General features: G+C 44.7%; 2 protein-coding genes across 4 annotated transcripts; both read right to left on the bottom strand.

Moving 5' to 3' along the window:
• Nucleotides 1-8571: 8571 nt before the first annotated feature.
• On the bottom strand, nt 8572-42867 carry efnb2a (ephrin-B2a). 2 transcript variants are annotated; one of them, XM_030081100.1, is made up of 6 exons: nt 42767-42867; nt 42020-42642; nt 29276-29559; nt 17622-17714; nt 14898-15011; nt 8572-12991 (listed from the first exon to the last, which is right to left on the bottom strand). In XM_030081100.1, exons 2-6 carry the CDS (start codon nt 42130-42132, stop codon nt 12582-12584), a joined length of 1014 nt encoding a protein of 337 aa, XP_029936960.1. In that variant the 5' UTR covers nt 42133-42642; nt 42767-42867; the 3' UTR covers nt 8572-12581. The 2 variants fall into 2 exon arrangements, with proteins under 2 accessions (XP_029936960.1, XP_029936959.1); XM_030081099.1 differs by having other exon boundaries at nt 42020-42867.
• Nucleotides 42868-47245: 4378 nt separating this feature from the next.
• Nucleotides 47246-56118, bottom strand: LOC115380056 (arginine and glutamate-rich protein 1). 2 transcript variants are annotated; one of them, XM_030081102.1, is made up of 4 exons: nt 55522-56118; nt 53582-53816; nt 49987-50070; nt 47246-48975 (listed from the first exon to the last, which is right to left on the bottom strand). In XM_030081102.1, the coding sequence occupies exons 1-4, from the start codon at nt 55851-55853 to the stop codon at nt 48811-48813; spliced, it is 816 nt and encodes a 271-aa protein (XP_029936962.1). In that variant the 5' UTR covers nt 55854-56118; the 3' UTR covers nt 47246-48810. The 2 variants fall into 2 exon arrangements, with proteins under 2 accessions (XP_029936962.1, XP_029936964.1); XM_030081104.1 differs by having other exon boundaries at nt 53582-53807; nt 55522-56114.
• Nucleotides 56119-71854: the final 15736 nt, after the last annotated feature.

Below are 71854 nucleotides of genomic sequence, written 5' to 3' on the forward strand. Positions count from 1 at the left end.
GAAGGTTGTGGTATTTTTTTTTTTTTTTTTTTTTTTTTTTTTTTTTTGTCAAGATCACATTCGAGCTAGTAGAAGAGGAAAGAAATGGGATATGATTCAGTGGGGAAAGAGTGCTTCTGAGGTACTTCTAGAAGAGATGAGTTCTGAGCTTTGGACAGCATAATGGGGACTGACTCTGCTGTGCTGACTGCAGCGGGAAGGTCATCCAACTGTTGGAAATGAGGGGGAACAGTGGAGTCCAGGGGAAGTAGGGAAGTGAAAGCGAAGTCGCCAGCGGTGGCTTGAATAGCATGTTTTTCATAAGTGCTGGTATTCAACCGTGCTGCGACATGATCCTTCCGTCTCCGAGGTGACTGAGATTGGTTTCCGAACGGCGCGGGGATGAAGATATTTTGCACCGTGCAATCCAATTGTTTTTTCCCCCTATAACCGCAGCGCAGTGGTCACATTCAATATCAGAAACACCAATTTCTAAACAGCAGCATAGGAAAACTCTCCAAACACTGCCAGATATCAAGTACACTGCCTGTTCTCAGTTTAATGTCCATCCACTTTCCAAGTAGCAGTCAGTGGCAGTGGGTGCTGTGTGTGTGTATAGCTGGCTTCCTCAAAACAAGTGTCCCTCAGAATGCTTCAGCCCTATTGGTGCCAAGTGAACCAGTCCACCAAACCCCTCTGGAGCAAAGTGAGCGAGTCTGGTGTGTGATAGTTGGAGAAACCAACAGGTCGGGCCAGCACTAAGATCTCATCAAATATGAGATATCAGCACATCTGGATTGTGATTAAGAGTCCCTCCCGATCACAGCCTGTAACACCTGGATTTTTTTCTTTGAAGAGTTTTAGTGACTTGTGATGTCTGGAAGCTATTTCAGAGGTCTCAGATGAGAATACAATTTGTGGAACACTGAACAGTAATTTTGGACCACAGAGATGGTACAATTTAAAGGTACACTGTGCAAAATTTCCCAGGATGAACTGAAGTGACCTCCATTCAGACTCGACTGACAAAAAAAAAAAAAAAAAAAAAAAAAAAAAACATAGAAAAACCACTTAATGTGATGGTTGAGGCTACATGGTTTTCAATTCAGTGATGGATTTCAGTCTTTTTTTACTTTTAAATTGTCCTCGCTTCAATTGACCGTCAGCAACTTTGCATAAGGCACCTTAAAACATATTGAACATTGTACATATATTGACAGCTTTGATCTAAAAAAAAAATGTCAGTATTGGTAGTGACCTTCGAAATAGAAACATATCACACTGATTCACAGGAGTGAATCAATGCATGTGTGTGTGTGTGTGTGTGTGTGTGTGTGTGTGTGTGTGTGTGTGTGTGTGTTTTGGGGGTGACTCATCGCTGGGACAGAGGCAGAGTGGAGTAAACTTCAAACAGGGCTCTGGCTCCTTGGGGGTCCATTATACTGGAACTGACATGGCTCTAATGATGCTGGTGTGACTCTGGCAACAAAGGTAGCAGAGGAGTTCAAGGCAAGGATATTCCCATGACAACAAGCTGACTGGCAGCTCCCGGGTCGCCGCAGACAGCAGGAGGGTGGGACTCCTGCACCGATGCACTCCCTGATTTGTTGTCAGTGAGTTTGACTGACGTCTGATGGTGACACGACCTTATCCCGGTTCATTTCGATACCCTGCGCTCAGCTCGCGTCACCGTGAAGGCAGAACAATGAGGTTTAGGCGGTTTGAACCTCCTTCAAAACAGCTTTTTAATTGGAGCCTTCCGTCAAAAAGCTGTCCGACAACGATATGCAGGGGGAAAAATGCAAAACAAAAACTCAGCCTGTAGACAAGTGGAGGGTGGAGTGGTAAACATGTACACATGATCCACACAGAAAAGGGGGGTTTAACCAATATGGGTTTTTGAAGTTTGATACCAATAATGTCACAATTTTCATGCCCCAAAAATTTCAAATATTCAGTGTTTCTAACAGAATTTTATAGTCTAGTCAGTGTGAAAAAGTCTGTGAAACAGTGCTGAAGCCACTGTGGGAAACTAAAACTCTCCTTTGAAACCCAAACTAACTAAGCAGCACTTTAAGCCAATGACAGGGGGTTCTCTGGGATACTTTAAAAGAATGAACAAAGACTCATAATTGAGCAATTACATGAAAAAATAAAATGTGCAAAGAAAATAAAGTGTAATTACAGGGCTTCCAGTCTATTTCATGTAGCTGTTCTAGGAAAAATCAATCACTTTATCTAAGGAAACACTCACAAATATGTAAGTGCACATACTGGACATAGAAACACAGACAGACAGCCACCTGGACAGCCAGAAAACACAAGTCAAGTCAAGTCCATTTTTATATGTATAACCCAACATCACAACTTATAAATCTGCCTGGAGGGGCTTTACAGCAATACAACATCGTCTGTCCTTAGACCATCACATTGGATGAGGAACAACTCCCTTAAAAAACCCTTTAACAGGGAGAAAAAAGGAAGAAACCTCAGGAGAGCAACAGAAGAGGGATCCCTCCTCAGGACAGACACACGTACAATGGATGTTGCACTGCAAAAACACAAAATCTTACCAAGATTATTTGTCTTATTTCAAGTCAAAAATGTCTTATTCCTAGTCAAAATATCTCATTACACTTAAAATAAGTGTATAAGTGTACCTCAGAAGTGAATTGTTTTTAGACAATTGTCTCTTGTTTCAAGTGAAAATTTGCTTGTTTCATTGGCAAAACTTGTTTCTTGTTTCTAGCTAATTTTCACTTATTTCAAGTGAATTTTCACTTTTTCCACTGGCAAATTTTGACAATGAAACAAGCAAATTTTCACTTGTTTCAAGTGAATTTTCACTTGAAACAAGTGAAAATTGTCTGAAAACAATTTACTTCTGAGGTGATCATGTCTTATTTTAAGCGTAATGAGATATTTTGACTAAAAATAAGACATTTTTGACTTGAAATGAGACAAATAATCTTGGTAAGATTTTGCGTATTTGCAGTGTGTGTGCACAGAATAGAACACATATTATATAGTACAACAGTGAAACAGGAGAACAACATTATACTGGCTTCATAAGGTATATAAAGAATGTGATGAGGAGGATGCCAAGTGGTGCCAGATGCCACTGGAGCGGCCTGGGACCTGAGTCAGGCGGCCACCAACACCCTGGAGACAAGTCAACAGTCTGGATTTTGAGATGCTGATGCCGCTCACATTGATATTTTAACGACAGGTGCTCTGTTATCTGAAAGAACCGAGATGAAATACCATCCTATTCACAGTTAGTTACCTAACATGTAACAGATGATCGATGATTAAAGCCGACAACATACAAACGCGTCGCGTGAGCAACGGGTGCTAAAGCTCTCTCTGAACACGGCGGCACAGAAGAGTTAGCGATAAAAGCAAAGACCGCCGCCGCTGTCCAATTACCGGAGAAATCTGGGCGTGTTCCCTGTTGAAGAGTTTCACCGCGTCAGACGCTTGTGACATTAAAATTGCATGACTAACAGCTGAGATACAGCCTGAAGAGGGGCAACAATTTAGGGCTGGAGCATGTTATCGAATCACAGGGAAGTGGGGGGGGGGGGATGACAGTGCCGGTTGAGATCCAGGCGGAGAAGAGGGAAAGCCAGATGAAGGAGGTAGGAGAGAGGTAACCGAGTGATTTCAAAAAGCGTCTCCTCGTGTTCCTTTCGTCTGCTTGTAAAGGGATCCACAGAAACTAAACCCTCCATTCATCCACACAAAGGAGAGAGGTGGAGCTGGGTGTCTGTGTGATACCGCAGCCGACCAACAGGCTGAGGGAGATTTTCCAAGCAGGGAATGAGGACACATTTTTAAGTGTTTGTACATGAACGGCAGGGCTGCGTTCCAATTAGCTAAAGGTGTTGCCCATATTTACACGCCTCGGTGGCATGTCAACAAGGTCGCCACCCAAAACGTCACAAACAAGCGCACCCGAAACGCGGTGCCAGGCCCCGTGCTTGATCCTGTTTTCAAAGGCACCGGCTTCACATGCAGGTATATTTCAACAGTTTCGTTCCAAACGGTAACGCGCTCGCTGGTATGAAAGAATAAATCCTCAGCCCTGCCGCTCCCATCAGCGGGCTCATCATTACTAATGCGTGCTGTGTGTCAGAGCTTTTGTTCAAACTCACAGAGCCTGATTTCAAATTCGAATAGAGATCCCGAGGTTTCCAAAGACACCAAACATGTCCTGCTGAATTCTAGAGAAATGTGTCTAAAATAATGCACATGATGTAGATTTTTTTTTTTTTTCTTTTTTTTTTTTTGTCATGCTGCAGCCATAAAACAATGGCATCTTGGGTTTTGAAAACTTCACTCAGTATAAGTGAGATACAGAATATGGATGTGACACTGCACTTTGGAGCTACTTGGGCAAAATCATTGTTCATGTGGTTACATTTTGCTATCTTTAGCTCTTTACATGAAAAAGATGTTAAGATAGAGGATCCTTTGTTTCTGTGCTAAGACATGAACATCTGGTGATATCTGTATATACAGTACAGATATACATACATTACAGAGCCTTGAAATGAAACTCAGTTTGACTATAAATAACTTGTAGAAAATGGTTTAATTCACTCCCTGAGGACATTTTGAGAATTAAAAGATGCAGCCCACTGTTCTACTTCACGAACCTCAGATGCCCTGATGATAAGTTTACATGCACATGGCGTTGTAAGAGAGTGCAACATTTTTTGCCGAGACTTAATTTACACTGTATCGAACTTGTATAGCCTCGAGACCCGGAATAGACAATGTGTTTTTTTTTCATGTTGTGCGCGCCCAAGAGAGGCATCCGTATTCCTGCATGAGTCACGTCATGAATCAGGAGTTTCTGTGAGGATTATGGTCTTATATTCTGAGGTGGTGATGCAGGCCTGACTTATTTGTTTACTCGCTTCACATCACAGAGGCCGGGACGGCATTCCACATCCACATGATACAATCGTATGCATGATTGAGCAAATCACTTACTCAGCCGAGCTCATCTGTCCAGATGAGTCCAGGGGTTGGGCTCATTATGCTTCTGTCTGCCTTCAAATGTGGCAGAGAATAGAGGCAGAAATCAGCACTGAACTTCAAAACACAGAGTTCATCTCGGCTGACATGGAAATTTGTCAATGTTCCACAGTTAAAGATGAGAGGTTCTGTGTTCGGTTACAAAACCAATAAAGCATTCGGGGTTGTGCTTTTCTCTCTCTCTCTCCCTCTCTCTCTATCACGCCCTCAGAAAAAAAGATATCTGTGCCTACTCTTTAGTCTGAATTCAAAGCAAACAGCAGTGATTTCATCCTACACAAACAAACGCCAACCGCAGGCCCCAGTGTTTGTCTTCCTGGCAGAGACATAATCAGCAGTGACACAGGAACCTCCCGGGCATTTCAGACGTTGGCCCTCTGGTTCTTAATAGGGTTAAATTACTGACATGCCAAGTGAGGTTAGGGTCTAAAAAACAGGTCTACGACTCCTCAATGATAAACTCCTTCAGCCTTCTCGAAATGAAAAACCCATTAAACACCCGCAACGCCTCGTCGCCTCACAGCAGCACTCCGCAGTCCAAGGCATGGGGGAGATAAAACAGAAATGTTAAATAGGAAAACATCAGAAAGCCCCACCACCACCACCACCACCCCTCCACATCCACACCCATACCCCCCCCACCAATCCACTACTGCCGCCGCCGCCCCTTCACCATCAAAGTGAGCGAGATGCGAGGAGATGACGGACCACCGTGAGAGAGGGAGCGATGGGAGGCTCACAATTTGTTTTCTCTTTTTGTTTCCTGCTTTCTTTCTTTGTTTTTTTTTTCTCATCTCAGCGTCTCAGGCAGTTTTTTTTTTTTTTTTTGATAAACAATAAGGAGAGCTCCAGAGGGATGAAGATATTTTCATTTTCAGCTTTTGCCTCATAAACACAACGTTGTGAAGATAGTGTGGTTAGAAATGATGAATATATAGCCAGTAGCTTTAATATCTTCAACACTCGCCATGAATGTGGCGGAGAATATAATGGGGTATTAAATAATGATAAAAAGGAGGGGAAAAGACTATAACGTCTATAGTCTGAAGTTTTGTATTGAATTGCCATTTTTTTCCCACAGACCCAAGTATTTTCTAGAATTTTGAGCAGTGCTTAATTCAGGACTAGCATCAAAGCTGCTTTTTACAGTTATGTCGGCAATGAAGAATGGCTGATAGGCTATATTTGGTGAAACTGCGAGTCAAAGAGCCAGCCAAGGAGGCTGACATTTTGAGCTTTTCTAGCCACAACATAAAGGAGAGTATCTTGACAGCTCGACAGCAGGTCTTCATCCTGAAATCAACAGTCTCACCTTAATCAGAAGCTGATTCAGGCCCAGCAGCCCGGTGCTGAGAGGCTAAAACAGTACTCATCTGAGCCAAGACCGCTTCCCAGGCGTGTAAGAGGTGCAAATAAATGCACAGTTTGATATTCAGTGATACTGGGTGCCCATATGACCAAATAAAGCCACACAGCCACATACACAATCAAGCCACACGTAATCAGCCACCTCACACAACAAACTCGATGTGCACACACTGCAAAAATGCAAAATCTTACCAAGATTATTTGTCTTATTTCAAGTCAAAAATGTCTTATTTCTAGTCAAAATATCTCATTACACTTAAAATAATAATTTAATGATGATCACCTCAGAAGTAACTTGTTTTTAGACAATAGAAAATTTGCTTGTTTCATTGGCAAAATTTGCCAGTGGAAAAGGTGAAAATTCACTTGAAATAAGTGAAAATTAGCTAGAAACAAGAAACAAATTTTGCCAATGAAACAAGCAAATTTTCACTTGTTTCAAGCAAATTTTCACTTGAAACAAGAGACAATTGTCTAAAAACAAGTTACTTCTGAGGTGATCATGTCTTATTTTAAGTGTAATGAGATATTTTGACTAGGAATAAGACATTTTTGACTTGAAATAAGACAAATAATCTTGGTAAGATTTTGAGTTTTTGCAGTGCAAGACATGGAAATCGACAGACCACACAAGAATATAATAATCATGTAGACAGGGCCGTCTACTGCACAAGCAGCGGCAACACACATTTTGACTTAAGGCCAGCTAGCCAACATCTATGACAGTAAAACTGACTGTGTCATAAACATGAAGCGACTTACCGATGATGTCTTCATCCAGCGGCTGCCACATGAATCCATAGCCAACCCAGCAAATAGGAAATGAAATCCAAATGGCACATCCGAATGAAATGCCATGTCCACAAACATGTGCACACTGGCTAGCCGACTTGACAAGACGAACACCACGCCAATAATCACTCAGGATGTCGTATTAACATTGCTGCATGAACTGCATTCAATAATGCTTTTTTTTTTTTTTTTTTTGTTTAGACTCCCGCCAAGCCAAGTGTTTAATTCACAATGTCACTCATTAAATCTTTTAAAAAACAAATATCAAGTCTTGTGGGTGCAGTCCAATGAGGGTTTGGCTTCCAAAAGCCTGGTAAAATTAGACTATAGTTATTAATAAACATTTCAGCATGAAACTGTTTCCTTTGTCTGCATGAAAAGGGTGTGAGCTGAGGTTGTGTGCTGCGTTTAGTCTTTAAAATTGCCAGGACTTGCTTTTCCTATTAACAATGTAGGCCTGTGGTCATTTTTTAACACTTTGTGAAAACAGCCCTGGAGAAGGCCAAGTTGCAAGGCACGCAGTTATTTCAACACATTCAGCTGTGTAACAAAAGTGAATCTTGTAGAGTCAGGGTGGCCACAGTGGGGCCCTTTGTAGCTGGAGGGAGTCAGCGGGTCGCGGGCCTGGCTGGCTGTTTGGCTACTTGGTTCGCTGGCGTAGGTGCTCTCTGGCTTGATGCTTGTTATCCTGGAAGTGATTTTGTCTGCTCGTCTGTGTTTTGGCAAGCTGGTTTCCTGACTTGCAGATAAAATGGCTGATTATACAGCTTAGTTAGTTTATATATTGGCTGATAAACCCACAGGACCGACACACTGGCGGGAGATAAAGTGGCTTTGTGCCAGTCTGCAGCCATCACCCAGCTGACAGGAGGGCTGCTGCTCGCTGCCTCTGTAATATATGACCCGGCCAGGTCTCAGCACCCTATAAACACAATAAAACACACCTTCACTACCCCAGCCGTTCATGCCTTAAACCTTTTCCACCACCTCTGTGTTTACATAAGATAGATGCAATTTATATTGCGTCTCCCTGGGCTGCATCACAAAGCATATGGATGGGTGATTGTTAAGGTGTTTCCATGATTTTTGCAAAACTTTTTGCAGATGCACATCTCTGCAGGAGGGTGCAAATGCTGCGATCAAGTCTTTTCTGAAAATGTGTCGTTTATCACACATTATTATTATGATATGGCAACGTTGGATATGAAATGGGCTGAAATGGTGGTATGAAAGTGTTTTGGAGGAAAGAAGCGACATCTAACTAGGGAAATGAAAGTGCCGCCTCACCACAGCTCTTTCCCTGTCCAAAAGAACGGGCATTATTTTTTTCTTGTCAAAGTGCCCCTGTGGGAGCGCCGCAACAAAACAAGACAGGAGGACAACGCGTCCATAGGAAAAACATTTTATTGAAAAACATTTTCAGTTCGTAACAGACTGGTGGAATGTGTCATTTTTCCTCACTTTTCATGTCTTTTTAAATTTTTGAAAGTTGAAACCATTTTTTCACGGCCTGGCCATCTCATACTGCAAGGGGGGGGGAGGGGAAGGGGCTACAGCCACCCGGCAACCATGACAGACTAAAGAAACCAGGGGTAGACAAACAAACAATGCAGTTATAATACTGTGTTTCTTACAAACTGGACTGAAATCAAATCATAAACAGAAACAAAAAAAAGAAAAGAAAAAAACTAATTCAATAAATATTTATGGTACACACTTATGGCACAAATATGCAGCAGTCGGTTTGGCAACTTTTCTTTCGTTTTTTTTTTTTTTTTTTTTAAACCAAATTACCATGGAAACAGTGCAAAAGGGGAGGGAGTGGGAGGACATGGGCTTTCCAACGAGCGCTAGCTAAAATACATAGCAAAAAATTCAAATTTTATACAAAACATCTTACTTTAAGAGTTTATAAAAAATGTTTTTTTATTGGGTTCTGGTCAATATTTACACAAGCTATTTACCAAAAAAGTAGTATGCTCTGTTTTACTGAAGTGTATTCCATTTTTTCTGTACGTTTTTTTTTTTCCATTTACTTTCCTAAAAAGGTGAATAAGGCTATCGTAACAACCCAGGATCCATATACAATACAAACATTAATGTATTTACAGTTTCTTACCTACAGAAGTACGGTGCAAAATTACTGAGTCAAGTGACCAAGGGCTGACCATACGAGCAAGGCATTTTACAGTAGCCTGAGGTGCTTCTCCCAGCCTGCGTGCTAAGACTCCCACAGCATCGCCGCGACGCTTCGTGACCGGCCGAGCCGATCAAACCGATTTGTCTCAGCGCTGGCGGAGCGTCAGCCAAGCGACGGCTAGGATAAGGACGTCAGATTCAAAGAAACTAATAAGATTGTCATATTCTGCCGCAGTCAGACAGCAACTAAACAGCCATTTGTTGGTGTTACATGGTTTTCTTTTTTTTCCACCTTTTCTTAAATACCTGTCCAGGTGTGATACATTTTTTTAATGGTTTCATTTTTCACAGTTTACCTTTGTACTACGGCACATTGTCAAAACAGAAAAAAGGTTAAAATAACACTACAAATGAAAAAAAAAAAAAAAAAAAAAAAAAAACCCTAACAGCAGGCTCGTGTGACGTACTTTGCTAGTTTTGTGTCATTTTGTTTGTCGTTACATCTTTCAGTGGTTAAGAACACTTTCCATAGGTGTATTTTTTTTTTTCAGAATTGATTAAAAAAATAAATAAAAATTGCATATTTGCAGATTTTGTAGCCTCTTAGAGGCACAAACCTCAGATCATACAAGGCTTGGCTTTTCGGTGAAATTTGATGTTCTTCTTGAACAAATGACAATGTCGATGATGGGCTGATATATGCTTGGGGGGTTTGGCCTAAGTCACAATCGAGTCATAATGCTCCTAAGCCAAAGATAACAATGAATGTGAGCTAACTGAAGTTTCTGTCTACTACGATATAGACTTGCTCAAGAGGAGGTGCATCCACGCACGCGCAACCACACACACACACACACACACACACGAATACACATGCGCACGCACAGAGAAAACATGAAGGGTGTTTATGAGAAGAATCAGGGGCACTGGGTGTTCGTGGGAATCGTCCTTTGGGAGATGCTACAGTGAGTGAGTGTGGGAGACACAGCTACTCTGCCCTTGTGTGCACCCATGTGAGCTATTTTGGGTCAGATCACTCTCCTCCCCTCAGGCCAGGGTCCAGGCTGCCCTCCCTCGTCCCCTTCCCAGGACCTAGCCCTGTGTCTCCGGAAGAGGCAGCCGTCTGGACGAGAGCTCATGAAAATATGGGACTCAATGGGTCAAGAGATATCAAATAATCAAAAACCTAGCTTGCATAATGTGCACTTATACCATAATATATTAACATTACTTCTTCTTCTTCTTCTACTTCCTCTCCATACCGCCTGACAACACCTGTGCTCTATGTGTCTATCATAAATAAATTCTGCTTTTTCATTGTTGTTGTCGTTTTTTTTTTTGTTGTTTTTTTTTTTTTACTTTTTCATCTTTTAAATGTACATCTATTTTGTAAAAAGAAAAAAAGAAAAAACAAAGTAAATTAAAAAAAAAAAAAAATCACAATACAGAAATGCTAATGAAGATTGAGAAACAGTGACAATGTAAGTAGATGTCCCTGTGCTTTTTTTGAACGTGAATAGGAGAGCACCGGTCACTCTGATTCGGGCCCTCGGGGCACCCTCAATCATCCTCGGACCCCTGGGGGTAAACATTACAGTACCTAGAGCAGTTTCAGCCACCGGCTGTGCTAACCTCAACTAGATCTGGGGCGTCTTCTTCACTGAAATGCGACAACGGCGGTAAGGCAAGTTGGATTTCTTATTGCCCTAACACTTTCCCATTTGAAAAAGTCCAGTTTCTGAAAAGTTCAGGCTAGCCCTCGCTACTAAAGTTTACCTCGAACTGTCCCTGACTTGGCGGGATGCAGCTGCTCTCCTATCTCTAGCTATCACTGTCTCTGTCTCTCTCTGTGGCCTGGCGTTGGAGGGTGGAGGTACCAAAAAGGGTTAAAAGTGCTGCTCTATGTATATGAAAGTCCTCCACCCGTCCCAGAAGCCACCTGGGCAGACCTGATTTCCACAGAGGGCTGATCGTGTGCACCCTATCCCCTGGCAAGAGGGCGCAAAATAAAAAAAAAAAAATCCTCAGTCCTAACTTCGAACACTCTCGCCACTCCCAGCCGACAGGCCGCAACAACGCGTGGGTCACTTGTGTCTGAACGTCACGTACGATATGAATTCTGATAACAACACGTCACGGAAGGGGGGGGAAAAAAACTATCTGCACTTGAACTACACCAGGGTATGAAAACCAGATATAAACAAAAATAAGACAAAGAAATGTTGACAATACAAAAAAAAAAAAAAATGGAACTGTTGTTTTTTTTTTTTTCTTCCAAAACCTTCAAGTAACATCTGAAGAATGTCGCCTTGCTAGAAACATAGAATGCACTGTGGGAGTGAGGAGAGATGGTGTTGTCCATGCTAGGACCCAAACAGTTCAGGATAAGAGTGTGTGTGTGTGTGCCGGTGAGTGTGTGAGTGTGTGTGTGTGGGTGACAGGGTGAAGTGAGTGATCTCCATCTCTGTGAGTCAGTCAGGGAAGTCCCAGAGAGGAGCGTCGAGAAGCCCTCTCCTTGTCCACGTTTGGCTGGTAAATCCACAGAGTGAGTAATGTGTGTGTGTGGGGGGGGGGGGTGGAGGGGTGGGGCGGCCAATTTGTGACGCGAGTTCATGGTCTGCCAATATCCTCCTTGCACCTCTCCTCGTATTTTTTTTTGTTGTCTCTTTCCCTCTCCTTTTCCCAAGCAGCAGTCTCTCTTTAAGGCGAGGCCGCTGACTCCTTCTCGGCTCCCGTCTCGTTCCCGGGACACCCTCACATCCGTCTGTCCGTCCCGTCCGATTAAAAAAAAAACAAAAACAAATCACACACGCCGCAGCGACAGTCCGTCTTTCGGATCCCACAAACGCAAGTTCCCCCCGCGACGCCGGTCGTAGTGCACAGACACAAAACAGGGAGCGGCATGGGGGAGAGGAGAGACGGTCCTCCTCTCTGGTCCCCAAAAAGCCCCGAGAGAGCAGCAGTGGCGGCGGCAGCCCTCCGCCCGTCCCGTCCACAAGAACCTGGTACTAAGAACCGAAAACCAGCACAACAAAGTCAAGATTTTTTCGAGGGGCGGAAAAAAAAAACAAAAAGATAGCAACTAAACATCAGAAGAGAGGAAGGGTCGACAGAGTGAGAGAGAGGGAAAGAGAGAGAGAGAGAGAGAGAGTGAGAGAGAGTGTTTGCGGGCGTGCCGGCCGCGCCAGACAAAACCAAAAACCCGCCCTGCCAGGGGATTGTTCCGAAAAAACGTCTCTCGCCTCAGAGTCGCAGGCTCAGACTTTGTAGTAGATGTTGGCCGGGCTCTGCGGGGGCATCTCCTGCACGATGTAGACCGGGTGCCCGTAGTCGCCGCTCACCTTCTCGTAGTGCGGGCAGAAGACGCTGTCAGCAGTCCTGAGTGGGATGATGATGTCGCTGGGCTCCGAGCCGTTGTTGTTCCCGCCGCCGCCGCTCCGCTTGGGCGTGGCCAGGGTGCTGAGCGACAGCGTGGCGGCGTGCTGCGGCGAGTGCTTGCGGTGCCGCCGCCGGTACTTGAGCAGCAGCAGGACCAGCATGATGATGATGATGATGAAGATGACGCTGCCCGAGGCGATGCCGGCGAAGAGGGCCACCTCGGAGCCGATGACGCTGGAGGACTTGCCGCCGGCGCTGTTGTTCCCCTCGCCTTCTCTGGGCGCTACACCTGGGAGAGACACGACAGAGGAGAGAGAGAGAGAGAGTGAGTACACGCGGCTAAAGAAAGAGAAACGAGCCAAACGGGGGCCCTCCTGTCAAATTTATCAGCGTCTCTTTTTTCCAGTCACACTGCAAAAACTCCAAATCTTACCAAGATTATTTGTCTCATTTCAAGTCAAAAATGTCTTATTCCTAGTCAAAATATCTCATTACACTTAAAATAAGACATGATCACCTCAGAAGTAACTTGTTTTTAGACAATTTTCTCTTGTTTCAAGTGAAAATTTGCTTGTTTCATTGGCAAAATTTGCCAGTGGAAAAAGTGAAAATTCACTTGAAATAAGGGAAAATTAGCTAGAAACACTAGGACTAGGAATAAGACATTTTTGACTTGAAATACGACAAATAATCTTGGTAAGATTTTGTGTTTTTGCAGTGCACTTCCTGCGTCTCCCTTTCGCCCTCCACAATCTTTTCATCGTGTCAGAGCGAAGGTGCGAGGCAGGCGGGCCCAGAGCACAATGGCGGAGGAGCGAGGCATGCCTCTGGAAGGCTTTTGTGTAAAGGTCACATTCGATCGGCGCCTATTCAAATTCAGCTGGTGGCGGCTGCAACCTTGAAACTAGGGCAAGCACGGCCCGATGCGAGATCCAGCGGCAGCGGCAGATCCAGGCGAATGGCACTTAGATAAATTGCATTTTGAAAGACACAAAAAGAAACTTCATTCGAACGAACGGCACCAGAAAAAAAAAGAAAAAAAAAAAAACAAGAAAAAGATTTGCGATGTCATCATGACACATCAATTATGAAAGCCAAGCTGTGCTCTGACTCCCAGCGATGGACCCTCTGGTTCCCGTCCAGCACTCAAGGGCGGGTCTGTTCTGCTCCCCCCCAGGATATGAGCCTGTTCCCTGGGCAGGCGGATTACTCTGTCTCCCTGTCTGGCGCTGTTCCCCCGAGGGCCGAAAACTGCCTTTTTGCTGTGGTGGTGGTGGTGTGGGGTGGTGGTGGTGGTGGGGGGGGTGGATATGGGATGGCAGGAAGCCCAAAGCAAGGACCCTTCCGTTGTTTTACAAGGGGATTATGCTGTCTCAGACTTCTCTGCCCGTAGCGCTCCGACGCCCATATGCTCCCGCTCTGGGCCACGATGGAGGGATGAGACGTTAAAAAAAAAAAAAAAAAAAAAAAAAAAAAAGGAGGGGAGGAAGATGCTGATGTCGGCAGAGTCCGGTGCCAGCGTGGATTTAGCGGGCGGGGATGGGCAGATCGGCGCGGCCCGTTGTCGCGGGGATTTGGGAGTGAAAACAGAGGCGGCGTGCCTGGCCGCACCGCGCCCTCTGCACCGGGACAGAGACGGGAGGACTGTTTATATAGGTCAGCTTGTTTTCACTCTTCTTTTTTTACGTTTTTTTTTTTTAAATCGGAACACAGCTCACTGCGGAAATTGCCAAATTAATTTTTTTTTTTTTTTAACTGGAAACTGCAGCGATAAGACCAGTCTGCACGTATGTGTGTGTTTCTGTGCGTCAAAACAAGTGTGTGTGTGTGCGCCGGGAGCAGGCCGTTAAGATGGCAGACAACGATCGGATCATTTTCCTGAAAATGTCACTTTAGGGCCGGGGCCGGGGGCTGGAATGTGGCCAGGGCGGGGATACCTTATAAGTCCTTGAGAAGCCAGAGATGCCTATCAGTTTTATGGCAACATTCAATTACCGCCTGATGAATCGCTGACCTTTCTTTCGCGCACTTTCGCACACACCTCGGTGCCCCCTCACACACACACTCACTTAGTGCTATCCTCTTAGCGCTATCTGCTCTCAGCTCGGCCGAGCAATCACGCTCCCGAATGCCACATTGTTTCGATAAATCCTCCCGTTTCCCCCTGGATTTGAGACGCAAATAGACGGTCTCACCTGGCTTCTCCAGCACTTCGTTATTTGGATCGCGGGAGTCCTTGTCGCCGGGGTGCTTGGGTGGGTAAGGTAGTCTGGTGGGGTTGTCTTTGGGTGAAATAGGGTCAGAGGGATCTGGAAAACACAGATAAGAAACAACGGGAATTAATGGAGAATTGATTTGCTTTTTTGTGCAACTGCTCGTCTCAGAATGCTTATTAATGAATTCACAACGTCTGAAAAATGTGTTTCCTCCAAGGTTCTTTGAGGGATAAATTGCACTTTAGGAGCTATTATGAAATGTGGAAAAACCACTTGAATCTCTAAATGCTTCTTCACCAGTATTTAAAAACTCATTAGGAGATCCTCAGAGCACCTTGCAATTCCTCACGCGGCCTGTTTTTTTTTTTTCTTGTTTCTGTAGTTTAACTGGTTCCATATTAAAGTAAACTGCTTTTGTAGCTCTTTCTGTGCTAGATGATATTGCAATGTATCATAAAAAAATAACTACTGGCCTATAATGGTTCCATATGGTTCCATTTGTGCTACAGTGGCTCTCGATATGTGTGTGGCAGGCTCAGAGCAGCCACACTGAACGGACATGTAATTGTCTGAGCGTCTGCCCTCGCTGTCACCGGTGGCCTCAGTTTGAACTCCACGCACTGTCAAGTATCAGCTATACCGGCTGAATCATTTTCTGTGAACAGTGGAGGTATAAATCTTTGGCTCCTCGGCTTTCCAGCACTTCAGTTCAAGTCTGAAACACTCGTGCAAAAAAAAAGACAAATGTGCAACAGAGACCATGCGTTTTCTCCTGTCTTTATTTAACCTCGCTTTCACCAGGACGTCACTTGAGATTCGAAATCTCCTTTTCAAGACAGTCCTGGCCCTAAACAGTTGTTTACACTGTTTAGTCTGTTGTTTACATTCTGTTTTATCTAGTTACCCTCAATTGCACTCATTATTATTTAGCTCTTTTTTTTTTTTTTAGCACTAGTTATATAGACTATATTTATATATAATACTTATATTTATATATATTTAAACGGTCCCACAATTCCATCTCTGCTGTAATCTGGAAGCCAAGCAACGACATTTCGTTGCCAAAATCTCACTGCTGTGTTTTTTTGTGCAATGACAATAAAAGAAAGTCTAAGTCTAAGTCTAAATCTAAGTCTAAGTCTAAGTCTAAGTCTAAGACAGCGGCAAACAAGAAGTGAAATGTGAGAAAAAAAAATCAGAAATGAAACTTTACTTTACATTCCATTATATCATGTATTCTATAAAAATATTAGATGGCAAAATAAGTTGCAATCCTTTTCGGAGCGTTCAATGATTGGATTCAAAGCGTTCTGTGTTTAAAAAGTCATTCTATTTATTTCTTGTAGCGCTTAGTTGAATCAGCAGAATTTATAATCAATGCATCAATGCAGTGAATGAATCATTATAGCCTTAGTTATGCTCCAATTCAAGTCTCCTGGACTGTGAGATCGAGGCGACACTACCCTATTCGGGGAGAAAAAGTTTCCTCGGTGCGGATGAAAGGTGTGTAGGTAAGGTTAGGCACCTATTCTGAGCACAAGGGGGGGATTTTTGGTACGACTAAGCAGATTTTCTTTGCACTAAAACCAATTTGAGTCCTGTTCAGCACCCATTCTCTCCTCTCTCAGAGTGCAGCCGCTCTGATTAATTCCCTGACCTTCAGCGATTCTCAGTAGCACTGAGGCGGGTGTTGACGAGAGGGGCGACCTCAGGAAATTACCGCGTTGGGCGGCGGCCGCGATACTGATTTATGAATAATCATTGCCATTAATTAAGAACAGGGGCCGGGTGCCGTCGACTCATAAAGGACAGCTGTGCTTGTGTGCTTTGTGCTTTGTTGGCGTGTATGGACCTTTTTACTTAGATGGTATATGTAGACACTGCAAAAAACACAAAATCTTACCAAGATTATTTGTCTTATTTCAAGTCAAAAATGTCTTATTCCTAGTCAAAATATCTCATTACACTTAAAATCACCTCAGAAGTCACTTGTTTTTAGACAATTGTCTCTTGTTTCAAGTGAAAATTCACTTGAAACAAGTGAAAATTTGCTTGTTTCATTGGCAAAATTTGTTTCTTCTTTCTAGCTAATTTTCACTTATTTCAAGTGAATTTTCACTTTTTCCACTGGTAAACTTTGCCAATGAAACAAGCAAATTTTCACTTGAAACAAGTGAAAATTGTCTAAAAACAAGTTGCTTCTGAGGTGATCATGTCTCATTTTAAGTGTAATGAAATATTTTGACTAGAAATAAGGCATATAAATATAAATATAAATAAATAAGACAAATAATCTTGGTAAGATTTTGCGTTTTTGCAGTGTGCGTGTAGGTGTGTGACATGCAGACTCCAAGACCATGAGCACCGTGAGTTGGTGCACTTTTAAACTTGAGTTTGCATGTGCAGAAAGCCCTCTGGAGGAGAGAGGGCCTCACAACAGAGGCTTTCAAGTGCAAGCATGTGCAGTTGTGTGTGCGTGCGTGCGTGCGTGTGTGCCAATGCATTAGGCTTCCGCTAGATTACATCTCTTGCACCCCCGCAGCCCCAGGTGTCATGGAGACGATGGTTCTGTATGCTGCACAACCTCCGCTGACCTTATTAGGGCATGCTCAGAGTCTCATACAGTTTCACACAATGTATAAAGGCTGGGCCTTCTCATGCCCGCAGGCGCTCACGGCCATAATGCAATAATACAATACTCACTTTGTCCCACTTTCATGATTATCTTCATGGACTTGGTCTTGCACACTCCCCCTTCCTGGTTGTCGATGCCCTCCATAGTGCCATTAGACGTAGCTACAGCAGACAGAAAGAGAGCAGAGAGAGGGACAAGGTTGTAATTAGCCGCCATTGCAAGCATAATAGTACCAAACCACAACAGGGAAGACGTGTGGCCACATATGCCTTCAGCATATCTGGGAGAGGCAGCCAGTTACCGCAGACAACAGAGACAGTGAAAAGCCTCCATCAGGGAAGGATGTGAGTCATTCCCCCCTTAATAAAATCACAATTCACCCCCTCATCACCTCAGTCACTCGGCGCAGGCAGAATATTTCACGTCCCCAAAGTCAATTAGCTTGAGTAATTGTGACTGTAATATCTCTAACTGGGCTGATGGGCCCCGTGAAGAAGGCAGTTATGAGAGGTGAGGAGAGAGAGAGAGAGAGAGAGAGAGAGAGAGAGAGAGAGGTGGAAAGTGAGACAATGGACAGGAGCGAGGGCTGCGGCGGCGACGGCGGCCATCTTGGCAAGCCGCGGGAAATTCTGCGGCGGGCTCATCGGACATTAGCGCTAACGACACTCCGGAGAGCGCTCGCCAGTTATTAAAGAACACACTCTCGGATTTTAAAAGCACTCAAACGCTCCGATCTAAAAAAAAAAAAAAACCCAAAAACCTGCTGCTGGGCGTAAAGACAGAGGAGAGATACGCTGACAACACATAAAATGGAAGGACATAAACAAGAGAGGATGGAAAAATACTAAAAATAAATAAATAAATAAATAAAAATAGAGGGCACTTTAGCGGGAGAGGCACAGGAAGGCGGCAAAATGAGGGAGCAGAGGGAGGTGATAAATACCTCAATGGCCTTTAGATTAAAAAAAAAAAAGACCTTTAAGGAGCTCAAAGCCCGGTTTAAACACAGGAGGAAACAGAAGTGCACCACTAAAGACGGTGTTTAAGGGCGCAGCAGATGTTAGAGAGGGAGCCGGGTTGGGAGGCGCGTGCGACAGGAGGGACGAAATGGGCCCCGTAAACAGACGCTGCAAGGCCCTTTAAAAACGGAAGCGGGGAAGGCGTGCATTCGATGAAAAAGAAAGAGAAAAAAAAACTTGAAACTTTGCACATCACTGCAAAAACTCAAAATCTTACCAAGATTATTTGTCTTATTTCAAGTCAAAAATGTCTTATTTCTAGTCAAAATGTCTCATTACACTTAAAATAAGACATGATCACCTCAGAAGTAACTTGTTTTTAGACAATTTTCACTAAACAAGTGAAAATTTGCTTGTTTCATTGGCAAAATTTATTTCTTGTTTCTAGCTAATTTTCACTTTTTCCACTGGCAAATTTTGCCAATGAAACAAGCAAATTTTCACTTGTTTAGTGAAATTTTGTCTAAAAACAAGTTACTTCTGAGGTGATCATGTCTTATTTTCAGTGTAATGAGATATTTTGACTAGAAATAAGACATTTTGACTTGAGATGAGACAAATACTCTTGGTAAGATTTTGCGTTTTTGCAGTGCAGATGCAGCTTTGCACACGGAAGGCAAAGGATGCAGCGATCAGGCTCAGACACTTGAAGCCCATTACCAGCGGCGGTGGCGGCGGCGGCGGCGGCGGCGTCTCCCTCTCCACGTGTGATGTCACACGCAGCGGTCAGACGTCCTGAGCTGTTTATCTGCGGCTCTCGGCGAGAGGGACGGAGAGGGAGAGGACGGAGGGAGGGTTTGCGTGTGTGTTCGGAGGGAGGGGGGGTAGCAGCGGGGCTTGTGGTCTATCAGGTCACTAACACAGAGGCTAACGAGCTGCCAGGGCTTAGCGGCTTGGCTTCCTGCCAGCTCGCCGTGGCCCGCATTCACTACGACATCCCCCCCCCGCCCGCCCGCCCCTCCCCTTTCTGCCCCGAGCCACTCTCTCGCCCCCCCCCTCTTCTTCCTCTCTCCATCCCTCACTCGCCTCCTCGCTCTGACCCCACCGCCGCCGCCACCGCCCGTCCTAACCTTCGTCCCAGCCTTGTGGTTCGATCCCCTTGTCCCCCCCCACCCCGTCACACCAACAGTCTCCCCAAAGCCTTTCTGTCGACCGGAAGGGAATTCAGAGGCAGGTGCTCCCTTGGCATGGTCCCCGTGCAATTTTGAAAAAAAAAACATAGCTTTGAAAAATTAAGCTCTGCTCGGGCCAGTGCTGTCTCTCTCTCTCTCTCCCTCTTTCTCTCTCTCTCTCGCTCTTTCTTTCTCTTCTCCCCTCCCAGCTACCAATCATTTTGATCCGAATCCCCCTTGCCTCAATACGATGGTGATGGGAGCAGACACAAAGAGCATGTTAACAAGGACTCCCTCCTTCCCTTCCTCCGCCTCGCCTCCTCTCTCTCCCTCTCTCTCTCTCTCTCTCTCTCTCCGTCTCCCTCTCTAGCTGACCTATGGCTTTCTAGTGGAGGCCGAAAAGCACATTACAGACAAAGCTCCTTAAAGGCTTGTGCTTCAGTGCCTGTGTGTGTGTGTACGTGTGTGTGTGTGTGTGTCTGCGTTCATTTCATAAACCTGTTAGCACGACGGGCAGGAATTCTGCAATCCTGATGTCCGGCAGGATGACATTAACCGTCTTAAGGCTGTTTACTGCACTGTGCGATAAGCACCGTTTAACTATTCATCGACGAACATGTGTGTGTGTGTGTGAGTGAATGCATGCAACTGTGTGTGAGTGTTGAGATTAAAACGTGTGTGTGTGCAAAATCATCGGTGCATAAGAGGTCAGGTCAGGTTCAGAGGTCACAAAGGGCAAGGAACTGAACAGAAGGGATATGTAGGTCTCATCTGCCACTCATATCACTACTGTGTCACCTCCATTCTTCATGCCCTCCTTTTCTCCCTCCCTACTTATATCCCTCCATCCCTTTGCCCTACAAAACCAGTTAAAACATCAACACCCGTCTAAATATAAAAAAGGAGCAGGCCTCCTAAAAAAAAAAAAAAAAAAAGTCAACTCTACAATTTTAGCTGTGACATTTTCCCATTAGGAAATGTCAGAAAAAGCCCTCGTGCATCATTTTAAATGTTCTTCCCCTTTAAAAGGCTGCAGTGCAGGCAAGCCTGACTTGGATTTAAACAGAATGTGATTGTTGAATCGGCTAATGCTGGCTGAATGACCGGCCGGGCAGAGCGAGGCCAAGCCGGGCCGGGCCGGGCCGGGCCGGGCCGGGCTCCCAGACACGCTGGCTGGAGACGGCGAGGCTCACTAGTCCAGCGCTAACCAGTGGAGGCTAATCCTTAATGCTGAGGGAACACGGTGGAGGGAGGATCGACTCGGCTCATACACGGCCTCCACAAATGGATTTACTCCTCAACTACCACTGGCTTTACAGCACCCAGATAAGACTCGCAGGGAGGAGGCATGAAAGAGAGAGAGAGAGAGAGAGAGAGAGAGAGAGAGAGAGAGAGAGGTGACGAGGTGCACATATATAGAAGGAAAACTGGAAAAAAAGGGTGAGAGATTAACCCACCAATCCCAGAGGGAGAGAGAGAGAGAGAGAGGAAAAAAAAGAAAGGGAGCGAGCGCAATAGTTCAGCTTGTGCGCGACCTTACCCACACACCCAGAGAGAAACAATAAGTGAGAAATGAGTAAGAAAAGAGAGAGGGCTGTTCTTTTTTGTTCCAAAGCTATGTGTGATTTTTTCTCTCTCTCTCTCTCTTTCTCTCTCTCTTTCCCTTTCACAAAACATTCACTTTGGATGGTGCACTCCATTTTCTCCCAGCTTGCGCTCTCGGGCTGCGTGGTTTAGATGAGGTTAGCTGTGATCAGACGGCCTCTCGAGGGTTTAGGGGCTGACCGCAACGTGGCCACACACACACACACACACACACACGCACATGCAAAAACACACCCCACAAAAGGGGGGAAAAAAAGCCATCAGGAAAAATCACTCAGTGACTGTGACAAAGCACCGCTGTGGACCAAAGTGACAGCACAAGTGGGTGTGTGAAAAATGTACACACACACACACACACACACACACACACACATCTATAGCCCCATAAGCTGTTCTAACACATGGTTGCAAACAAATGGTAGAAGTGTGTGCCCTCGCTTTGAGTGTCAGTGTGTACCGCCTATAAAATTAACATAAAACACCAAGACTTCATTGTCTCACGCATGTCTTCTCTCACACACCTCTAACCCAGCCACCCCGATGTAAACACTCCACAAAGTGAACCCAACCCCCACCCCCACCCCCACCCCACCACCCTCCTTAACTTCATTTAGCCCTGTTTATCAAATCAAGAGGGTGGAAAATCACCCTCTGTTTAACGAGACAGAGTCAACTGTGAGCTCCAATCGAGATAAAGACCGGGAGCTCCTAACTCAATTTCCTCCTTTCTCGCAAAGTGACTCCCCAGCAACACGCCAGCAAACACCGCCACACGGAATCAAGCTGTTTGTCTCATTAGGCGTTTTTCATTTGGGCAGAGGCACTTCATCTGAACTCAGATTTCTCGTTTAAGTGGATTTTTGTCACTTTGAGGTGATAAAATAGCACCTTATCAGTGCCGTGCTGTGCCATCATGTGACATTTTAGGTGTATGTTGCAAAACAAACAAAAAATAAGACTCATATTCAGCATTTTTTCTTCGAACAAGTGAAAAAATCTGCCAGAGGGATGAGATAATCCCACTTGTTTCCAATGCTTATCAAGATCAAGTAATCAAATCAAATAATCAAGAAGATTATTTGTCTTATTTCAAGTCAAAAATGTCTTATTCCTAGTCAAAATATCTCATTACACTTATAAGACATGATCACCTCAGAAGTAAATTGTTTTTAGACAATTTTCACTTGTTTCAGGTGAAAATTTGCTTGAAACAAGTGAAAATTTGCTTGTTTCATTGGCAAAATTTGTTGCTTGTTTCTAGCTAATTTTCACTTATTTCAAGTGAATTTTCACTTTTTCCACTGGCAAATTTCAAGCGAAGTTTCACTTGAAACAAGTGAAAATTGTCTAAAAACAAGTTACTTCTGAGGTGATCATGTCTTATTTTAAGTGTAATGAGATATTTTGACTAGAAATAAGACATTTTTACTTGAAATAAGACAAATAATCTTGGTAAGATTTGGACTTTTTGCAGTGTTATCCGTGCCATGCTGTGCCATCGTGTGACCTTTTAGGTGTATGTTGCAAAACAAAAAAAAAAAGACTCATATTCAGCATTTTTTCTTCAAACAAGTGAAAAACTCTGCCATAGGGATGAGATCATCCCACTTGTTTCCAATGCTTATCAACTTGTTTGTGGAGTTTTCTTGGATCAAGTGTCATTTCCTTGATCTGCCTTGCCTCAACAGATTTATACTCGCTCCCAGAAAATAAAACTTTATTCCCTGAAACAAGTGAAACTGCACTGGACTACAACTATTTTTTTCACTTATTTGAAGAAAAACAAAATTTGACACAGAATTTAAAACTAAATGGAAGTTGGATTTTTTTTTTTCTTTCTTCATATAAGCATGTTGTACAACATATTTCATCTCAGCAGATCAACCTCTCTTGCAAAACGACACTTTCCGAGCAGATTCCCCGACGCTGGCAACCTCTGTGGGTCAAATTAATACACAATGCAGCGCCACAAGACAATGCCGGGCTGCTCATAAACAGATGAATAGAGCAAAGGCATGGTGAGGCGAGGGAGGGGAGTGGGGGAGGGAGGGAAAAGAGGCAGCAAATTTCAGATAGCGGAGAGAATGAATGGACAGAATGAGGATGCGCCTTGGAACGACAGAGGAGAGGAGAAGAAGAGAAGAGCGAATGAGATCCAGAGGGACGGAGGGAGCCATGATCTAAACGGCGGAGCGTAATTGCCGTCCGTCGGTTCGGCCGCGGACAGTGAAGGCATCGCGGTGGCGCCGGGGTCACGGGCCGGTTAGCGCCCGTCAGTCGCCGTGGCTCCTAATCGCCTGTGACAGGGTGGCGCCCTCGCATTTAGGGACCCCTGTGACCCCGGAGAAACAGGCCGGGGGAACGCCGGGTCACCCCGAATACCACAGCCCCGTCATAATCACCACCCCCCCTCCACCAGCAACACTTCAAATGCATTATTTAAATCCAATAAGTTATTCGACGCTCAATGATCACAGGAGTGACGTGGCTTAAGGACATTTACGGGGACAAAATCGGACAACTTGCCCCCTTTTACCCCTAAAATATTCCCCCACAGGAAATCCACACACATTAGCATCGCGGCTTAATATCGTAAATCCTCCTCTATTGGAATGAACGCGGGCCGCTGACAGTTTGACTCATTGACAGGCGAAGGTATGCGCACCCGTGATGAGTTCATGTCTAATTTCATGGGAGGAATTTCCCCGAGAGTTCACGCCAGATTCACGAGACAATTCGGAGGAGGAGGAGGGGTTGCGGGGGGGGGGTTGGAGTGGAGACGCGACAGGACTATTTTCTGTTTTGACTGAAGAAAAAGGTGATTAAAATCTTAATGGAATTTCCCCGCGCACGTCTGCCTTGACTGTAAATGCAGCCCCGTCCTTCTTCCGCCCTCTTTCGCTCTCTTTTTTTTCTCTTGTTCCGTGTCCCCGTTCCCTTCACTCTTTAGCTCCATGTCGCTCTGCTCCCTGCCTATCTCTCTCGACCACCCCCTCCCTCCCTTCCTCTTTAGCTCTCTTTCGCCCTCTCGTAATGCTCTCTCTCTCTCTCTCTCTCTCTCGACCACCCCCCCTCCCTCCCTCCCTCCCTCTCTCTCTCTCTTTAGCTCATGTAATCATCTAGCTCACTAGGTTCTCGGCTGCGGGCCATGCTGCCTCAAACAATCACGTCAAACTCATCTGCTCTCAACTGGAGCAGCATTGCCCGCTTCCACTCGGAAAAAAAAAAAAAAAAAAAAAGGCGCACGCAAACACATACACACACGCGGAAACCTGCAGATGCACACACACAAACATGGCGGCCGCTGTATGCACGCAAAGGCAGGACCGCGCCGTGGTGCATATTCGCAACAGCATGGAAATTCATGCACACACACACACACACACATGATGAAGTATGTCAGAGCGCATACACCGCGCAGTGTAATCACAGATTAACCAACAAACAAAAGGGTCCGTGTTTTTCCCATTCAGCGCATGGGAAATGGATTTCAATGCCTCTCAGTCTTCCATCATCTGCCCCAATACAGGATGGGACAGTCGAATTCTGCGGCCTAATGTCACAGTTGTTTGAATCTGGAGGGTGGGGGGGGCATGCCCAACTAATCTAGGTCTAGCCTTGGCACAATACTTAACACAAGGCAGCGCTAATCCAATTGGTTGAGATTCAGATCCGCAGCACTGATGCGGGGGCCTTGGCGATTGTGAGAAGAAACGGAGGATTAAACGCCGCTTAATTAATTACGTATCGAGTGCTCACTCCAAAAAGACTAATGAAATCCTCGCGGCGGACTTTCTGAGGCGGTGACACACTTCGCCGGTTCTTCAACAGCACCGGGAGGGGAGATGGAGGATCCTCTCTCGCGCGGGCGGGCGGGCGGGCGGGGCGCGGTGTGGCTCGCCCCGAGTGCACGCGTTTATTTCCTGCCGTGCCTCGTTCACCTCCTCAAACACACACCGAGACCTCGACTGCACACAAACACACCCACGGGCCGAGATGCACATATTGGCTTGCTTCTACTCTGCACGGTAAAAAGGGAAAAAAAAAGCCCTAACAACACACACATCTTACTCCACCTACGCACACCTCTCCACATTTCTCTCATTCTGTCTTTTTTTTTTTTTTTTTCCCGTGCCGTGCTCCCGGTGTGTTTACCCGTGCGAGGCTGGAGCTCCTCCAACCCCCCCGATTCAAAGTGGGAACAGGGCTGAGGGGAGGCGTCGCAGCGCCACAGCCACACTGCGCCGGGGCTGCTTAAGCTGCAGGGCCGGGGCCGGAGCTCGCCAAGAGGAGGCAATTAACAGCAAAACGCGACACACTCCGATGGAGAAACAGCCCTCTGTTTCTCTCTCTCTTTCCCTCTGTCTCTCGCTCCTCTTTAGGCTACACATTAGCATTTTTTGGGGGGGGGGGGTGGAGCAGCAAAGGCGGGGATGGCGGCGGCGGCGGCGGTAGCAGAGGCGTGCGTGCGCGCGCGCGTGTGTGTGTGTGTGTGTGTGTGTTGAAGGAAGTTGGGGAGGGCTATGAATTTGCAAGAACTGCAAAATTGGATTTTCTACTGCCCTCCCCTTTCCTTTTTTTTTTTTTTTTTTTATTAAAGTTCTGGATTGAACTTTCCTCCACTCTTTCTGTTCCAACTTGTCGACTCGGCAGGCTGATGAAGAGGAGGCTTTTCAGTCTGAGGAGGGGAGAAATTGGACGTGCCTGTCAGTTTAGCCTCTGAACTCAACAAGCGCGTGATAAAGAAGAGCCACAGAGAGATAGATAGATAGATAGATAGATAGATAGATAGATAGATAGATAGATAGATAGATACACTGCAAAAACGCAAAATCTTACCAAGATTATTTGTCTTATTTCAAGTCAAAAATGTCTTATTCCTAGTCAAAATATCTCATTACACTTAAAATAAGACATGATCACCTCAGAAGTGAATTGTTTTTAGACAATTGTCTCTTGTTTCAAGTGAAAATTTGCTTGTTTCATTGGCAAAAATTGTTTCTTGTTTCTAGCTAATTTTCACTTATTTCAAGTGAATTTTCACTTGAAACAAGTGAAAATTGTCTAAAAACAAGTGACTTCTGAGGTGATCATGTCTTATTTTAAGTGTAATGAGATATTTTGACTAGGAATAAGACATTTTTGACTTGAAATAAGACAAATAATCTTGGTAAGAGTTTGTGTTTCTGCAGTGATAGATAGAAGGAGATAGAGACGGAGGGCTTGTTGACTATTGTTGTTGACATGGTGCGTGTGTGCTGCTGCAGCTGTGTGTGCACAGATGCACCACAAGCAGAGGGAGGCTGCTCTGAGCGCCGTCTCCGTCCTCTTTAGGGAACGTGCTCTGTGTGCGTGCGCCGACTGCACACGCATGCCCTCATACGCATGTGCCCGCCGCCTCCGAGCGATCGACCGGGCCCGACGTGCACCTCCATGCGCCTGTGACACTGCCCCGTCCGTCCCTGTTCTTCATTAACCTGAGTTAACCCTGTCCCCTCAGACTGCCACCCCCTGATCACCTTCTGAGGCAGAGCAGGCAGGGTAAGCAAACACCAGCACTGCCTCATCAATAATTAACCACAGTGTGCTGGTGTGTGTGTGTGTGTGTGTGTGTGTGTGTGTATTTGGGGTTGTGGGGGGGTCTGGAGGAGAGTCAGGATGTTGAGGAGGAGATCAGGGGAGGGGTGTCGCTTCTGTGTCTCTTTGGGCAAAAGCCTTTGTAGTCCACCAACCACGGCACACAAACCCTATCTAACAGTGTTTGTTCAGCTTGTGTGTGTGTGTGTGTGTGTGTGTGGATGCTCGTGCTCGCCCTCATCAGGTACCCCTGCTCCGTTTATTTCCCACAAATAGAATATTCAAATGCGAGCCCCCGTCCTGGTGCCTGTGAGGCTGATGTAATGGATTCGGCCTGCCTGTGTCTCATCAGCCGTCCACATGGAGCTGTGAGGCGGCGTCCTGAGCACGAGCCGGCGACGCCAGCTGCAGACGTGCCCCGTCATGCAGCGAGGACGCATTAGTGACACAGCAGCCACTGTTGCCGGTTTGCTTTTTTTTTTTTTTTTTTTAAATGATGTTAAGCAGAACTGAGTAAGCATATTGTGCTGCTTAAACCTGTTTTTCTCTAACAACTGGTTGCCTGGTGGCTCCTTGTGCCTCCTGACTGCCGAGTGCACGGGGAAATTTGGAATTTTCCAAATCATGTCCTGCAGAAACAACAGAAACAATGCGGCAGTCGCCTGCTGCATGCACTCACTGCAAAAATGCAAAATCTGACCAAGATTATTTGTCTTATTTCAAGTCAAAAATGTCTTATTCCTAGTCAAAATATCTCATTACACTTAAAATAAGACATGATCACCTCAGAAGTAACTTGTTTTTACACAATTTTCACTTGTTTCAAGTGAAAATTTGCTTGTTTGCTCGTTTATTTTGACTAGAAATAAGACATTTTTGACTTGAAATAAGACAAATAATCTTGGTAAGATTTTGCGTCTTTGCAGTGTGCATGCACTCTATCATGGGACTTCAACAATGGCCACGACCTTACACACACGTTATGCAAAATCCAATGGCCTTAGATGGGGTACAGTATTTTGCCGGGGTAGTATTTCCTGTCTATCTCTTCTTCTCTCCTCTCCCTAATCTTCTCCCTCTCATATCTTCTCTTCCTCCCCACTCTTGTCCTCGTTCCTCCCCTTCCTTCCACTCAGTCAGAAATATGGCCTTCCCCTACTGTGACAGCTCACAGATGGCTGTGGCAGAGCCTCACAGATGGTCCTATCCGCGGCACCCCCCCGTCAGCGCCACACAGATGGTTCAGTCCACCTCCCATGTTTCAAACCGGGGGGCCGTCACTGAACCCCATCAGAACTTCTTCCCAGGACGGCGCCGGTACATCACGGGCAATCAGGAAAACAGCGCAGCCACACCTGCAGCACACGATTGGCTGGCAAAGTCATCTCTAACCCCGTGACGAGCCAAAGGGGACGGAGGGTGAAGCCTCCGAGCCGCTTAGCATCTCCTCGCTCGCAAGCCTGACACATCAGAGCAACCCACATAGTTTCAAGTGGTTTGGCACCAAAGTGTTAACGCTGGATTTTGCTAGAGGCTTGACACATATAATGCAAAATCCCTAAAGGGGATATTTCAAACAGAATCTCTGAAAAAAAAAAAAAAAAAACGCACACTGACGCTTGTTGGACGGTATCTCAGCACTGCTTCAACTGGATATGAAATGTTTACCACACTGCAAAAAGTCAAGATCTTACCAAGATTATTTGTCTCATTTCAAGTCAAAATGTCTTATTTCTAGTCAAAATATCTCATTACACTTAAAATAAGACATGATCACCTCAGAAGTAACTTGTTTTTAGACAATTGTCTCTTGTTTCAAGTGAAAATTTGCTTGAAACAAGAAACAAATGTTGCCAATTGGCATTTTCACTTGAAACAGGTGAAAATTGTCTAAAAACAAGTTACTTCTGAGGTGATCATGTCTTATTTTAAGTGTAATGAGATATTTTGACTAGAAATAAGACATTTTGACTTGAAATAAGACAAATAATCTTGGTAAGATTTGGACTTTTTGCAGTGTATCCACTGACATCTGTAGGATTCCTGCTCTTACAGGACAGATACACACTCAGTTACCTACAGGTCATATGTCAAAGGCAGCTGGGGTTTCTGTGCAACCCTGAAGACACTGTGCTGCTCATCCAAGAAGCTTCTCCAGGTATTAGACTGTTCTATGTAATGCTGAGTGAATTCCAGGACTTATTTTGTGATGTCCTTCTCATTTTCCCCTCACCCTGTCTCATCGGCTGCTTCTACGGTCGGTGATTTTGGACATTTCCAAGATCACTGCTTGACAACCCTCGGAGAAGGGAGTCAACGTCTTGCATGTGTAAGAAAAACACATCACCAAACAAAGAAATGGCCCCAGAGAAGCATCCCCACAGGCGGCGGTGAGACGTGTGCACTTACAGATGATGTAGTAGTCCTTCCCCCTGAAGAACTCCAGGCCCCACAGGTTGGGGCTGAACTCCTGAAACTTGAGGGTGAACTTGACGTCCTGGTCGGGCTTCACACAGTTGAGGAGCGGCGTGTCGGCCTTGGTGATGGTGCAGCTCTCCAGCTGCTCCCGCGGCACCATGTACACCTTGTAATACTCCACGCCGTCGCTCACCCCGCCGTCCACGCGGGGGCACACAATGTCCAACTTATCCCCGATCTGGGGGTACAATACCACACCCTGGCCCGGCACGAATCTGGAAGTCGGGGAGAGAGGGCAGAGTGTGAGTTAGTCACGGTAAATTGATGGCGTGCCATTCATTATGTATTGGGGATTGGAGTGTTTGCCATTGAACCTCTGCATCTCTCGCAAAAAAAGGAGAAGTCGGTTTAATTATTGATGTGGTAATTACTGATTGGGTCCATTAATTTTTGATGATGAAGGATAATGGCTCTGTGTGTGTGTGTGTGTGTGTGTGTGTATGTGTGTGTGTGCGTGTGTGTGCAGTGCAAGTGACCCCTATATCTGAAGATACAATCACACGGCGCTGTTTCTCTTCAGCAGTGTGGCGGCGATGGAAAGTGCGAATAATTAAGCGGATAAATGAGGAGAGGGCGGCGCGCTTCCGGAATCCGAAATGACAAAGCAGCGCCGGCATGCAAAACAGGAAAATGAAAAACAATAAAACGGAGTCTCGGCTTTGTATGGCAAATGGAAAAACAACAGGCAAAGACACACACACACACACACACACAGACACACATCCACAGAGCCTGGAGGCTTGTCTGGGAGTGCAGTTGAATTTCCCTAAATTCCTCCCAAAGTAAAATAATGTTGCTATTTAGACTCCAAGTACAGATAGACCCTGCAGCATGCCTGTGATTGCACACACACACACACACACACACACACACACACACACACATTCATAGCTGCAGCTGGAGCTGAAGGTGAAACCTCGTATTTATCCACTAAACGGATTTGTGGCACGCATGAATACATTTTTAAATGTTAACTGGACGCCCAGGAGGGAGGTCCGCTGTTAACATTTAGATAGAAATACTTTGCAAAAATTCATTTATGGAAATGATATATGAATGTCGAGTGGAGTTGAATGGGGTGCCCGTGTTGTTAGCAGTGTGTGCCTGCTGCTCGCTGAGGAGGGCTATCGGGCCACGTGGACTGTTAGCATGGGGAAACAGTGACTTTTCTCTTGTTGACACGGGAGATACTCTCCACACACACACACACACACACACACACACACACACACACAAGGAGGCAACCTTGCTTAGTTGTCACCTCTCACTTCCTTCCAACATCCTTGTTTCCTACAGCTCTCTCCACACATCCATCCACCCTTACACGTTACACAGAATGCATATAAATGTGTGTTTTTCAGCGTGGGCAGACTGTAGGCCCGCCATCTCCATGTGAACTTTGACCCCCGCCCTCCCTGAAGAGAGTGCAGGGCAGCAGCAGGGGGCCAGGCTCAGGTCGGCTGATTACAAAAGCAAAGAGACCAAAAACAGTGAATTATTCTGCTCTTCATAGGAGGACTCAGCGCCGGCGTATGGCTTTTTCTCTCTTTCTTCATGTGTGTGTGTGTGTGTGTGTGTGTGACTACAAAGACAGGCACCGCAGGGCGGCAGGGGAGCCTTCACACAGGGGACCGGTGGCAAGGCACAGCCGATTCATAATTAACAAAGAGAGTTAAATGAAATAGTGGAGGAAAAAATTCAACACATAATCAGTTTATATATATATGTATGTATATATATATATATATATATATATTGGATGGTAGTGCACAGGCCTTCTTTCCCTCACCTTCTTATTTTCTCTGTTATACACACACACACACACACACATGCTCTGTGCGCTCTGTGCCATTCAAACACACACAGATACAGTCACATACATTATCTCTCCTTCCCTCTCTGAGCGCACGCATCATCATCTTGGCTCCTGGCGTAATCACGTGCACACACACACACACACAACATACGCACACACATATGAGCACAGACCAGCTCACGCAAACACACACACACACACACACACAGCAGCCAAGTAGGCCGAGTGAATTTTTTCCTGCCCCCCAGGGGAAACACTCAGTGGTGGTACAGTTTGTCCACTGACGGACAGAGAGAGAGAGAGAGAGAGAGAGAGAGAGAGGAAGGGAGAGAGAGAGAGAGGGAGAGGAATGAATGAATGTATGTCTATGCATTGCAGGGCCATCTGGCATCCTCTCATCTCATCATCAGTGTGTGTGTGTGTGTGTGTGTGTGTGCGTGTCAGGGGATGGGGGGGCAAGAGAGCGGACAGGAGAACTAGAACAAGCGAGCAAGAGAGAGAGAGAGAGCAAGAGAGAGAGAGAGAGCGAAGCCTTAGAAAAGCCTTGGGGGGGCTTTACTAATACACACTGAACCTTGCCTTGTGTGTGTGTGTGTGTGTGTGTGTGTGTTTGTGAATTCATTCATGCGTGTGCAGTGCATGTGTGTTTACACAGGGGTGAAAGTGTGCATGCATGCATGTACATATGTGTGTGTGTGTGTGTGTGTGTGTGTGTGTGTGTGTGTGTGTGTGTGTGTGTGTGTATGTGTGTGTGTGTGTGTGCTGACAGGGCTGGTGGGCATTATTTATCTAAAGTGGCTGATCTGGAGCTGCTTGCCTCTCTGTCCATAATGACAACAAGCAGCAACAAAAGAGCTGAACTCAGATCTGTATCGGACAGCTCCACGTCCTTATCACCATGTCCCATCACGCTCTGATGCTCCGAATCTGTGCATGTGGATCACTGTGTGTGTGTGTGTGTGTGTGTGTGTGTGTGTGTGTGAGTTCAGACCTCGGGAGTGAGGACACTTTTGCACAGTGAGGGTCATTTTGGACAGCTCTAACCTCAACATGAAGTTAAAACTGCGGTTTAGGATTAAAATTAGAATTAGGATTAGGGTTGGGTTTAAACAGTGATGATATTTTAGCTTCTCCTCACTTGTTTACTGAGGGAGTTTATCACCAGACATGACTGCTGTTCACTGGGGTGACTCTGAAAATGTCATCATACTGGTTGTGCAGAGAGTTTAACTCTTTGAGAGCTGAGCATGCTGGCTTGGTTTCTTTCAAAAACATGGCAAAAAAAAAAAAAAAAAAAAGCCTTAGCAAGACATCACCCAAAAATCTGAAAGGAACTGATAGAAGTTACAAAAACTTGACCTGGAAATAAGCTAAAAAAAAAAAAAAAAAAAAGAAAGAAAAAAAAAGAAAGAAAAAAGAAAAAAGAAAATGATCTGAAAATTGTAACCAAAAAAAAGAGAGAGAGAGAGAGAGAGGGAGAATTATTAGAAAATTATCCAAAAAAAAAAAAAAAACTCCAGAATGTCCAGAAAACTATATTTATAATTATTTTAATTTAATCTAAAATGATGTTGCAGGGAAAAAAAATATTTTTGGTTCTAATTTTCAGGTCATTTTCTTGTTTGTATTTATTATTGTTGTTGTTGTTGTTCATATATTTTATTTATTTATTTTTGCAAATTTTGGGTCATTTTCCTGTAACTTTTTACGAACTACCTGCCAATTTTAGAGCCACTTCCTGTTAAGGTGCTCATTGCCTTTTCCCCATGTTTTTTTTTTAAAAGAAATCAAATGAATGTGCTGAGGTTTAAAGCACAGAACGTGACGTGGCTCCAGGCTGCAGAGGTTTAAAGGCCGACCGAAACGCCTGAAAAACAGCCAGCAGGACCTCTCCGTCTTAACAGGCCATTCAGTCCCATATTCAGTCTGAGACTCTGCCAGTGGGATGAGATAATCCCGCTTGTTTCTGATGCCGTTTCACAGAGCAAGTCGAAACACACGGAAACAAGGCGGAATGAGGCAGATCAGCCCACCAGGATCATGGAAAATGACACTTGATTCAAGAAAATTCTGGAAACGAGTGCGATTATCTCACCGCGCCGGCACTTTTTTTTTACCTCGTTTGAAGAAAAACAAGATTTGAAGGCCACAGATGAGACTAAATGACTTTTTAGCAATAGAGGGCCCTCATAAGTATAGCAAGACAAATATGCAGCGTACTGTTGCTAACATGAGGCAATTAGGAGGGAAGTGGGAGACAAAATGCCTCCTGCGCTGCTTCACTGCTTTCTCTCACAGCTGTACCCTCCTGTCAAACATGCACACCAAACACATGCTGTACACACGCACACACACACACTCAGACATGCACACATCCACAGCTACATAACTACACGTGGGGAGTGTATTTCTGGGTCTTTCCTGGCTGACAATCATATCGGCGAGGGCGTCGCAGCGGCCCGATCCGCGGGGTCAACTCAGGGAGTGCAGGGAGTGGGCACCTAGCGTGAGATCAAACATGACCAAACCCACACACACACACACACACACACACAGATATGTACACAATCACATAATCAAACATGTAACACAAGGAAATTTCCATCTTATCACAGGTAGACGCACATACTCTTTCTCTTTCTCTCTCTTTCACACACACACACACACATGCCTGTTAATCGCACAAGTGTGGTTCCATCTCGTTGTCTCACTCACACGCACACACACACACACACACATAGGGTGAGTATTGTGTTTTTTACTGACTGAATATTATTCAGATCAGGTATCATGATGCCTGCATCCTGTTAATTCTCTGTGTTTCACAATTCCAATTGCAATCTGACTTGGCCAGGGCCACAAAAAAAAAAAAAAAAAAAACTGAGCAAACACTGTCCTTTCCATCACACTCTTCTGTGTTTACAGTGACTCAGCGTATTTAACACTAAATGTTGTACAATGAAAGCAACCGGTAATTGTCAAAAAAAAAAAAAAAAAAAAAAAAACAGGTTGAAGGAGTGGTTGAAGCTAAGCTACCAAGAGAGTGATTAAAAATAAAAAGACAAAAAGAAAAAGAAAAAGAAGAAAAAGGCCGTTCTGGAGCGTCACAAAGCAGAGGCCTGGACAAAAAATGGCGAGGAGCGAGAGAGGAGGCAAAGAAAGACAGATTGTCAAGTTGGACACTCGTTCATTTGTTCTTTGCCTCCCTCCCGTGCCCCGTCTCCTCCCCTGCCTGCATTTTGTGTGTGTGTGTGTGTGTGTGTGTGTGTGTCACATAGCAGACACCTGGCCCCCCCATTGGCAGCCATTAGAACAAAACACCAGGTACACAAGGTCACCCAGACAGGCTGAGGAGACTGATACACAAACTCCACCTCTCTCTCTCTCTCTCTCACACACACACACACACACACACACTCTCTCTCTCTCTCTCTCCATCATGACAGCCACCATTCAACAGCTGCATCTCTCACAATTTGGCCTAGCCAAGAAGAAGAGAGAGAGAGACGGAGAGAAAAAGAGAGAGAGAGAGAGAGAGCTGCTGGCAGAGAGGATGATGACAGCAGAAGATGATAGAACGACGGAGAGGGGGAATTAAAGGGAAGGAGGGGTATAAACAAATAAAAGCCTGCCCTGTCATCTTATATAAATGCCTTTGACCCCCACCCCACCCTCCGTCACACACACACACCCCGGCACCCTCCACCCATTCTAAGGCACACTTGGCCTTTCACCCCTCCTGTTTCCCAGCCCTCCTCCTCCTCAGTTCTTCCTCAATCCCTCTTCGTCCCCTTTTGTGTGACTCATCCATAAATATTCTCCGAGAGCAGCCGCCGCCGCCGCCGCCGCCGCCATGTGTTTAACATCAGGCTCTGCTGTGGTTTTGCGAGGCTCCTACAGATCAGGCACTGAACGTGTTAAACGCAGATAAATAAACAAATAAATAACATGCATATATAATATACATAGAGATGAATGTTAAAGATGAGAGCTTCAAGGCGGTGTCAAAGGCAGAGTGTGGAGGCAAATGACTCGGACCACTCGTGATAAATGTGTTCCTGATGTTGCCCGCGACGACTCTGTTTTCCCACTCCTCCGTCACGTCACGCACCATTTGTCCTTCGCCACGCCGCGGGCATGACAATCTATGTAGTTCATCACGGCATCTATTATCACAGCCACGTGATAACGGAGGAAAGAAAGAAAGAAAGAAAGAAAGAAAGAAAGAAAGAAGGAAAGAGAAAGCAATGGGGCCTTCCACAGGCAATGACACAGCACTCAGCAGCGCCATCTCATGTACAGTAAATCAGTGTAAACCCTCCTCCTCCTCCTCCTCTCTCACTCTGTTTATCCCTCCATCCACCCCCCCACCCTCCCCTCAAACACACACCAACTGCTCCGACAGGACTGGGAGAAAAGTAACACAGAAGCTGAAAGCAAAAGCGCCGGCGGCCTATCAGCCGGCCTCGTTTCTCTCATCTCTAAGCACGCTGTCGGCCCATTTGGTGGGAAGGTGACGACAGCCACAGGTGCATGTTCTCTTTCTGGAGCTGGTAAAAAAAAAAAAAGAAAAAAAAAAAAAAAAAGAAAATCCTTTACCCCTTTACCGTGCTAAAAAAAGGTTCTCATATCTAACTGCAAAAAAAAAAAAAAAAAAAAAAAAAAATGCTCTATCACAACTGAGGGGCTTTCAGTCCAAAAACAAGACAAGCTCAATTTTCAACAAAAAAAAAAAAAATTAAAAAAATAATAATTGACACCTTGGCTCTCAGAGTGGTGGCATTAATTTAAAGCAGTGATATCCCACACACACGGATTGCTTCTTCTCACGTGGATGCCTGTGTGTTTCCGGCTGTTTGATGGCTGGAACATGACTGACGTTAATAATAAAATAAAACTTGTTTTCCTCGCACGCTGACGATGAGGATCTCGTGGCGATGAGGCCGCAAAACAACGGATATCGGGTGGTTTTTTGGAAAGGAAACGGGGGCGACCGCTCGGATTTACACTCGCAATCTGCGTGACGTGAAAGTGGAGTGGCCGTAACTTTGCTCTCTATCTCTCCCTCTCTCTTTCCATCCCTCGCTCCCTCCCTCCACAGTATATCTCTATCCCCGGCTCCCGTGGAGAGGCGGGTGCACAGGTGGGTGACAGGCAGGCAGCGGCTGGGTGAGTTAGAGGGCTTGAAAGTAAATCAGCGGGGTGACATCTGTTTTCCCCATTTATCTTCCACCCCCCCACCCTCCCTCCTCCTCTACACTTTCAACTTTAGTGTCTTTTTTAGTGGGTGTATGTGGTAGTGATGTGCTGGGGGTGGGGAGGGGGGTGTTTGGGCAAAGGGAGCAAAGGGAGGAACGAGAAGGAGGAGGAGGGTTGTAGACCTACTTCCTGAGGTTATGACCATCACATCTGTCGCCAGGGACAAAACAGAAAAAAACAGTCAGATCCTCTGTCTGTTTGCCTCTCACCCCTTTCTCCTCCTGGCCTCCTCCTCTCTCTCTCTCTCTCTCTCTCTCTTCTTTCGTTCTTTTTCCCAGGCAACCTCCCTCTGGCCTGTCTATTTAAACCTCTGGACGGCTATTTGCATGGCCCCATGGCCACAGAGGCCGCATGCTCCGCTCTCTTCCTGTGGATGTGAAGTTATGGGGAAACATGTTGGTCAAGGCGAGCGTCTGCCTCGCAGTGTTGGGGATTCATTAGGATGGCAGACAAAGAGGCCAGGCTAGGCGTAGCGAGGGTTAATCCACCCACAATGCTTTGCAGCGCCCCGGCTCTCGCCCTCTGTTGGCCGAGGGGACAGGGGTCTTTATCCTTCCACCGCTGGCTGTCACCCTATCCACCCATGTCCCGTCTCTCCTTCTCTCCTTCTCTCCTTCTCTCTCTCTCTCCCTGCCTTCGGCCCTACCTTTCATCCAGTAATCCAGGCCTATGGGATCTTAGCAGGCCTAGACATAATTACCCCCCTCGCCCCAAGGGGCCCTGACGCTTTCTTCTCTCCCTCTCCGTTTCATTTCTCTGCCTTGTCCTATTCTCTCTCTCTCCGTGTTCCTTTTTTGTGTAAATGCAATCTTAATCATCGACTTCTCTCTTGGCAGTAATCATTTAAAAAAAAAAAAAAAAAAGAAAAAGAAAGAAAAAGAAAAAAAAAAAAAAAAAAGCCACGTCAACCCCCATAACCCTCGCACTCGGAGCACGGTGTCGAACATGGCAGGTTTTAACTTTTCCCCTCAGTCCCTCTCTCTCTCTCCCTCTCTTACTCTCTTTCTCTCTCTTCATGTTTGCCCCAGCGAATCTTCGCTCTACCCTCTCTCGCTCAGATGTAACTAAATTAAAACAAGCAATCTTCTCCCTCTTTTTTCTGTCTTTGGGAAGAAAGAAAGAAAGAAAGAAAGAAAGAAAGAAAGAAAAGAGAATTAGAGGCCCTCCTGTGGCCTCAGAAACAGAGAGACGGGAGAGGAAGTGGGGATGGATGGATGGATGGATGGATGGGAGGAGGAGGAAGAGGGAGGGCAGCATTACAACATTCAGCATCGGGCCTCGTCAGTCATTCACGATGGATCTGCATCTCTATGCTTCTTCCCTCCCCTCTCCGCACCTCCATACCACCCCCCCCCCACCACCACCACCACCCCGCCCCTCACAAAAGGACCCACGGAGGTGCCCCCGTCGCTGCCTGGTCACAAAAGGGCCTTTGGGCTTCTATGTAATCTCTTAATGAACTGCAGTGGAGGAGAGGGAGCGTTTCTTTTACATAAACCATGTAGAGCAGGCCTCTCTTTTGTTTCTCCCTCCCAACTACAAAATGGATTACCAGAGGAAGGAGGTGTGTGTGTGAGGGGGGGTTAGGGTGGGGAGGGGGTGGGAAATGCGTGTGTGTTGGGTGGGGTTGAAGGGGAGGGGGGGGGCATTCTTTTTATTTATTTATTTATTTTTTGTGCAGAAGTTCATGCATAAGGGCAGTAAAGTAGTAAAGCGCAAATAACAATGAGGTTTAATCGACACAGCCGTAGGCCCTGTGGAGGGAGTTTTTCTCTTGTTTTTTTTTTTTTTTTTTTTTTTTTTGCTACCAGCTTGTGCTAGATGCACACACACACACACACACATACACATACACATGCACACACACATGAACACAGGGAGTCTAGCTGTTTCTTTATCCTCTCCCCCAGCCTACACACAAAGGCATTAGACTGGCCTGGAGCCTTCACATTTCTAACATTCATCCTCCCTGAATAGTCAAAGAGGAGGACTAACACAAACTAAAAGAGAGACGCAGAGGCAGGGAGAGGTCGGTCTGTTGAGCATATTGCTGAACTCCAGAATAAAGATATTCATGCTTTCGGGTTTCTCTTCTACCGACCGGGGGATAATTGACGTATAGGCATGAGGTCTTTCACCAGAAGTATGAAAAGGGGATAAAGGTTTCACTGTCTGCCACGGAAAGGTTATTGCACACAGAATGTACACACTGAATGTACAAAATCAGTCCCTTCAGCTCAGCTCCTTCTCTCACTCTGGATCTACATTTCCTCTTTTGTGACTGGTGCAGATTTTATTGGGCAAATCAATACGGGATAGTGGCTTTCACCTGGATTTAGCTCATCTATGCACTTCATGAGAAGAGGAAGCCTCCCTTAATGCAGCTCCATGAGCCAATTTTGAGGATTTCACATTTCACATGGTAGGCTAAATAAGTCCAGTGGAGTGGCTGCTGTTTGTGAGAGCAATTCAACTACATGCTGAAGGTGTTTCTGTGCTTTGTGCCGCTGTCAGCTCTGTAAACACGCAAATTACAAGGGGTCATTTACCGAAAAAAAGGGTGGCCAGATCACACAATGAGATATATATCGGACCCTGGTCTTTTACCTCTGAACTCTTCACCCAGACAGCACGCAAAGAATGCGCGCACACGCTAATTCCACGGAATGCCCGTTGCATTTGTGGCAGCCCCATGGCCTATTCTTGCCTCAAGGGTGGACGTTTTTTTTTTTTTTTTTTGCTCCTTTTCAATCGAGAGTGACACGCCAAGTGAAATGACATACTAATTTGAAAGGGCAGCAGTTGTTGCTCCAAACGGGGAGTTCCCAACGAGAAAGGTATTTTAAAAGGCACAAAATGACTTGTTGGGTTGCTCTGCATATAGAAAGCAGGACTAAAGAGAGAGCCAAAGTCGAAAAAAAACCATTGCAATATGTCTTGCATAGATTTTTTACTTTTTATATTAAGATATGACCAAAAAAATCCATTGGTGTTTGTATTTGCTGTGATATGTGCTATTACGCGTTGGCATGTGACTAAAAATCTCTGCACATCACACCCAACCAAATGTTTTCTGCTAAAAAACATTTCGGTGGTTGTTTTCTTCTCACCGTTGCGTTGCGCGGTGCCAAATGGTGATCAAATGGCAGTTAATGCAGCGGCCAACGCAAAACAACTCCACGCACCTCAGCTCCATATCCGAGGCTGAGCACATGGCGATTTGGGCTGAAATATGGGCCTGAATATGAGACAAATCCTCGTTTCAGCCAAGATTAAGCTGAGGGAATATGCGTTTGCTTTTGTTTGTGTGTGGCATAGTGTGCTAGAATGATGATTGATAAGTTATTTGCAGTCGCCTGGATACTGACGCGTCGGCGCACAGATGGCCGTGGCAGTCAGGCGGCTAGAAGGCCGAGGAGGAATATCTGGATCCAGCATAGGAAGCAGCGCCCAGTCCCGCAGCCAACACAGAATACACACTACCTAGTCTCTCCATATTCACTGGGGGAAACGGCACAGTATGCTCCAACTGTGTGCGCGTATGATTACGCACACGTAGTTAGGCCTGCAGGACAGAGCAACAATAGACACCTGTTAGACCATCATGTCTCCATTGTGTCTTGCTTATGTGCTGCAGCGTTGGAGGAACCCTCGCAAAGTAGAGAGAGAGAGAGACACAGAGAGAGGGGCTTCAGGTTGAATTGGAGCCAAAAGCTGAATTATTAAGCGAGTTGGAGTTTGGCCGTGACGAAATGGGCACAAAGAGAGGCGCCCCCCGTCGGGCCGAGTCCAGGGTGTATAGTGGAGGAGAAACCCAGCTAAGCCCGGTTCCCCACCTTTTTAATCTGCAGAAAAGAGTTTAACCGCCTTTTGGGTCTTTCAAAATGCAAATCTACTGCTATCTAACTGGTGGGTGTGATATGAAGACAGCAGGGCGAGACAACACATTAATGATTTTTTTAAAAATTCATTTTTCCTTACAAGCCTTTTGAGGGGTGTTTGCCTTATGATGATCACAGGCTCGAGGTCATAGCCGAGCCAATGTTTTATCTCCCTATCTGGGACCCCCTGAAGTCTGTCTCTGAATGCAATAATAATTCAGCTCCTGTGTGTCATGTTGTGGAGGGTTACATTCAGGCCGCTGACACAGCTGAAGGTGGATGAAAATGAGACCAGGGGTTGGAAGGGGAGCACACGGCGACCTATTAAAAGTTTTCATCTCGCTGAACCACATCTCCACCTTTCTTTCAGCATTTTGTCCATAATTTTGTCTTGTGCGCGGTTGCTGCTTAAATGCCATGCTCCACGGCCTCGGGGTTGCCTCCATTTCTCTCCAAATGTTGGAAACCAAAACAGCACATAGGCTTAGAGGCCCAGTGAAATGTCCCAGCAGCTAAAGCGAGGCTTTACCTCGCCGTGTCAGCACAAGTCCGATTCATTTCTCGCCAAACCAGATTCATTCCCCTCATTAATATTATCTTCATTACGGAGGATAAAAATAACACTCAACATTTGGCCCTATACAAATATCACGGCGAGAAAATAAATGGGCCCGCTAATGAGCTCGATGCAGCTTCAGATGTCTGTTACAGTATGCTTTTTAGCTGATTTGGATCTGTTAGACTAAAATATGATTCATGTTATCCCTAGCCAAACTTACCATTGACCGAGGAAGTGGAGCGTAAAATTAATTTCTTAAGACATTTTGCGTCAAACAGCAACGCAAAAGCAAAATTAGTCATATTTCCCGCCTCCATAAAAATGTGCGCCAACAAATAGTAATTAACAGATTAATTAAACAAACTAGTGGTCTGTTTCCTTCAGAGGAGGTTTGTCTGTGTAGGCTGCCACCATAACGCACGGCCGACCGGGCCCGAGCCGTCCCCTGCGCGTAAATTGTCCCCAACGGTGACACGACACAAACCATAAATCTAACAAATAGGCAATAAAAACGTGACACAAGAGTCAAAAACATTATCCCTATCTTGAGAGCAATTTTAGTTGAACATCAAGGCTCGGTCATTTTGGGCATATTATCCTGTCTGGTAATGAGTTAGCCCCGATACGTACCGCTCTCTCGTGTGGAAAGAACACAACCCCAAACTCCCTTCAAAAAGTCTGGCACTTTACGGTTGCCTTGCTCATCCTGCAGCGGCACATGGGCGGTGAAAAATAACCGAGGCCCTCTGTGAATCATCTAGGTCTTTTGGTAAAATCGGCATACAGACAGCCCGTCAAACAGCGTTATAATTCAATCAAATAGTAAGTTTCAGAATCGATTCCCTACTGCTCGCTGTCACCCGCCACTGTGTATTTTGGCGGAGGAAGTGTGAGGATAACAGGCGAAGCAATTTTAAAAGTTGAAATCACAGTGGAGCAAGTGCCCGTTTCTGTGTTAGATGTATGCCGAAATGAAAAGTGGTCTCTATTGATTCGCCTCAGGGCCCGAGTCGGGTTATACCACACATGTACCCTTGCGGGTAAGCAAGAAAACTTTAAATTGCCATATTTTTTAAACGGAGGCCGGCGTGACGTCCTCTCCATACGAGAGAACGGCACCTACGGGGGCCAGTAATGAGCGCGACTGGAGCTGCACTTACTTGGTATTTGTTGTGTTCCAGTAGATAGACTCCAGGATAAGCGCCCGGGACAAGTCCACCTTGCAGGCAATAAACAAAACTCCAAAATAATATCTCCACATCGAGTCCCCCATGGTTAGCCTACCGCCTCCCGGTGGGTGCACAATCCGTCTCAAAATAACGATGTATGTCCAAAAAACGAGACGTCAGGCGCTCCAGATAGGACTGACCGCGACAATTTCTTCGCCTATATCCCGATCCAGTGGGGAGACGCACGGACCACAAACCCCGATCAGATGTATTAGAGCATCTCCAGGCGAGAGACCTGCTCCAAAACCAAAGGCGCACGGCAGTAGTTCATTCAGCAGAGTGCGTTAATATTCTCCCCCGTTTTCTCAAGGCGCACACTTCACCGGGTATAATACATCCCTCAGAGAGAAAAGGTAGTGGTGTCCGCTGTGGACCGGGCAGCAGATATGAATCAATACAAATATAAATCCCCCTGCGTTTTAGTCCAGCAATGCAGGTAGCAATCCAAAGTAGCAGCAGCAGCAGCAGCAGAAAAAGATACTGATGGCTGGTGGTGGTGGAATGGTGAGATATTCCCCGTTCAGCTGGTGCTGGTGGTGGAGGTGAGCAACAAACTGTGGATGACAGTAGTAGAAAAATGAGACGGGGGAAACAATGAGGTCGGATGAGCAAAACTAATAAAATGATCAAATATGGGAATGAAAGAAACCAAACGAGCTGGAATGGAAGTTCTCATACTAGAGGTCCCCTTTCCGACGCAAAACAACTGCTGCGGCTGAATCCTGCAGATCCGTCCCAAGCGCCTGCACACAACATAGGGATGATGCTTCAGCGCTGCTCCGAGCCTGGATGGAAAGTAACGGCAAGGAGTCGCGATTGGAAATATTTGGTAGAGCTGCTTTGGCTCAGGCCCCGCCCCCGCCCGCTCCTGATTGGCCCTTCGGTGTGGAACTCAACAGAAACGCTCCTGCCACTCAAAGCGGGCAGCCGGTTCAATACGGTTACCACTGGTGAGCAAAACGTGGAAAACACGATTGAATCCTACTTTTCGCATTAGGTGAACGGGTGAACTTGAAGCCTCAGACTTCAGAAAGAGTAAATGTAACTTTTATCTAGTTATGTGTTCAAATTAATAACATTAGATCTGAATAACAATTGCTTTGAGAATTAAAATACCAATATAAAACGACGGCAATCACATAATAAAAATAAAAAAAAATTCTATAATAACATAACTTCATCTTGTTACCTAAGACAAGAGGTTAATTGAATAGACTATAGAGGCGTTTCATTCATCAGTAAGCAATGCAGATTAAATGTCTTCTGTTGCCCATAAAGGCATTATTGCCCCCATACATCGAATAACACGCACTTCTCCCGTGTTTATAGTTTCTATGGATGGCGCCCTAATGAAAACAGTGAGAAAACATTTGCTCCCACAAGGCCTATATATGTATATTCAGCCAGAGCTGGATGCATCTCCATTGACTACCATAGTGCAATTCAAGTTTTTCCAAAAGGCAACAGCGCCCACTAGCGGAGGAGCCGCGGCAAGAGCCAGATGAGCAATTGAAGTAAAAGTTTGAAACAATCGAATGTTTTATTTTTTTATGTACTTTTATATCAACGCAAAGCATAAAATAACAAAATATAGGCTGTTTCAAATTACTTCATATTACGTGGACCATAAAATAAACGATATTGTGTCTTTGAACGGAACTAGAAAGGAAACTTAACCTCTCTGCAACTTTTTTTTACAAGCAAAATAGGAGTTTATTCTTGTTAAAAACATTAATGACTTTTGATCATTTTCATCAACTCATGGTCTAATAAAGCTATAATTAATTTAATTATTAGAGCCATTACATCTCCGTGAACATCAACTGTTTAAACATTATTTTAACTTTTAACCATACCCTATAAATTAAATTGCATACATTTACTCTGGCTGAAAATGCAGGCTTTTAGTCAATAGCCTCTAATTTGACGAGCCATCGCGGCTCACACACACTTCTGACAGCTGTAGATTACACTCCTCAAAAGAAGCGTGTGAGGTTTTGACACTTTCTAACTGCTTAATTCAATCAGGCTATATTTAAGGCAGCCGCTGTGGATTGCGCCTGTTTGTTTTAGCTGATAGCCAGGCTGATATAACACCGGGGAGATAATTGAGGAGTGCGGGGAAATGTGGGGACCCCACTTCTCTCCGTCCTTTGGAATAAACACACAAAAAGTGGCGCAAGGTCAGACACAGACTGGATGTTTATTGCAGCTGGACATTAGATTAATTCAAAGTAGAGAAGGGTTAAAGGAACAGCCGAGATTTGATTAACAAGACAAGACAGAAATGCGGCTTTGACAGAAAACTTGAGCCCGGGCCTCTGCGGAAAGTTCTCTAAATATTTAGGAACTTACAGTGAAGACATCTCCTGAAAATAACCCCCTAATAATATCATAATATCATAATATCCCTGTGATATTCCTAGTGGGACTTTGAAAGTGTCTGTATTCCACAGTGAGTTTACAGAGACTTTATGATACTTTGAGGTATTTTTTTAACCCCTGTTATATCACCATAATATTCCTAGAAATTTCCTTAAGGGGCTTGAAGTGTGTCAGTGTTACTCACGTAGTCATTAATCATTAATAAGCTATATAATTTTATACATGGTGTCACTGTAATATTCCTATAGCAACTCAAAGTATATTTGTGGTGTTCCATTCTGAGTTTGTAAAGTCTGTACTTTTTTCTTTTTTGCTCCAATAGGTTTCACTTGGTCTCTAATATCACAGTAATATGGGTATAATATTTCCCAATAGGGACGTAAAGTGTGTATTTGTTATTCAGTTGTGAGTTTATTGTGACTTTATGCTACTTAGGTCAAAAGAAAAGTATCTCATAGTGTATCATAGTAATATTCTTATGATTTCCCTACAGTTTAGGGACTTGCTGTGATATTTGTAGTGTCCCTCTAAAATGTGGTAACTGCAGCCTCACTTGAGTTTCGTGAGGGAAGTGTGGATAACAGCGCAGAGGAAAAAATATCCCCTCTCCCCCTGTGCATGGCTAAAATAAGCCCTAGCCCGTCAGGTAATGACTGCTTTAAAGCGTCTTTCCTGAATATCAGCCAGGCTGACAAAGAATTGGGAAACACACACACACACGCACGCACGCACGCACACACACACACACATGCACGCACGGACAAAACACTGGTCTGTGAATCTTGCGTTGACACTTTCAAACAGGATATAAAACAGTTTGGACGGGGCTTTCACCAGTGTTGTCATTGTTTCCTAAAAAATAAACTTCTCAGGTAATAAAATTAGTGGAAATTCTCCAGGTAATCTTCGATCAAATTCAGTTTAATGAAGTGGCAAACTTCAGAGTGCAGATTAAGTAAGAAAAACAACTTCAATAAATCGATTGTTTTTGTTTTTGTAGTTGTTATTATTATTAGTGATCACCTTCTTGCAAAATAATGATAATAATAATAATAATAATGAGTAGTAGGCTAGTAGTAGTAGTGATAGTAGTAGTAGTAGTAGTAGTATTGAGGCAGAATTACTCCAACTTTCTTTCACTCTTAAGTTCAGCCCACTTAAAATGAATTTTCACCATTGCATTAGGCTATATAATTTTTTAGAAAAAGAAAGAAAGAAATCAAACTAATTAACTAATTAAGTGAAATTAAATTAAATAACATCCTATTCATAGAGATTTTTCTATAAGCATTAAATTTTTTTAACACTGGTTTGGCCAGTAAATAGCCTAAACAAATAAATAAAAGTTACCAAAAAAAAAAAAATGTATTCCAGCCTATATTTTCACGCATTTCAACTAAGTTGAATTGGCCGACTTGGGAGTTTTCCAGCCCTGTAGACTTGAAAGGGGCTCGAACCAGCGGGACGGGCAGCGCACACACGAGGCCGACCACTGTTTATTCAGTTGCGCATCAGTGCGATGGTGTGTATCCGGGGGCCCTGCGGGGCGCACGGGGCCCGGGACGTCCAGCCTCATCTCACCCCGTCCTGTATGTTGGGTTATCTAGGCGATACACTCTGGCGGTGTGAGCTGCAGCCTGAACTCTCCTCCAAAAACTAACTTGGGAAGACTGTGATGGAGGGATACGCGCACACGCGATACCTCCGCGTAAGCGCGTCAAATTTGATCTTGTAGTTTTGTACATAAAGCTACAAAATCATAGCGAGGAAATCTCAAGCCAAACAATCCTAAACAATAAAAAAAAATCATATCAGAAAAGCATTTAGAGATATAAAAAGTGTCATTATAGGAGCGTTGAGGACCGTTGTTGACTTGTACCGTGTGCGTCTGTGCAACTTTTTCCGCCGGTTGAAAAGTTTATCATATCCATCAAATATCTTATCAGTCACTTGTGATTGCTTCATGTGTACCATGGATTTTCGTCAGTGCACGCGGATTTGCATGTACGGTTGGAAAACGCTTGGCTTAGTGAATTGCCACCACCTTTTCACAAATAAAGAGTCGGATCCGTGCGCGCTGGGCGAGGGGAAACATGGAGGAAATGTCGATTCAACTTGTCATCAACTTTTGCCCAAACTTGAATAACTGTGAATGCGAGTTCAGTGAGGACGCACACCCTTCACTCACGGTCGGTTTGCAGCGATCCCCGAGCCTTTCCCTCTCCTCCCTTCGCTTGAGAAGTCCTGGACGCAAACCAGCCGCCTCACACGGCTTGCCAAAAATTAGACAATGTTATTACAGTGCGTTTAGTTAACCTGACGTTGATGTATAGGACCCGCACGACTCAAGAGTAGGTAATGGATTGTATTGTGTAATAAGCCGCTGACAATATCCAACATGTTGCCAGTAATGCCATTAAAATTTGTCACAGGCCGTATCCTTGACCAGGTCAAGTTATTCCTTGTTTGAAATGACTTTGGAGAAAGATAAGCTTCATTTTATATTGATGGCTTTCACACATTAAGTTTGACCAGTATGTATTCTCATTTTCTTTCACGACTCTATCTTCATGTAACTTTGTTGTGCAGGCCTACAGCTTACTGATACAGGATGAGGCATTTACCTAAAAAGTGGGTCCTTTACTCCCTTCTTTTCCCAAAATACAGAAAACTGAGTTGAGCTCAGGTGGATTTATCCCCCTTAACACTCTTGATTTACTTCACTTAAACCTTCTACTCAAACTTAATCAACAAATTAAGAGTCGACATGGGTCACAGCCACAGCTCAGTGGAGCGCATTCAATGGATTTATTGGTGAATTGTTCAGTCCCTTGACAATCAGGGGAAATTACAAGACAAATTCAAAGCCTCAAAACAGAAAAAAAACCCTTTATACCCACCTGAGGTCAGCTTGTGAGAACCACACACACATGCATACATACACTCACCACTCATCCATCCACCCACACGCGCACACACACACACCTCACGGCTGACCTCAAACCTGCGCTGCTGATCTTACCTGAACTTGTCCATCCTCTACGAACCAAGAGTTACCAACTGAGGCAGGCTGCCCAAGTTCAATTTGTACAACAACAAAACAGAGGGACAGAATATGGATTGTATGGTCGGGTGTTTTTGTACAATTCACCCGAGAGACTTCTCCAATCACTTCAATAAAACAATGCTCAAATATACTGTTACTGTGATAGTTTGTTTCTTCTGAGTGTGGGTTCATTTCATTTACACAATCTTGACTTATATGTGGTGGTGGTGGTTGGGAGGGGACAGCACATCACAGCAAGGCTAATAACATTACATCATACAGGAAATGCCCCCTCTCCTCCGTTACCCCCATTAACGTAGACAAGACACGTATCCTGTTGCAGTCCGTCATGGGCAGTTTGGGAGCGCAGCCTGGGTTCACCTGCACCGCGGCGCCTTGAGCTTCATGTGAGGCTCACGTGTCCACTCGGGACAGAACCAAATGTTGAAATGCCATCCGGAAAATATATACATATGGCAGAGAGAGCAAAGCGGAAGTGGAGGGAAGGAGCTGGCTATGTATGTGGCGACCGGGGCAAACGGGAAGAGGAAGGCGGGAGGAGGGTGGAAGACACAAACCTGTCAAGCTGGACGGGAGGTGACCGTGTGCTTTTTGAGGGCTGAGCCGTGATTTGTTACCCTGTGTCAGCCGCTGTGACGAGTCCGATTTTTTTTCTCTCTCTTCTTTTTTTAAAAAACAGCCACAACAGGAAAACCGCAGGCCAACTCCCAAGCTGCGCATGAGGTTTTAAAGTAAGCTGAACTGGACACAGTCAACACATTTTCTTCCATATTATTCTAGCTTGCTGGCTGTGAAGAGAATTAAGAAAAGAGCGCGGGCGGACAGGCGCTCATTGTTAGACCATGAGTTAAGACCTATGGGGTATATGGGACAAGTAACAGCATTCTACACCAAAGTTCAAGTTCCTTAAAAATGAAAATAAAACCGAACAAAAGAAAAAAAAAAAAAAAAAAAAAGCACAAACTAGAGTCATCTGTGCAGAAGGGGGGGAGAGGGAGGATGGTGTGGGTGTGTGTGTGGCAGGGGCAGTAAGGTCCTTCGAGGGCGAAGAGCTGCCACCTCTCCGAGGCCGGGGGCGGGGGGTGGGAGGGGTGGGGTGAGGTGACACACCGGGGTTGCCCTTTCCTCGTCCTTCCTTCGGCACTTCCAAAAACGAAGCGAGCGTTCCAGAGAGGAGGAGGAGGAGTCGAATGATGAGGAGGGATAGCTGGATGGGGATGAGGGCAGGCTGGAGGCGGGGCAGGGCGTGCGGACGAAGGGGAGCAGTCACTCATTCGGCGGCCTTCAGGGAGAAGGAGAGCTTGGGCCGGGACTTGCCCTTGCCAAGGATGATTTTCTGCTCCTCCTTCTGCTGCCTCTGACGGTCCTGCTCCAGCTTCATGCGCTCCTCGTGAATCTTTCTCTGCTCCTCCACTATGCGCAACTGCTCTTCAGCCTGACAGAAACACACACACACACACACACAACACAAAACAAAATAAATAAATAAAATATCAACTAGGTCAGACAAGGACAAACACCATCTCCCTCAAGCCAAGTGCCCACAAATTGCTAGCATTTTCTTTATCCTCCCTTAAGACACAGCAATATTGTGTTTGATTTGTGTGTGTGTTTTTTTGTTTTTTTTCGGTTCCTTGCGCTGTTGTTTACTACAACCTCGGCTTGTCCAAATCGAGCCTTAATCAAATAAACGATGCTTTACAAATTAGTCATGAGTCAGACTTAAGCCTAAACAGCCAGCAGGGAAAGAAAGCCGCTGGATTGTTAACTACCCCTGATAACCATCAATCCAAAGCCACTCAATAGAGGCGCTTCCGTGCCAAAAGGACTATTAGGTGATACAGTCATGTTGTGGTGTGGCTGAACGAAGCTTCAAGGTCTCAATCAGTGCGAGGGAGCGATTTGTGATTCTAAACGCATAAATGACGCTGGAAACACAAACCAGACCTAATGCGCGGCGCTTTACTTGCCCGATTACCTTTTACAGCGCGGAATAAATCAAAGTCCATTCGGCAAGTTGTGAATGACACTGTGTATCATTGGATGTGATCAAGGCCGAGTTAAAATAAGAACAAAAAAAAAAAAAAAAAAGACAGGAAGAAACAATAGTAATTTGTGGAATATGACAGAAACATGAGAAGTGAATCACGGAAGGAAGAACACAATTCAACCGTTGTGTTATACGGTTACACAAGGGGTGACTGGCTCGCGGGATTTTTGACTACATTTCAATGTTGCATAAACATGGATGAATGGCGCTAGTCATTATGAATGTGATCAGGGCAGCATGCAAAAGCAGTAATTTGAGGGATATGGATTCAACAAAAATGCGAGAAGCGTATCCAAAGATGCAAAAAAAAAAAAAGAGTAATCTTTGTGTTTCGCTGTTACACAGAAAGAAGTGGCTTTTCTGTTAGTATTTTTAAGAGCACATAGCAGGGCGTACCAGCTTGGCCTGAGCATCAGCAATCTTGCGGTTATTCTCCTCCAGGATTTTCTCCAGCTCCTCCCGCTTGGATTTTTCTTCCTCCTAAACGGGTGACACGGTGCCATGTTAGCGCACGAACAGGCTACGGCGGCACAGCAGCCTTGCATACACACGCTTGCCCTCTACTTGTCGCACGCACGCTCATTCACGCGCACGCTCGCTCACTCACTCACACACGCACACCCTCTGCTAGCACACTAACACACACAAAGCTACTTCATTACACCACAGAGAAGTTTGTTTAGCCTCTCTCGCACATGACCACACTTTGGCATACATTGCAGTCAACCCAAATTGTTTTTAAAATACACAGTGGGGGGCACAAAATATATAGAAATGGGGGGGTGGGGATGAACCCGCTATTGTTTTATTTTCCTCCCTCTAATGGTGATAATACCCTCCCCACAAAAATAAAGCATGGCTAAGCCACACCTAGGGTCTTCACTGGATCATTATAAAAGACATTTAAAACAAGAACTTGAAAAGGGGGGAAAACCCACTCATCACACTCATAAAGAAGACAGATATAAATGACAGACAATTCATTCTAGAAGAAAAAAACAATTGCTTCTTTTTTTTCTTAACATCATTAAAAAGCAAGAGAAAAAAGGATACAAATAAAGGAGGGAATAGTTTTGGCTCACCAATGCACGTATACCTACGCATTTTCCTTGCCTGTGTACCTACACAACTGGTGAAAGCATTCGGCATTAAACGGTTGAATATTTACTGTCTCGTCCAGACTGTGTGGCCCCTGCAGAGACAGAGAAGCGCTCCTGGGGTGGGTAGGTAGGTAGGTAGGTAGGGGGGGACTCTGCCAAACGCCATACCGCGCCCGCGGCATTCCTCTTTATAACTCTGATCTCTGTACTGCTTAGCCTGCGCCTGCAGCCCCAGCTCGCATTCTCTCTCTCTTTTCCTTTTCCTTTCTTTACAGTTGCTCAGTTCCCACTGAGACAAGAGCAGAGTGAAGCAGAGCACAGTACAAAGTGGTGTCTGTGTGTGTCGGGGGAGGAGCGGGCCACAGTACAGTTACAGTACAGCACACGAGTCATAGGCGAGCTGGGAGGCTGCAGGACAGCTCAGGTCAAATGCTTGTTAGGAAGGTGGTGGTGTTAACACAAAGTTGTGTGTCAAAAATTAAAAAGAAAAAAAAAAAAAAAAAAAAAAAAAAACACAAAATAAAGTATAAATAACAATGTAAAACTTTGCAGCACCCCTATAGGAGAAGCAAGTGATGAGGACAAAACAGAGTACATTTGTTTTTTCTTGGGAAACAAGGTTTTCAACTGTATAAAAGAAGTATTAGAAAAAAATATAAATATAATCAACAGGCAAAAGGTTAGACCATAGATTGTTAACCTTGTCAAACAGGAAACAGGAAATGTGGTGGTCCATCATTGTTATGTATCCCAGAGCGGATGCCATCTAATAGCTTCTCAAAACAAGGATTGTTATGGGGAAAAGGGAGGGGGATGTAAAGAAAAACTGTACAGGACAAACTGTCACACTGTCTGTGAATCAAAAAGATTTCATTAATATTTCTACAAAGCCACTTCTGCGATGTAACTAAATGTCAGAGGACTAGAGACAGGAGCTCTGACTCTATGAAGGAGAGATCGGAGTGGTGTCTATTCAATTACAATTTGGGCCTTTACTTGTTGCTTGTCCAGCTAAACACTACATGAGGGATTGAACCTGTGACCCTCTTGTTACAGGACAGTTTTTCTAACTACTAATCCACTAAGCCGCCTCTGTTGGTAAACCCTGTTGGAAAACAGTGTCTAGGGTCGAGGTGGAGGATTTAGAGAAGAGCTGACTAGTCGCGACAGGGCATAAGGTGGGGAGGGGGGTTGTGACAGAATAAGTTCAAGCAGGCAAAGGAGGCACGCTGGGACTACATTTCTTACCCTATTAGTACCGAGCCACTGGCTGCCCTATGTGCAATTCAGGGTCACTAGGCTTTAGCCGCTCCTCTCATTCACAAAACATTATTACTGTAGTATAAACAAACCCCCTTTTCATAATGATGCCCGGAGAGGGAGGGCATGGGGCTCCTCAGACAGCTATCTGCCTTAACGTGCTGTAAAACTACAAAAGGGCTTCCACAAACCACACAGGAGCCCAAGACAGTTCCCTGAAGAACTCCAGAACATTGGGATCAAACATCTACTGAGGAACCCTAAGATGCTTATAGGCTTGGACTGCTAACTACAGGTTAACCTAGTGGCCCGCCAGGCCTTTTCACAAAAACAAATACAACTAACGTGCTATGTAAAGAAAAGTTGAAAAGTCTGGAATAATGGATGAACCTGAGCTAGTTGTGGAAGGAAAATTGATTTTAGGCTAATGATGAAAAATTTTAAGAATTTAAGAATGGCCACTGATGGACACAGATGGGAATTGAAAAACAGGATGTCATCTTGAACAGAGAGCTCTTTATTACAGACATATATAGAGATGCTTACAAATATGAAAGTAAAAGATCAAAACTGAACCAGGGAAGAGTGATAAAAAAAGAAGGAAGTCAGTCAAGTTTTCTAACTCGGCCATGGCAAAACTCTCACCAGCCCCACTGTTAGCTGTCAGTAACAATTAAGAAAATTCCCTTGAGAAGCCAAAATTAACTGTGGCCATGTTCATGTACCACCTCAAAGTATAAAACTGGCAATCATAGTCTTTCAAGCTTGAATTGCCACTTTAAAACCCTTGCTATTAGCAACTGTGACACCCACACTTCTAGCCTTTCACTACAGAGTCCAGAGTGGCTGTAAGAGAGTAAAATATATTTATTTTGTGGCCTTACTTTGGTATATCAAGGGCATGAGGTCCTGCTGCATGCTCAATAGAGTTCCCTCGTTTGGGTTACTTCATACCCTCATTTCACATACTCCCAAGTGAATAAAATGTACATGCGTGTGCTCAATTTAGGTCCTTGACTGAGTTTTAACTTGAATTCACTCATTTGACATAATAAGATAAATATATAGATAGCTTTAATTTATTTAATTTGTTTAGACCGGTATTTTGTCACATAGAAACAGCTTTAGTTAAAGAGGGCTTTTTGTAAAGAATAATAACAGATTTCTTGATTTCATTCCACTGTGGGTAAAAAATACTGTTACAGTATCAAGCCACCTCTGCCTGAAAACTTGTCCAGTATCAAGTCTCAGATCAGGGGTTGATGCAGTTTCTCTGGTGCAATACATTAAGATATTAAAGGGCATTATATAAACATATAAATTCACTGACTTTTTATGCAACTCATGCACATGTTTTATGTATTGTTTACAATAATTATTAGTTTATTATCACTAAATACATTTTACTCTGCAGGACGACCACAGCCAGGCTCTGCATCTACCCTTCCTCTGGTGAAACTTGTACCATGGCCTGATTAGGCTCTGCAAAGAGAAGATAGTAGGAGGCAACCCTCCACCAACCCCATGTGCCGGTGGAGAGGCACCGGTGGGAGCGGGTGACTGGGAGGGGGGTGGGGATAGAGGGGTATGGAGGGAAGGGAGGGACTGCGTTCCAAACGACCGAGCGTTACCTCTCTGGCCTTCTGCGCGGCCAGCTCAGCCTGCCGTTGCCTCTCAAGCTCCTCCAGCAGCTGCCGCTCCATGATGCGCTTGGCCTCCTCAACGCGCCGCAGCACCTCCCGCTCAATCTCGTCCTTTCGCTTCTCCAGCTCCTCCTCCACCCGCTTGGCCACAAGCTCCTCCACGCGCCGCGCCGTCTCCTCCTCAATCAGCTTCTCCTCAATCTCTTGCTGGCGGCTGAAGGACCAGTGAGGAGAAAAGAGGAAATGCGAGGGAATACATAAGGAGGGTATATTACTAATGATACACACAAGCTATACAAGATATATCATGGCAAAAAAGATTGATTTCATACTACAGATGCACATGTACCACAAAAAGTTAGAAAGTCTGTGAGAAAAGTAAACAAAACACACCACCTTGTGAAACAAGTGTAGCTGGTTTTAATCTCTCAGTACTAAAGACTGAGTAAAGAAGAGTATTTCATGCTATATGAAGGTCATCATGAAAAACAAGTAGGGCCTATGTACGATCTACCCACTCCTAAATGTGAGTAGGTATGTGCCAGTATTTATTTGTCATGCCATAATTTTCTTGCTCAAAAACATGATTATACACCAGACAATGTATACTCTTAATGTTGTCACAGTAACAGAAATTGCAGGTGGTGTCACTTACATTAGCACTCCTCATCAGGCCACAGTTAAAATAATAAACCAGCCCACACCTATAGGACTCGAGGGTTAAAGCAGATGGAGGTAACCTACTGAAAATGCTTTTAAAACTGTTCTTTTTGTTTGACCACACTGTGAACAGGAAGCAATTAACGGCTAGGAGACATGTTGTCACATTGCTTCTAGCAAAACCAGCAGCACACAACTCACCTCCTTACATTTCATTTCACTGGCTACTCGGAAACCAGAGACTTAACCCAACCCAGGCCCACGTCCTTCCATCTCTAGCAAGTGCCTATGTCTTGATATTTACGTTTGTATGCATGGTTAAGTGGCCCTGTGGCTACAAAGCAGCAATAACAAAAAAAGAGCCACCAAGAAAGCCAGGTGTAGGACAGTGCCTACAATCTCAGGTGTCTGTGTCCCTCTGGCTAACGCACACCCCTCCCCTGTCCGACAGATAACACCTGTCGGCAATGAATGGGTCAAAGTGGTTATGTGTGGCAACGGCTGAAGTGTTTAAAGACATGTAATGGTTGACAGTGCTGCAGTTTTGTGAGCACCTGCTGAAGCAGTGACTTCATCACTGTAGCGGCTGTGCCACCTTTTACAGCTAATTCCAATAATAAAATTTTAGGGAATAAGATTTCTGAAAAGCTAAAGGTTCGCCTTATTTGAGTACTATATGTGCACAGAGAGGATAAATGCAGGTAACAGCCAAAGACATTAATAGTGGATCTGAGCTTTACATGAGTAGTTAAACTATGATTTAACACTGGGAATGAGGATTAAAGTATTGGAAATGGTTTGCCCAATGCAGTTTAAAAAGGATGAAAGATAACAAACTTTGAAGCAGGAAAGTAATCTGCTCAACACAAAATAGAAATGAGGGCATCAATGCAAAAAAAAAAAAAAAATCCTGCAACAGTTCGAGAAGTCCATATTAAAACACCCCCACGCCACCCACTTATCCCCGTTAAATTAGGAAAAGTCAGAGGGTTGAAGCCTTATTTGCTACCTATTTTCTCAGTTCATGCCAACCAACTGAAAGAGGTGAGCTGGCTCCTGCTGTGACGTGAGGAACCTGCAGCGTGAGTAACGTTACCGTCTGGGCCCTGCACTGCATGGCTAGCGTTAGCATGCTATGGCTAGCCTGCTAGCATTAGCCCTGTTGCCATCATAACAAGGGCAAGCTAACATAGCATGATAGCTTAGCACACACCGCAGTCCAAGAGAAACATTTGTTGCTACGTAGTCTCTTAGGAACCGAGACTCACATCTTCCTTTGTCTTTCTATTTCTGCCTTCTTTTCCTCCTCCTCCTTCCTCTGCTTCTCGTCCAGGGCATTCCTTTTGCTCAGTGTCCTGCCGAAGATGTCAATGCGCTCCGGCGGTGAGGCTGCTCTGTCTTTACGGGACGAAGCCGTGGTGGACCGGGAACGGGAGCGAGAGTCTCTGCGTCGACTCCTCTTTGATTCCCGGGACTTGGATCGCTTCTTGGACCTCTCCTTGTCCCTGGACCGGGACCGAGACCGGCTCCGTTTTTTGCTGTGCTTGCTGCTTTTAGAGTGTTTGGACCGGGACGAGCTGCGGCTCCGAGAGCGGCCCATGTCGACCACCTCCACAAGTCGAGCGCTTACACACAACTAATGTGTCGTATGGCGGACAGATGCACTATATCTGAAATTGGCCTGCACACACACCTCATAGAACTCGTTATTTACAACAATTCACCAAGCTGGGTTCCTAAAATGTTGCTGTAATTGAGAAATATTCATTCGAAACTGATGTTATTTTGCCCTGCTAACTTGCGATAAAGAAAGATGGCGGTTAGTCGACAGCTTCTATTTTCCCAGCAGACACCGGGGCTTTCGGTATTTTCCGGCAATGGTCGGGATTTTACATCCCAACTGCTCTGAAAGCCCGCACCTTGACGATGTCAGCAGCTGTACTGGGCTGGGTACCTGCCAGCAGTGGGCACAGAGTGGCATTGTGCTACATCTCCACTGAACCCACCCACTGTATCACGCATGTGGCTGTGATATGTAATAGTGATAATAATAATAATAATAATAATAATAATAATATCACAAAACATTTACTGTTATTTATTTAGTTATGAATTTATTTATTCATTCACTGCATAAGATGAATGATGATGGGGTCACTGTATGTCAACATACTCCTCATCAGTTTATCATATCCATTCAGTACTACAAATCTGGCCAGTCAAAGCAAGGTTGCAAGTATTTCTGCCAGCAATACTGTACTTTTTTTTTTTTTTTTTTTTTTTTTTTTGGAAGGGGGGAGGGGGTAATTTTAAAACACACACTGATTGTGTAAGAAGGGATTATAGTTCTTTGTTTTTTCTGTGCAAATCAACCCAAATCAAATCCAGTTTATATGACACTGGGTATGTACTATACATTCCTATCACACCAGAATGAAGACAAACATTACACAGGGCATCATGTATTTTCATCGCAGACATCAATTCTGAGAGAGAACCAGAGACACAGTTGTTTGCCACCTCCAGCTGTCTTTACTCAGAAAATAGTTCACCTCCCAAACTGTTGCATATAGTGAAATGAAGCATGAAAGTCTAAACTGAGAGACTAGACAGTTGCATGTGTTGCTCCCCTGCCTTCTTTGAAAGCAGACAGGATTATAATCTGCTCTGATTTCGCTCCTTGTGCCTGTTTGAACTCTGTAACCTGTATTTGTCTTTGTCTATGTCCATTTTTAAATGCTGTTTTCATGTGATATCAGGGCCTAAAACGATGGTTTTATCTGAGCTTGTAAATATAGTTACAGGGACATCAGATAACCCACCAATAGACAGAACAAGGCAAAATTTACTTGACAATGACACAATCCTGCACGAAAGATTACCATCCCTCTCTGGCAAAATGAGGCCATTGTGATAACTCTCCCCGGAGTGCTGCGCTCGAAATAAACTGGCATTACTATATTTAAAAACACATAACTCAAAGGCCCAGTGAATCAGCTTTAAAAAAGGTCACACGGCTCACGCTAAAAATGAAAGTGCTCCAACTTCAGAGGGATTTTTTTTCTGCCGTTTTGTTATTTTCTAATTACCTGCAGCTTTCAGTGTCTCAGAGTCTAATTTTAGTAGAAGGAATTAATTTGTAAAGCACTGAGTTGCACAGCACAGCGCTTCAATTCCAGATCAAGAATATTCTAGTGAACTGATAACGGTTGTCAGCTGAGTTACTTTCATACCCGCGAAACTGAAAAAAGGCCTTTGTGTTTGTACTTTGTGTATCTCTCTGCATTTACCCACGAGGCTGTGCTATTCTCCTCTACAAGGCACTGTCATTTTGAGTGTTCGCACTGATAGAGGAATCCAAATTTCCTCTGCATTAAAACAAAGAGAAAAATTAAGTGATTTTAGCACGAGACACTGAGAATGAGTCTGGGTTCGTCGTTCCAGGAACAACTTCCCCTGCCTGCCTTCCCGTTCTTATCCCTTTGCTTGAGGCCAAAGAATCGATTCAGCGGTGCTCGGTTGTGTTTTATTTTAATGATCCGCGAATTCTGCTCCTGGAGATGAGAAGAACCAGCATTAAAGAGCCAGACGTGTCTTGTTTTTCACTCATTGCCGTGTGACTCGAAGGGAGAGGTGCTTAAAACCCCTTTTTGATGAATAATAGAAAGTGTTTCATGGAGGTAGAGGAGGAAAAAGTTTTGCATGTGGCTCTCATGGAAGAGAAAAAAAAGTAGATTTAGTGAAACAGAAGATGTTGAAATGAAAGAATTTGCAGAGTTTGTCTGCTTTGTTCATAGGAGGGTAGGGTGGATGTCGGAGGTGGGAGGAGAGGCTGCATAAGTTGAGCAGTGAAGCTGTGAGGTTGTTAGAGAGGGTTTCAAAGAGCCCAAAGAGCAGGTCTCGTGTTTCTCTAATCCTTATTTGAAAGGATGCCACATGGAGGTAATCCCTGGGGAAACAATTTGGATATGTCGGCAATAATCGCGTGTCAGTCAAGACTTAAAGGTGTACGTGTCACAGGAGGACCACCTCGCTCTTTGTAAATGGAAGCATTAGCCGCATTGACTGACTTGGTTAAGCAAAACGTCTCTGATTGCCATTGTTAGGATTAATCAGTGGATCTTTCACTGTGGAAGTCGATGGGAGGTTTTATTCATTTATTTTCCCTGCATTCTCCCAGAATATTGTGAGGGCAAGATGACCCTGGCCCTTGTACTCTTTACTATTTGTTGCCTGGAATGTTGGTGATTAAGGAACTACAGCCTATTTTGTAAGCAAGGTTGGGGAGTAATGTGTTACATGTAACTGCATTGCGTTATTTGAAAGTAAATGTAATTGTGATCTGTTATGCTGCATCCAGATGGAATCAGGGAGATGATAAACAGTGGTTGGCAATACAGCACAGGACAAACAACCTGCACAACAGAACAGAGAAACAGCACCAATAACAATACAGGACGATATTAAGCATTGAGAAAGTGTTATGTTGTTTGCAGAAACAAAATCTACAAAAGCGTTTTGTGTTTGTTTTATGGAATTATATTCAATAATACTAGTAATATAGCCATAAAATTATTATACTGACAAAGCTTCCTGCTGCAAATCAAAGTGCTCCCAGTATATCTCGATGGAGCGTCAGCTGCTGGTCATATAACTCTGGGTATTGCACCTGGCTTATCAGCCTCTCATTGTCCAATTTTGCCATGTTTTCTGTTTTTGTGATGTGCTCTGTAATGCCAGTCTCATCTGATTTCGTTCTCTCAGCTCTCATCTACAGTAATGACATCTGGTTTGCCATCTGCCATCTACCTGATTCCATCTGAGTGCGGCATTTCTGTAAAAAGCAAATACAGCATGTAGAGTATAACATCAAGTATTGCCTATATTTAAGCCTAGCAGGCATTGCTTTGCTTCTGCATCTTTGTGGGCAGTGCAGTTCAGCAAAGCTACTGGTGTAACACAGCCTGGTTAACCCCAGACTGTGCAGGACAGCAAGGAGCTGTATCTACTTAGTGTGGACAGGCACCATTCATTTGCAAGTATTCGCTCAAATTCAGAGCATGCAGCACCCCCCCCACCTGCCAATCAAATGAAGACACATTGCCCCTCAACCTGCAAGCCATCAGACTCTGGTGTTAGCTAGGCTACAACAAGGCAGGGAGCTGGCCCTCATTACTGGAAGTTCAACAGTGTGTCCATTTTGAAATCAAAAAAGGGCTCTCATATTACTGCATGACGTCAATTTTGTTAACCAGCAGTGAAAATGCTGTCAAATGCTTGAGGAACCATCTAGGCCGCAGGTATATGTTAATGGTACACAGTGCAGACAGGTTCTCCTCGTGAGCAAATGCCAATATTACCATCAGAAAGAAAGCAATCACACATACTGTTTGTGTGTTCAAGATCTAACTTTCTCTATATGTATATGTATATTGATGTATTCTAAAAGAAAAGTAATCAAATGTAATGAGTTACATTACTTTGATGAAGTACTCAAAATAGTTACATTAAAGCGTAACTATTACCCTCTTACATGGCATTTCAACCTTCCCAACACTGATCATAACTCATTCTTGATCAGTCTTTGAGTTAAATGTAAGTGTGAGTGTAACTCATTTTTTGACTTAAAACTTCATTTCAGCGTGACTGTCTTTGATGAATTATACATCATCATCCTAGCTCCGCTTCACCATCATTACGCTCTCAGACCCATAGAAACAGATCCCAGCTCTCCCAGCGCGAGTTAATCAAAAAGCCAATCCCTTTCACATTGTGTGATCAAAGTCGGCCTTCTTCTTTCACGGCCACTTTTCAGGTCCCCTGACCCTGCCCCGTGGTTGCTCTTCAGGGGGAAAAACACTTAACAAACACAGGATCTCTTTTAAAAAGCCCCGGCGCATTGTCACATTGTCATGTTGATGGCCCAGGGGTCCTGGCATAAAGAGCCATTGAGGAGGGGGACCTGAAAGCAAGCTTTCCCCCTCCGCTGCCCTGAATGAGAACAGTTCTTTCACCTCAGGCAGAATATGGAGAGGTGAGGAGGAGATGGAGGAGATGGATGGCCAGAGAGGGGGAGGATGAGAGAGGAGGAGAGGGAGGCAATTGAGGATGAGGAGGAAAGGAAGAGAGGAGGGGAGGAGGTAGTTTAGGAGGTCAGTGGAGTGGAGAGTTGCAGAGAGTCTCCCTGGTTTTTGTGCAATGCCGCTCTGCTGACCAGTGATAAAGACACACACACACTCACACACACATACACACACATACATACACACACTATGTCTTCTCCCCACAGATCATAGCCCCTTTATTCAGTGCTTAATTTTCATCAAGACCGATACTGCGTCAGAGGTACAAGCATCAACAGGCTCCTGGGAAAGATGTAAGACACCTTTACTTTCTGACTAAGCTGCACACTCTAAAGTCAAAAAATAACTTTTTTTTTATCCAAAATAAATCTTTAGTCACTATCTAACGTTTCATTTGGGTATAGACCTTTTTCACAGCAGCCATTTTGACATGAAATGGGTAAATACAGGTGCTGCTGATGACATTAATCAAATTTCTGTCCCATTTATGCCAGACCCAGACAACAAGACTTCATTAATCCCAGAATTGCTGCTCCACTCAAACTCCCCAACAATGTGTCCTGTATTTTACATCTTTCCATGGCTGAGGTGCACACACTACACAACTCGGCGCAGACGAGGCGCACTAAGTACATGATCTGTCTCCTGGGAGGACATGGACACAGTCTGAAATTTCTTTCCACCAAACCTCACTCAAGAAGTTGAAATGCGAGAGTTGACTGCTGTTGTTGTTGTTGTTGCTGAAAATGGCCCCTAGTAACGAGGAGCAGCTTGCCAGTCGTATCATGTGTGCACCGTTTTGCGCCAAAAACAATGACGAAAAGGGTGGAAAGCCAGAATATGGCTGGGAGGACTGCTTATTTTGCAGAGAATTTGAGGTAAATAGTCCTTAACCTTCACAGCAGCTTCCTCTCATGCTCTCATTTGTTGCTGCTCTGTGACTTTCCAAGGGTTTGTCATAGCCTGGCTCCTGGAACGGTCCAGGATGTGTCGCTGAACCGCTCCGACTACAGACTGCCTCGGTGACGGGCGACTTGTCTCTGATGTGGGTTTTTGTCCCTGATCTCAAAAGTTCATCTTGGACAAGAAAATCACGGCTAAAATCTTAGAGTCTGAGCCGGGTATTAGGTGTGACAGAGCCATTCCAGTGATGCACAACAGCAGAGCCCTAACTCTGTTATACCTGGAACCGAAACTGAACTGGCTGCTGGGGAAAAAGGTCTATATGGTTACCACTGAGGTTAATCTTAAGGGCAAGGTAGTCTCTCAATGCACATGTGTGGATCCCACAATCTCCATATGCTTCCACCCCCGTCTGTATTTTTACATGTCTGAAGCTGATACAGGAATTGAAGGTGAATATGCATCAACTTCCCCACATCTACATTCATTTTGCAGTCAGGTAAATTAGTCCTCGAGACCACTTCATGAAGTCTAGCTAATGTTAGCTAGTTAGTCAGCCACAGATGTATCATGTATTTTCAATGATGTCTGAAAAAATGCATGAACATGATGTGACCACTTCCTATTTTTTTTGTCTCATCCTCAAAATAATCAGACTGCAGTACAAATTGTCCAGAGCATTTGAAGATTGTAGAAGAGAAGCTACCTTGACTAAGGTTATGGTAATAGCTGGGTTAACTTGACTTGAAAAGGGAAAAAAAGTGTGCCTGTAGCAGAGAGGAACATCCAATCCCCATCTACACGAGATCCTGCGGATTTGCCCACATTGCCCGAGTGAAATTCTGTTGTTGTGCAGTGTCAAATCACACAGCTAAGTGCCAGCTCCAAACCTCAGAGCCAGCAATCCCAACAGCAGCAAGCAGCGCTCCATCCACTGAAAGCTGGACTCACCAACATTTGATCTTTTAGCTCTCTCATCTCTTTGGGATCTTTTGGTATAAAGCCTTTCACACTGGCTGGGTTGGTAAACATGAGCACGCCGGCTGCAGCCTGCCAAATCAGTTCTCATGGTTTCTGGGTGTTGAAGTCTGACAGTTATCTTCTGCTGCCGTTTGGAGGTGTTACGGTGCACGGTTGCCTTGTGCAGCTGTATGGTTAAAGTAATAATGAGGTCAGCTTTTGCAGCTTGACCAGAAAGTTACAAGCAGATACAAGGAAGAGGCTGCGCTTTCTGTCCTTTTATGCCATTTGCAGGACTGAAATGACATATAAAATCATTGTAAATTCTATTTGCTTACATGTTTTGTTCAGCCATGCAAGTCAAAGTTAACCTGTGGCTGTCCTGAGTAAGAAACTCTGATGAGATTTAATGCTCTAATAACCCGCTGAAGAACTTTAAAATATTGGTAACACTTTGCAATAATAGTACAACAATTAACGTTAGTTAATGCCGTAATCAACATTAAGTAACAGGTAATAAACATGAAGTAACAGTTAACTAACCGTTAACTAATGTGTCTAAGAATTATGTACTAATGCTGTTCATGCTAAGGTATTAATTTATATGTTATTTAAGGGTTATTGTAGATATTATTAACATTAGTAAATGCCATAATAATCATTAACTAACAGTTAATTAACCATTATGGCATTAAGTAACGTTAACTAACGTTAATTGTTGTAAAGTAGATAGATAGATACTTTATTCATCCCGAAGGAAATTCACAGTTTTCAACAGTATCCACAGAAGTGTTACCAAAATATTCAAGTGTTAAAGGAGTAATGGGTTTAATGTCTGTGAGATTTGTCCTGCCACCTTCATGCACCATCAGCCTCTGCTATCACATGACCCACACAGCCTCCCATTAAACCACTGACCAGATGTCCACCCTCTGACTGACCATTACTCAACAACATCCACCATGACGATTTGCTCAATTCAGAATTACTAACCCTTAAAACATCTCTCCATTCACAATGATGACCACAACGGCCATATGTCTAATGTCTTCCTTCGGACGATTTGTTTGCGTCAAGGCCAGTGAAGGGCTCAGGACCGTCCCGTGTGTGACGGCTGCCTCCCTTTCCTCTTAAGAGATGTAATTAAGTGTTAGAGGAGCTTCAGAGGTGACCTCCGCGACAATGGACTCCGAGGGACCTTGGCTGTCACCACCGTATATGTGAGAGCCAGCGGTCAGCGCGGAGGGCGGAGGTGGAGGGATCGTCTTTCTCCAGGGGGTCGGACGAGGAGATAGAAGGAGAGAGAGGGAGGGAGACAGGTGATTTTGACAGGCCAAATGGAGAGGTCAGGGGTCGGGTTTGAAGTATTAGGTGGTGGGGAAGCTGATCTGGCTAAGCTCTCGTCTCTGGCTTCATCTGATAAAGATGGTCTTCTTCTTCTTCTCTGAGCACCCCTGAGGTCCCTCTTCTTTCGCTGCCATTCAAAACTGAAACAAACAAAGGTGAGGTTTTGGTAAAGGGGAGACAATTATCAGCTGAAATTAAAAACGGTGAGTAAAGCAAAGAGGGGCAGGCCCGTGTTTGCTCAACGGCAAACTGTCTATGAAGGGGCAAAGGATTGATGGGAACATGAATAGCGGTGTGTGTTCGCAGCACGCCGTATTGACTGTGGGGGCTGAGTTTTATGTCAGAACGGGAATAAAGAATTTGACTTAAAAGACTCTCCAGCCCTCTTGAGTGTGTCTTTGGCATATCCTTTGGTCCAAGGGGAATGAGATTTACTTCTTCTACTCTTTCATCTCACTTCTCTCTTTCTTCTTTTTTCCTCCTTTTCTCCCAGTGTGTCCAGAGAAAGCGTGGCTTTGTGTGTGAGTGTGTGTGTGTGATTCACAGCATGGGAAAAAGAGCACTCCTGAGAAACTGCAAACAGGAAAAAAGACACATCTATCACAAGTGACCACCCCCCCCTCCTGCCGCCAAACACACACACACACACACACACACACACACACACACACAGTGCACGTTTTCACTTCTTTGCTTGTTCTCCACTGTAACAATGGACACTTCCTGAAGACTGGGGTCACAGTGACGTCGTGAGCAGCGAGCCACGAGTGTGTGAAAGCCTGAGAAAGCGGCAAATAAGGAAAGAGCCAAGGACTTACCCAATGTCCAGTCATCACTCAGAGGGCTTTTAGGAAGGAGCCCACGCAACCAGGGAGCCGTTTTCATATCCATACGCCATTTCATCACTCGGCACTCATCATCGTAGCATTAAGCAAAACATTTCAAGGGGGAGGTGCGATTCGTGGCCTGCTGGGCCTAAATACAGTTCAAACACAGAGCGTGACTCCATTTTATCAATGTAGTGCAAACATGCAGCAGTGATTGGGAGCTTTTGACAGGCCGGAACAACACAGCCCGTCAAAACTTTAAGATATCGGCTGTCGCGGAGAAATCAGGATATTTAGATTGGCACGGGGTGTAGATGTGAGGTGAGCGATGTTATCAGGTTGGAGCAGGAACGATTATTCAACACTGAAAGGTTTCAAACCCGTCCCATTAGTTGGATATGTTTAACGTTCCTGTAGAGCAATAACAAGAAGGGGTGAGTGAGCTGCTTTGCCCTGCAGGGTCTGTCGGGCTCACTCTTCTCTTTGTCAGGATAGCTCCTATCTCAGTCAGCTTTGAATGAAAAGGAGCTGCTCTGACGTTCTTGGGAAACACCGACAGCCATGATGGCTGCAGCAGGCGTGGATGGGTTTGACGCCTTGACTTGACGCCACCCTCCCCCGGCTCCCGGCTTCTTGTCCCGCTTGAGTGTGTTACACATGATTGTGGAGGGAGTGCACGAGATCAGCGTGCGTGTCACTTCAGCGTGCATCATCACTGTGATATAGGCGAGCAGCTCCGCCACAGCTGTGCAGCTCCCAGAGCGACAATGCGGAGGGTGTGTGGACATCTGAGATTAAGAAGAAGGACGGAGGGCGTGACGGGGGGGGGGGGAGCCTGCGCTGTTTGTAAGACGGCTGATCGCGTTAGCCTTCATTAGCACGCGGCTGCTGGAAGGCACGGAGGACGAGGCTATAGGCGAATTTCACAGTGTGTTTGTCAGGCTTGGCTTGGTACTGCAATGGGGGGAGGGGGGGTGCAGGGTCCCAGTAAGACTCTCACCGGGGTGCCACACATCCTGCCTAAACACAAATCAATGCTCTTTCTCCTATTCCTCCTCTTTTTTCTGATTCTGTGGCCACATGCACATTTCCACATTAATACATCAGTCCGGCGTACAGGACTGGACACAGCAGAAAGAAATGTGCTTTCGCCTGGAGAGTTGTTGGTCCAAATCTTCTCCCCTTTCTTAGCCACTGCTGTTGAGGTGCCCATGAGCAAAGCCCTCCCGCAGAGCTGCTCATTGTACTGGGCGGATCTCTTGTGTGTTTATGAGTGTGTGTGTGATAGGGTATTATTGAAAAAGAACTTGCATGCTCCGTCTTCTATCCTTAAAAATGATCATTTTTATCATCATAGTCTCTTCTTAAAACTCACCTCTTTTCTTTGGCTTTCAACACTGTGTAAGTTATTGTTTTTATATGTTCTTATACATACTGTCTTCTGTGATGTCTGTATTTTACCGTTTTTTTATGTTTTATGTACTGTATTTTATGTTTTTATGTGTTTTATGTCTTCTTTTTATGTCTTTTTATGTCTTTTATGTATTTTATGTTTTTATCTTACTGTACAGCACTTTGGACCTCTGTGGTTATTTTAAAGCGCTTTATAAATAAAGTTGGATTGGATTGGATTGGATCATTTGAGAAACTCTCTAGATATGACTACACATATACATTTTTTCTCCATGTGTGTTATGTCGTAAATGGGTTAGATAAATAATTTTATAGAATAAGTTGCTTCATTAAAGCAACTACAAGGAGATTTTTAAGTGGTTATGAAACAGACTCATTTCACTACTGACGCTTCTATATGACCTATATAAGCCAACGAGGTCATCAGTGAGGAGATTGGCTATTTCTGTGTAGACCTTCTAAATGTCTGTCACTGGGTCAGTGTCCCTGCAGAATCAGACAAAACAAATTACAGCATGTGTGTTAACTGTCCCCTCCCTGGGCCCTGTTTGGCTCCTCTGCCCACTGTCCGGCCCGAGCTGTGGCCCCGCTAGCTGCTCAGCTCACACTGCACTAGCCTTGTTACTGTGTTTTTCCCTGCTTCCTCCCTTGCACAAAGCATCCTTACTGCAGGTGTTGCATTTTGCTGTGTTGTTGTCTTTTTTAGTGAAGCTCAACCAGACCTTGGAGCGTCTGCTGTGGTCAGCCATAATCAGGAGTGTAAACATAAGTGTCTCTTCTCACATGCTATGTTGACGTCTTTCTTTCACTCACTTTGACAATACGGCCAGACCAAGATCTTTACAACGCAAGGCAGTGGCGCTCATGGAAAATGCAGTCTTCATTCTAGTAAACACTGCCGCATTTGACCTCAGGGGCCACCAACTTCAGCACAAAATGAAAGCTTCATGTAGTTGCTTTAACCAATAAATGGTGAAATACTGTATACATCCACAATTGCTAAACACTGGAAAGGCCAGCTCAGTGTTTTAAAGCAGAATTAGAATTAAAATCAAATAAAAAATTGAAATGGAAATGGGAATTAATATATCTGCATTAAAATATCTGTCAAAATGACTCTTTAAAACCCCACTTTCTGTACAAATCACAATCATTGGTTTTTCAAAACTACATGAGGAAATAGTATGTAGCATTATCATGTTTACCATCACTTGACTGTCTGTTGGCCCTCTCTCTCCAAAACTGCTTTGGCTGTCCCTGGTGTTAACAGGGGTGCACTCTGCACCACCAGCGTGTGCTTGTCACCGATTTGAATAAACAGCGTCCTCATTCCATCAAGCCATAAAGATTCCCATCAGGGGTTAAATGTGGTTATAAAGAGCCTCTGGCCCTTCCCTGCCTCTCGCCTCCAGCACCGAGCCTCCCGCCCAGCCCCTCCACCGCAACCCACCCCACCCCCGATCCATTTCAGTGACTGATGTCCTGATTAAACGGCGAGGGTGATTGATCCATCATATCCATCACTCTGCCTGTCTTTGGCACAGTATGGTGTCATCCCTTTGCCCCTTGGAGCAGAATTCCAGCCTTTTGCACTGTGTGTGTAAGTGTATGTGTGTGTGTGTGTGTGCATGTGGGGCGTGTTCCCCGCCCCACGTGTGTAAAGCATTATCCGTTCCCGTGTGTGAGTGTGACAAATTTAATTTGGCCATCATCGTCAGAGGTAATCTAATTTCTTTTGCATATGCAGTTAAGTGTTCTGGGGCGCCATATGTTCATTGTGCGAGCGCCGGTGGAGTCGGGGGGGGTTGCGAGGTTTTGTGTCCACGTGTCAAACACAATCTAAGATGTCACCGTGCCTAAATAGACTCTCTCTCTCTGTGTGTTTCCCCCCTCATCCATCTCACTGACAGTGGCAGAAACAGTAGCCTCCCAGAGCAGTGCTATAGGACCCTTAGCTAACAGTAGGAGGCCCAGCCTGGTATGTATGGAGGCCTTGTGCACTGGAAAAAGCCTGTTCACAGTCTGGTAGCCCGGTTGAGGACACCCCACTGTCAGCGGTTTGACCTCTTCATGGACGCTGATTGAACCTCCATCGGGTCTCAAACCCATTTGTCTCCTTCAGATGCCTATCAGTATTCCTACATCTTTTTTCAGAGCATTTCAGCATGTCATTAGTGGCGTACCAGTAGCTGCACGAAGAAACTCCAATAAAACATCACACTTAACACTTTGTTTTGGAGGAAATGCTTAAAACTTTGATTTCACTCAAAATGTTTAACAATTTGATTTGAGCCTGACTTTTGTGTGAGAGGAAATGGGCTGGTGAGAGAAGATAGGTGGATTGCCAAGTTGGCACCTCCCATCCCAGATGTTATGCTGGCACGCTTTGTTGCAACTTACACAATCATTTATTAACAGCATGGAAAAAAGTCACACAATGAATGCTTATATATTATTCATGCACTCTTTTGAGTCTTTGTCATCGTTATCTGTCATTTTTGTTTGTTTGGGTTTGAAAAGCCTTTGAGGTGTATTTCCTAAATTTCCTTTGGGATCAATAAAATATCTATCTATCTATCTATCTATCTATCTATCTATCTATCTATCTATCTATCTATTTCATGCATAAATTTGTATTTTTCCCCTCTTTTCTGTAGTGTCTTTAGCATTGTGTTTCATCACTGTCTTTTGCATATTCTTGTGTTTCATCACCACACAAATAAATGAACAAAGTGCTTGGGCTAGTATAGTCAACAAGGTGTGCAAGTGCTTTATTTTTTGTCCTCGGGGGGTTTTGACAGCCTGACAAACCTTAGTGAGAAAATGCTGAAAATGACAGTGTTTAAATATGTGGGGTTTTTTTGTTGTTGTTTTTTTTTTTTTTTTTTTTTTTTTTTTCAATTTTATTTATATTTCAACAAAATCTCAAGGAAGTATGTTGCAGTCACTGATGTAGCAGATGTAGAAGCTGACAGGGTCACGCAGTGTTTGCAAATGGTCCTTGGTGTTTTTGTTTTAAGCTGCTAGGAGCTGGAGCTTGATGGGTGGGGATCACCACATAAGACAATACAACAAGTTCCAAATTAAGACAATCACAGGAAAGGAACTGAACGTCACTTTTGGTGCTTTTCTGTGATGGACAACTTACCTGACCATACGTGAGTCGTCTTGGTGCAGTAACTCCCACCTATCTGATACACACAGCAGGTTGAAAAAATGTTGTGAATTATTGGCAACACATATTTGAGTCCAGTGGGGTTAGGAAACCTGGGTGGAGTGAAAGACTTGATAATCAGTTCCATCACACATACTTAAAGGAGAGGCTGGAGGGCAGGGACAAGTGGGAAAAAGGACCTTTTGAAAGCCCTGAAAACTGCCTGTGCTCCCCAATCAGCAGCAACCTGAGTGAAATAAAAGAGGCTGCAACAGTGCAAAGGCAAGTAAACTTTTAGACCAGCGATGGGTGTTGTTTCTTTGAGAATATGTAACAATCATTTTCCAATCTGTCTGCCTCCTTTTAAAAAAGTCCATTATAGCCTAATCAAAGTGTGCTATGAAGATGTAGCCTAGCTCATGAAAAATGTATGCCGCCAACCCGAAACTATCAAAGATTTCCCATCAAGCCTCACTCCAGACAGATCGCTGTTTGATCTGAATTATCATAACAGTGGCGTGCAGCTAAAACATTTTCATTTTCAAAGTCCCTCCCTGCTGCAGGAGATAGATCAGCAGGGTTGATACTGAGAGACCCAGAGGGCTGGTAACTCGGGGACATGAAAGACAACCTATTCTTTTATCCAGACAATAGGCTGGGACGGGCCCCCGCCCTAATTCACATTCAATATGGAGCTGGCTGCTCCTGCAATAGGTGGCTTCTTCTCCTCTCGCTCTCTGATGAAACACTCGCTCCCTCTCTAGGGCGCTACTAAACTTAGCTGACCCTTGACTCAGAATGTAAACCCTCCGAAACTTCCAGTCGTAAACTAGGCCCATCCCGGACTTGTAAACATTGTTAATTGGAGGACAGGACAGGAAAGGAGGATCTAGGATCTGTGAAAGTGGAGATCTGGGGAGTTCTCAGCTGAAGATGCTGATGCTGGGGAGTGTAATCAATTTTCAAGCACTGGCTGCTTGTGTTTGCACAGCTACCACTCAGGCAGTTTCTCTCTTTAATAACTAATTTTTACCCATTGGAAAAATTTCTCTATGGTTCTTGAAATGAAAAAGTGGGATTCTCTCATTAATTCAAACACATTGAAACAATGTTGAGAAGGTTGCATAGTGTCAATGTTGACTGATAAGATTGTCTCTCCTTCGAAATCTGAGCTATATCCGTAATTCTGAATAATTCATACCATTAGCCGTTTCTTGTGCTACACTTCAACTGTCAGTTAGAGGATCATACCAGTGATTTCAATTGTTTGGCCCATTTGCTACAATCTCGTCACATTTCACATTTCAACAAACCATTTTTGGATAAAATGGTATTGATTTTACAACATATAATCAAAATCCCTTGATTTTCAAATATTAATTTTTGGTTGAAACACCCACTTTATAATGTTCTGCCTCTGTGGCAGAACATTATATAACCACAGAACTGATAATTCTCTGTGGAAGTTTTTTCGGGACTATTTTGTAGCAGAAGGATCATTTCACTCTGCCCACTTTCAATACAGTGCTGCTGTTTAATATGAATGACTTCATTACGGTGATGGAGTACTGATGTGAAGAAAGTTTGAAGTCTCTGAAAGTTCATTTTCACATCATCGTCGAATGAATGGAAACCAATGGCTGGATAAAAGGTTAAAAAAATGAGACTGGAGTTATAAAATTCCACTGCTTTCACTGGGAAAAGATTGGCAGAAACATGAAGTTTATACATTTTGTAGATATTATGTTGAACATGCAAAGTCCATGGAATGGTCCTATAAGTCTGTCTTGACTTTTGGTAAAATTTCCTATATGCACTCAACTAAATGCAAGTAGAATAGTCAAGTTCTCTCTTTCCCATCATTGTACCCTCAGCATATTTGAGGCCCCCTTGGGTGACAATCCCAGTCCCGGGCCTTTGGGAACCACGGACTAATCAATTCTTCTGCCTAAGACCTTCTATCACACCACTTCTTCTCACACACTCCCACTTGCCCTCATCATTCCTTTGCCTAAAACACTCTGAGGTCTTGTGCCTCCCCTGACATATCTGGAACCCCCGAGGAGAAGGTCTCAGGTCTCCGGCTTTGGGGACCACTGACTAATCAAATTCCAGTGCCAAGGACCCCATATCACACACACTCCTCTTCTCTCACACTCACACACACACTCTTTTTTAGGTGGGGCTGCTGTGACTGACAGCTGCATTGAGCACTGTGAGTGCTGTGACACCGGCTCTTTACATGGAGCGGCCTGATTTGGACTCCTCCAGTGGCCTTATGACACCCGCATGAAATGATGATGACACCTCCTGTGTGACACCGAGCTCTTTAGCGCTGTCACTCCACCTTAAACCGCATATTCTCACAGACATAAACACACACACACACACACACACACACACACACACACACACACACACACCGCACACAGCCCAGCGGTCCTTTGAAGTTAGTTGGTGTTCAGTTATGTGCCATGGATGAGTCTGCTCGTTTTCATCTCAACCAAACATTACAGCAGCGTACACGTACCTGCACAGACATACATGCCAACACACACTCATTTGCAAGCACACACACGTTCTCATGCACTATATCACTGCACCCTCACAGTCCCACAAGTGTTCTCCCCTACACAAAGGCATAATGTTGAAAAATACCAACTGTCCCCGCAGTAAATATGGCAATCTATCACTTTAAGGCTTAATAAAATACAACTACTTGCCCTTGATCAAAAATGCATATTTGGCCAATTCTCATTGTGTACTCTTGGCAAACATCGACTCAAAAGTCTTATCTGATTAGAGAGCCAAGCTCCCAGGCGATGCCAGGCGGCGCTACTGTAAATACACTTTCACCATCTGGAGTGTGTTGAATGTGTGTGTTTCTCTGTTTTCCCTCTGACCTGAGATAGCC

This window comes from Myripristis murdjan, chromosome 21 (genome assembly GCF_902150065.1).
Source record: "Myripristis murdjan chromosome 21, fMyrMur1.1, whole genome shotgun sequence".
In the NCBI taxonomy this organism is placed as follows: domain Eukaryota; kingdom Metazoa; phylum Chordata; class Actinopteri; order Holocentriformes; family Holocentridae; genus Myripristis; species Myripristis murdjan.

Excerpts from the sequence above, each read along its gene's own strand:
- LOC115380056 (XM_030081102.1), bottom strand. The coding sequence starts at position 55,853 with ATGGGCCGCTCTCGGAGCCGCAGCTCGTCCCGGTCCAAACACTCTAAA. Across the intron at positions 53,817-55,521 it reads ATAGAAAGACAAAGGAAGAT|GTCCTTCAGCCGCCAGCAAG; the intron begins GTGAGTCTCGGT and ends TTCTCCTCACTG. Across the intron at positions 50,071-53,581 it reads CCGCGCAGAAGGCCAGAGAG|GAGGAAGAAAAATCCAAGCG; the intron begins GTAACGCTCGGT and ends TCACCCGTTTAG.
- efnb2a (XM_030081100.1), bottom strand. The coding sequence starts at position 42,132 with ATGGGGGACTCGATGTGGAGATATTATTTTGGAGTTTTGTTTATTGCC. Across the intron at positions 17,715-29,275 it reads GAAGGACTACTACATCATCT|CTACGTCTAATGGCACTATG; the intron begins GTAAGTGCACAC and ends TGTCTGCTGTAG. Across the intron at positions 12,992-14,897 it reads CGAAGTGCTGGAGAAGCCAG|GTGTAGCGCCCAGAGAAGGC; the intron begins GTGAGACCGTCT and ends TGTCTCTCCCAG.